Genomic DNA, 72089 nt, shown 5'->3' with positions numbered 1-72089 from the left:
TGAGACATGGCAACACTATTTGAGGCCAAAGGAATTTGTGATTCATACGGATCATGAATCATTGAAGCATCTCAAAGGACAACACAAGCTAAACAAGAGGCATACTAAGTGAGTGGCTTTTGTGAAAACTTTTCCCTACGTTATCAAATACAAGCAAGGGAAGGAAAATGTGGTAGCGGATGCTCTATCACGAAGGTATGTACTTTTATCTACTCTAGATTCTAAATTCTTAGGATTTGAGTATGTGAAAGAGTTATATACTAGTGATCTTGATTTTGGTGAGATATATGCGTCATGTTTGCATGGTCCAAAAGATAAATTCTTCATGCATGATGGGTATTTGTTTAAGGAGGATAAGTTATGTATTCCTAAGTCATCTATTCGTGAATTACTTGTTAAGGAATCACATGGGGGTGGTTTAATGGGACATTTTGGAGTGGCTAAAACTTATGAAACTTTGCATGAACATTTTTATTGGCCACATATGAAGCATGATGTTGAGAAAATTTGTGAAAGATGTGTGACTTGTAAGAAAGAAAAATCTAGACAACATCCACATGGTTTGTATACTCCACTTCCCGTTCCTAGTGAACCGTGGGTAGATATTTCTATGGATTTTGTTTTAGGACTACCGAGGTCTAAGAAGGGGAGGGATTCAATTTTTGTTGTGGTTGATAGATTTTCTAAGATGTCTCATTTTATTACTTTTCATAAATCTGATGATGCTTCTCATGTTGCTGAATTGTTCTTTAATGAAATTGTTAGATTGCATGGCATGCCTAGGAGTATTGTGTCTGATAGAGATACTCGTTTCTTGAGCTACTTTTGGAAAACATTATGGTGCAAACTTGGTACTAAACTACTGTTTTCGACTACATGTCATCCTCAAACGGATGGTCAAACTGAAGTTGTTAATAGAACGTTAGGAACTTTGTTGCGTGCTATAATTAAAAAGAATTTGAAGAGTTGGGAAGAATGTTTGTCATTTGTTGAGTTTGCATATAATCGTAGTGTGCATTCTACTACAAATTTTTCACCATTTGAAATTGTGTATGGCTTTAATCCTTTAACCCCGTTGGATTTGATGTCTTTGCCTATGAGTGAAAGGGTTAACATGGATGGTAAGAAAAAGGCGGAATTTGTGAGAAATTTGCATGAAAAAGTGAAGGCGAACATTGAGAAAAAGAATTTGCAGTATACAAAGCAAGCAAATAAGGGAAAGAAGAGAGTTGTGTTTGAACCAGGAGATTGGGTGTGGTTGCATTTGAGGAAAGAGCGGTTTCCTGAAAAACGACGCTCAAAGCTTCTACCTAGAGGCGATGGACCGTTTCAAGTGTTGGAGCGCATCAAAGACAATGCTTATAAATTGGATTTGTCAGGTGAGTATAATGTCAGTGCTACTTTTAATGTTTCTAATTTATCTCCGTTTGATGTAGGTGATGATCAAGATTTGAGGACAAATCCTTTTCAAGAAGGGAAGGATGATGCGATCATGGATGGCTCGCATGCTGATCAAGTGCCTAAGGATCCGTTGGAGATACCACGAGGACCGGTTACAAGAGGCCGAGCTCAGAAGTTTAAGGAAGCACTTCAATCTTTGTTGTTGAAGACACAAGAGGGCGTTGGAATTCTTGATATTCAATTTGGAGAAAGTTATAATCTTATTGAGGTCAAAAGAGGTCAAAAAAGTGAAGAAATGGAAGATCCTGCTCGAAGCCAAGGCACGCCCGCGCCCCATTCTCGCGCGCCCGTGCCATTTTTTTTCGGAGAATAAGCGCGGTCGCGCCTTCTGATCGCGCGCCCGCGCTTACGGAAACCAAATTGACGATGTTCTTGCAAACTATAGGCGCGCCCGCGCTGCCTTTGCGCGCGCCCGCGCCGTGTCCTGCGCAACAAAGGTGCGCCCGCCCCGAAGTTTTTACACACACCAAAGGTGTTTGTGTGTGTGTTCGGGATTTTTAATATTTTGGTATTGTTTTGTTTATTTAAGTCTTTTATTCCTATTAGGAAACTTTAGGAGATATCTTTGATATCTTTTTGATTTATTTTGCGTTATCTTTCAATATTTTGGGTTGTAATATAAATACTACAACATTCATTATTTGAGGGGAACTAATATTTTCTTATTATTGATTATTCAATTACAAAATTCTCTCTAAAATTTTATCAAAGCTTTTGCTTTACCCAAAATCAAACTTATCAAAATTCTTCAACTTTGTGGCGTTTGTCGATTGATTATCCTCGTGGGTTGTCAGGAACAGGTTTTCTGAAGGTCCCGTTGTGATCAATTATTTTCTTCGTGATTACTGTTGCTAGTTTCATTGTAAGCTAGAGGTGGTTAATCCAAAATTTTTACTTGTTTCAAGATTGGGCAAAATTCTTGATTTCTTTTGTTATTGGATTGAGGGTACGATTTTAATATAATCGTGTTTGCCTTCCATGCATTAAGAATTCATATCATTTGGTATCAAAGCAAAGGTTTGAAACAAGTAAGTTTTCACATCTTTGTGACTATCTGTTCTTCGTGTTCTTCGCGTTCTTCGTCCTTCTTCAAGTTATCTCGAAAAAAAAAAAAGCTTCAAAAAAAAAATAATAGAAGAAGCAAGATAACTTGTGGACAATTTTTGTTCTTGTTCATCCTTGGATGCAAGTCAAAATTCGAGCATCCCTAAATTTTTTCTTCTTGTTTTTGTCAATCTTCGAGAGTCGATCTTCAAGCTTCTAAAAGTTGTGAACTTGAGAGTTTGATTCACTTTTACACAAAGCAAAAGCCTACATAAATTGAGTGGAAAGAAAAAGAGTGTTGGAGTGATTCGTTTGGAGTGAGCTGTGAGAACTTGTGTGAGGAATTTTACTACTAATCTTTTTCTTGCAGGTACCATGAATCCTAATAAAGATGCTAGTGAAAGTGTGAACCAAGGAATTTCCAAGGTTCAAATGGATGCGTTGATGGGTCAATTTACTAGGGTGATGAGGTCGGAGTTGGAACCTCTTCATGAGCGGATGAGTAGATTGGAGGAGAGTAGTGGTAGTGGAAAAAAAATAAAGATAGGAAGGGAAATAATTTTGAAGGAGATGAGGAGAGTTTTGATGAGAATTGAGATGGAGGGAGAAGAGTACATGAGGTTAGACATAGGCGAGAAGCGGTACAAGGAAAATATACGGAGTACAGTAAGGAGGATGGAAATATTAGTAGTATTAAGATGAAAATTCCAGCGTTTCATGGGAAGTCTGACCCGGAGGCGTATTTGGAATGGGAGAAGCGTGTGGAGTTTGTGTTTGATTGCAATCACTATTCTGACATTAAGAAAGTGAGGTTGGCAGTGGTTGAGTTTGTAGACTATGCGTTGATCTGGTGGGATCAATTAGTGACCACTAGAAGAAGGTGTGGAGAGCCGCCTATTGAGACGTGGGAGGAGATGAAGCGTGTCATGAAGAAGCGGTTTGTGCCTAACTATTATTATCGTGACATGTATAGGATATTACAAACTCTGAAGCAAGGTCCAAGAAGCGTGGAGGATTACTACAAGGAGTTGGAAACCACGATGATCCGGGCCAACATTGAGGAGGATAATGAAGCTACAATGGCCAGATTTTTGTGCGGCTTGAATAGAGAAATCCAAGATCAAGTGGAGCTTCGCCACTGTTTTGATTTGGATGAGATGGTGCAGACAGCCATGAAGGTGGAGCAGCAGCTCAAGAGGAGAGGAGCTGGTCGACTTCCTACTGGTGGAGGATCGTCAACTCCTTGGCATCCAAGCGTTGCAAAACGGGAGGACAACAAGTCGGTGTCCAAGCCAAAATTTGACACCAAATTGGAGGCATCAAAACAAGTGGGTAAAGGTACACCTGAAACTACTAATACTCGTTCTAGGGATATTAAATGTTTTAGATGTCAAGGACTTGGTCATATTTCCAGTCAGTGTCCTAATAAAAAAATTATGATTATGGATGCTGGTGGTGAGATTGAGTTGGAGAGTGAGGATGAGAAATATGATAGTATGCCTGCGTTGGAGGATCCTGATGAAGAGGGATATGATGCGGTGGTTGGAGAATTGTTAGTGACCAGGAGAGTGTTGAGTGTACAACAAAAGGAGGAGGAAAAAACTCAAAGGGAAAATTTATTCCATACTAGATGCTTTGTGAATAACAAGGTATGTAGTGTTATTATTGACAGTGGGAGTTGTACTAATGTGGCGAGTAGTGAGCTTGTTGAAAAGTTGAGTTTGCCTACTTTAAAGCATCCTCAACCATATAAATTGCAGTGGTTTAATGATAGTTCCGAAGTGAGAGTAACTAGGCGAGTTGTGGTACCTTTCTCAATTGGTAAATATGAGGATGAGGTGTTGTGTGTTGTGGTGCCTATGCAAGCTTGTCATATTTTGTTGGGTAGACCGTGGCAATTTGATAGGAAGGTGATACATGACGGTTTTAAAAATCGTTATTCTTTTACCTTAAAAAAGGAGTCTATTGTATTGTTACCGATGTCTCCAAAGCAAGTGTTGGAGAACCATTTGAAAAAGAAAATGAAGGAAGAGGCTGAAAAAAAGAGTGAACAAAAAAGTGAGATGGCCTTAAAAAAAAGTATTGAGAGAAAAAAAGATGAAAAAAAATTGAGAGGAAAGAGGCCAATAAAAAAATATTTATGGCCCAAAAGAGTGAGTTGCGAGAGATTTTACATGAGCATACTCCACTTGTGTTGATTTTCTATAAGGAGTTTCTCCTTAACACAAGTGATATAGCCGGAAATCTTCCGAGCAATGTTGTTTCGATTTTGCAGGAATTTGAAGATTTATTTCCGGAGGATTTGCCTCAAGGATTACCACCTTTGAGGGGAATTGAACATCAAATTAATTTTGTGCCCGAAAGTGCGTTGCCAAACCGTCCAGCATATAGAAGCAACCCGGAGGAAACAAAAGAGATGCAAAGACAGGTAAGTGAACTTTTAGATAAAGGCTTTGTGCGTGAGTCCATGTCACCGTGTGCTGTGCCTGTTTTGTTAGTTCCTAAGAAAGACGGTTCATGGAGAATGTGTGTGGATTGTAGAGCCATTAATAACATTACCATCAAATATAGGCATCCTATTCCTAGACTAGATGATATGTTGGATGAGTTGCATGGTTCTAGCATCTTTAGTAAAATTGATTTAAAAAGTGGTTACCATCAAATTAGGATGAGAGAAGGTGATGAGTGGAAAACATCTTTTAAAACCAAATACGGCTTGTATGAGTGGTTGGTTATGCCCTTTGGACTAACTAATGCACCTAGCACTTTTATGAGATTGATGAACCATGTGTTGCGTGCTTATATTGGAAAATTTGTTGTGGTATATTTTGATGATATCTTGGTATATAGCAAAAATTTGGATGAGCATGTCGAACATTTGAGAATTGTGCTAATCACACTAAAAGCTGAACAATTGTATGCTAACTTGAAGAAGTGTGTGTTTTGTACAAAAGAACTTGTGTTTCTTGGTTTTGTTGTGAGTTCCCAAGGTGTCAGAGTCGCCTACTTCTATTGGTCAAGTTCGAAGTTTTCATGGTCTTGCAAGTTTCTATAGGAGATTTGTGAAAAATTTCAGTACTTTGGCGGCACCTATGACTGCAATGATCAAGAAGAACGTTCCATTTCATTGGGGCGAGGAGCAAGAGAAATCTTTTAATATTATCAAGCATAAATTAATTAATGCTCCTTTACTTGTTTTACCTGATTTTACTAACACTTTTGAAATTGAATGTGATGCATCAGGTGTAGGAATTGGAGGTGTCTTGATGCAAGGTGGCGACCAATTTCTTACTTCAGTGAGAAGCTTAGTGGGGCATCCTTGAATTATCCTACCTACGACAAGGAGTTTTATGCATTGGTAAGGGTACTTGAGACATGTCAACACTATTTGAGGCCAAAGGAAATTTGTGATTCATACGGATCATGAATCATTGAAGCATCTCAAAGGACAACACAAGCTAAACAAAAGGCATGCTAAGTGGGTGGCGTTTGTGGAAACTTTTCCCTACGTTATCAAATACAAGCAAGGGAAGAAAAATGTGGTAGTGGATGCTCTATCATGAAGGTATGTACTTTTATCTACTCTAGATTCTAAATTCTTAGGATTTGAGTATGTGAAAGAGTTATATACTAGTGATCTTGATTTTGGTGAGATATATGCGTCATGTTTGCATGGTCCAAAAGATAAATTCTTCATGCATGATGGGTATTTGTTTAAGGAGGATAAGTTATGTATTCCTAAGTCATCTATTCGTGAATTACTTGTTAAGGAATCACATGGGGGTGGTTTAATGGGACATTTTGGAGTGGCTAAAACTTATGAAACTTTGCATGAAAATTTTTATTGGCCACATATGAATCATGATGTTGAGAAAATTTGTGAAACATGTGTGACTTGTAAGAAAGCAGAGTCTAGACAACATCCACATGGTTTGTATACTCCATTTCCTGTTCCTAGTGAACCGTGGGTAGATATTTCTATGGATTTTGTTTTAGGACTACCGAGGTCTAAGAAGGGGAGGGATTCAATTTTTGTTGTGGTTGATAGATTTTCTAAGATGACTCATTTTATTGTTTGTCATAAATATGATGATGCTTCTCATGTTGCTGAATTGTTCTTTAATGAAATTGTTAGATTGCATGGCATGCCTAGGAGTATTGTATCTGATAGAGATACTCGTTTCTTGAGCTACTTTTGGAAAACATTATGGTGCAAACTTGGTACTAAACTACTGTTTTCGACTACATGTCATCCTCAAACGGATGGTCAAACTGAAGTTGTTAATAGAACGTTAGGAACTTTGTTGCGTGCTATAATTAAAAAGAATTTGAAGAGTTGGGAAGAATGTTTGCCATTTGTTGAGTTTGCATATAATCGTAGTGTGCATTCTACTACAAATTTTTTACCATTTGAAATTGTGTATGGCTTTAATCCTTTAACCCCGTTGGATTTGATATCTTTGCCTATGAGTGAAAGGGTTAACATGGATGGTAAGAAAAAGGCGGAATTTGTGAGAAATTTGCATGAAAAAGTGAAGGCGAACATTGAGAAAAAGAATTTGCAGTATACAAAGCAAGCAAATAAGGGAAAGAAGAGAGTTGTGTTTGAACCAGGAGATTGGGTGTGGTTGCATTTGAGGAAAGAGCGGTTTCCTGAAAAACGGCGCTCAAAGCTTCTACCTAGAGGTGATGGACCGTTTCAAGTGTTGGAGCGCATCAACGACAATGCTTACAAATTGGATTTGCCAGGTGAGTATAATGTCAGTGCTACTTTTAATGTTTCTAATTTATCTCCGTTTGATGTAGGTGATGATCAAGATTTGAGGACAAATCCTTTTCAAGAAGGGAAGGATGATGCGATCATGGATGACTCGCATGCTGATCAAGTGCCTAAGGATCTGTTGGAGATACCACGAGGACCGGTTACGAGAGGCCGAGCTCAAAAGTTTAAGGAAGCACTTCAATCTTTGTTGTTGAAGACACAAGAGGGCGTTGGAATTCTTGATATTCAATTTGGAGAAAGTTATAATCTTATTGATGTCAAAAGAGGTCAAGAAAGTGAAGAAATGGAAGATCCTGCTCGAAGCCAAGGCGCGCCCGCGCCCCAGTCTCGCGCGCCCGCGCCATTATTTTTCGGAGAAGAAGCGCGGCCGCGCCTCCTGATCGCGCGCCCGCGCTTACGGAAACCAAATTGACGATGTTCTTGCGAACTATAGGCGCGCCCGCGCCGTGTTCTTCGCAACAAAGGCGCGCCCGCCCCGAAGTTTTTACACACACCGAAGGTGTTTGTGTGTGTGTTCGGGATTTTTAATATTTTAGTATTGTTTTGTTTATTTTAGGTCTTTTATTCCTACTAGAAAACTTTAGGAGATATCTTTGATATCTTTTTGATTTATTTTGCGTTATCTTTCAATATTTTGGGTTGTAATATAAATACTACAACATTCAATATTTGAGGGGAACTAATATTTTCAGATTATTGATTATTCAATTACAAAATTCTCTCTAGAATTTTATCAAAGCTTTTGCTTTACCCAAAATCAAACATATCAAAGTTCTTCAACTTTGTGGCATTTGTCGATTGATTATCCTCGTGGGTTGTCAGGAACAGGTTTTCTGAAGGTCTCGTTGTGATCAATTGTTTTTTTTCGTGATTACTGTTGCTAGTTTCATTGTAAGCTAGAGGTGATTAATCCAAAATTTTTACTTGTTTCAAGATTGGGCAAAATTCTTGATTTCTTTTGTTATTGGATTGAGGGTACGATTTTAATATAATCGTGTTTGCCAATCATGCATTAAGAATTCATATCACTTCGCATAAGAACTGATTCATACAACTTCAAGGCCATCAAGATTCATAAATGATCTTGACATGGATATTCATCTATCGTAGCCATTCTGGGCTTGAAAATAAGGTTAACAGCAACATTGGCATAGAATCAATTCAATATATTATCATATCGAATCAAACTCAAAGATCCACTACCTGAGATGGATCGACAACATCAAACATAAATCAAAACATATCAAGTATGTGGTTTTTGCAGGCCAACTCAAGAATAGTCGTTCTTGAGTTTCAAAGTCCCTAACTCGCGATGTCGTCATTATAACTTCATTTATCTCGATTCTGAACACTTAAAATCTAAAAGACACAATCAAAATACATATATCAAACTTCATTCAAGCTTATTATATCAAAAACAAATCAAAACCATCAAGAGATCGTCAATCAATCTCATTTCAAACCTCAACATCTTCTTATTCGATTCAACTTGGCGTCTTGTATCCTTAGCCTTCAAACTCAACTGAAACTGAAGAATAAAAATGTTATAACATTCATAACATCTAGATAAGGACTTCAGATCAGGCATAGGCTATCAAAATAGCTTCAAAACACGATTCGACGGCGTAGCGATTGAAAATCGATAACCTACGAAATATCGAAATCATTTCTAACTCCAATATCATTCATTCGTGCATCCCAACTCAATAACCAGCTGAAATATCATTCAAATCCTCATCTCAATAGCTATAATAATTGATTTACATGCTGGAATCAAGGTTGGATACAAATAACACAAACTCATCAATCCGGTTTCGATATAGAATCGCATAAACGTCGATATACATAATCAAGAACTCAAAATCTGTTATCTGCCATCTACTGATTTCTAAATTCATCAAAAACATCATAATACTTACACGAGATCAAATCCCTCATCTTAAGGATTCCATAACACTTTTCGGAATCAAAATCGGATAATCGGATCAAAAGTTACGGCGATTTGAAAATCGGAAAATCAAAAGAAAAGAGAAGGGTATCGACTTTGTTCAAAGTTCCTCTCAACTTTCTGAATTTCTTCACTCACTTACACGTATATGCTGAATACTATAATTAGAAATCAGATAACTTCCATTTATAATTGCAATTTAGCCCCTCTATTCTTCAATATTTGCAATTTGGTCCTCATCCTTCTTTTTAATTCAATTTCAATCCAAAATAATTTAAGAATATTAGAATTTAAATCGAAACTCTAAATATTCCCAAATTAAATATACTCGGATTAAAATTAAATAAATTCGGATTAATAGCAATTAATCTCGGGCCTTACATTTCTTCCCCACTAAGACATGAGTTCGTCCTCGAATTCATAAGCAGTATAGATATGCAGTCTGTATACTCATAAGAATAAAGAATAACAGAAAACTGAATAAGACTCACATCAGTGGAATAGATAAGAAAATCTCTGTCTCATGTCATCTTCAACTTCCCACGTCGCTTCTTCAACTCCGTGCCTACTCCATTAAATATTCACCAATGGAATGGTCTTCGTTCGGAGTTGCTTTGCCTTCCTATCGAGAATCTAAATAGGTTGCTCGAAGTAGCTAAGAGTGTCATCCAACTCAGCTTCATCAGATCGAATCACATTAGATGCATCAGATATATACTTCCTTAACATCGATACATGAAAGACATCATGTATTCCAGATAAAGACATAGGAAGAGCGAGTTGATAAGCTAGATTGCCTATCTTCTCGAGAATTTCATATGGCCCAATATATCATGGAGATAACTTTCCTCGTTTGCCAAATCGGACTGTGCCCCTGAACGGTGAAATCTTCAGAAACACTCTATCTCCCTGATCAAAAGATAACGGTCGTCGTCTTACATTCGCATATCTGGCTTGTCTATGCTGCGCTGTTCTCATTCTCTGCTGTATCAGTTTCACTTTCTCAGTCATATGTTTGATCAAATCTGGCCCTAATTCAGGTACCTCAGAAACATCATCCCAATACAGTGGCGATCAGCACTTTTTTCCATACAGTGCTTCGAATGGAGCCATCTCTATACTCGTCTGATAACTGTTGTTATAAGAAAATTCCACGAGTGGTATAGAATCTTGCCATGTAGTACCAAAATCAAGTACTACAGCTCTAAGAATATCCTCAAGCGTCTGAATTGTAGTAACCCAGAACTCATTTTAAGATAATAATATGTTAAACATGGTTAAGGGTTGGTAATTAACCAATTCTAGGATTTAATCGGACTTCAGAAGCAAGAAATGAAATTTCATTGTCTGAGCCAGTTCGGACGATCCGAAGAGAACTTCGGACTGCCCGAACTTGACCACCAGGGGCTCCGAAGGTGAGCTTGTTGAATTCGGAGTTAAGGCTGGTTCGGATGATCCGAACTCAAGTTTGGACGGCCCGAACTTGTTTGTGCCAAGTAGGCAGGATTACTCAGCAATGAATTTTGACAAGTGTCGAACTTAGAGCACTTCGGACGACCCAAAGTAGAGATCGGTCAATCCGAACTTGACGTGTCTTGCATGCAGACAGTGAGTTGGATCGGACGATCCGAACTCAGGTTCGGAGGGCCCGAACTTGTCCGAAACTTTTCCTATAAATAGGGCTCATTCGATTTCATTTTGAAATATGAATTCCCGAGGTTCCTTCTTCAGTTATATAGTGTGAGATATACACTTGAGGGCCCTATCGATTATAATAGAGGTTCTGGAATAACCAAGGAGTGATTATAGTCATCCGGGACTAGCGACTTCAAAGGGCTATCTACGGACGAAGGTATGGTCCGGGAATCTATTTAAGTTTTGGTAGTACTTATTAGCTTAGTTAAGGCTTATAGAATTTATGTAGTGATACGGTGAACTTTTGAATATAGGCTTGGAACCTAGGATCCTACTATACTTGAACTAGCCTAGAGGTACGTACACATTGACTGAGATTGCCAGCGAGTATACATGTTATATGTTGCATTTATTTGGCATTATTATATGGCATGATATATGATTTACCGCTTTCTATATTCATATTTCATGCGCATATACACTTTGAGCCTATACCTTGATATACCTGATTATAGAGCCGCTCAGCTCTATACTCGATAGTCTGTCACTGAGAGTACCGCGATGGCGGGGATATTTATGTCTGACTACTCTGGTGTACTTGACGAGTGTGGTTGCACCCAGAGGTTGATCCGTGCGGTGGCAGCACTCATGTGGCGCCGGTACTGAGCATGACTTTTCAGATGACCCTTTACCAGTCATCATGTTGCATGCACTATATACATATGTTTACTCATGTTTATGTACTGGGCGTTAGCGCTCACATCCTAGTTGTTATCTTGGACACCCTATTCCATGGGGCAAGTCGCAGGATGGACGATGCTGGTAGTTCAAGGCAGGATTAGAGAGCAGGAGCCTTGAGGAGTTTATTATACAGCAGGAGCCTTAAGTTTTCGATATGGTTGTATCACTACAGATTTAAGTCTGGATTATGTGACTAAGCTGATATGTAAATTATGGTTATGTTTCCGCACGTTTTTACTCTGTTAAGTATTTTGCTGTATTAAGTTTAATGCATGCTATTAGTTGCCAGTTAGTAGGTGATTCCATGCAGGGTCACTACATGAATAGTTCATTCAGATTGACTGTCAGTTTGAGGATGGTAAGCAGTACTCAAATGTAAGCGCGTATCTAGAGCTTCCTGTAGGCTATGCCAAAAGTGCAAAGTGAATCTCGGATCTCGGTCAGAAACTATTGACTTTGGCACACCGTGTAATCTTACCACTTATCGAATATAGAGATCTGCCATTTGATCATGACGATAAGTCATTCGGTAAGGAATAAAGCACGCAGATTTTGTCAATCTGTCGATGATCGCCTAAATAGCATCGCATCCTCGAGATGATCGTGGCAACTTCGTTACAAAGTCAATGGAAATGTGATCTCATTTCCATTCAGGAATCGATAAACTCTGTAATAAACCACCTGGTTTATTTCTTTCTGCCTTCACCTGTTGGCAATCAAACATTTGGATACAAATTCAGTCACGTCAGACTTCACTTGTTTCCACCAGTACTAACTCTTCAAGTAATTGTACATCTTTCTGCCTCCAGGATGAACACTGAAGTGACTGTAATGTGCTTCTTTCAAAATATTATGTCTCAAGTCTGCAATATCAGGAACAACTATTCGGTTATTCACATACAAGATAGCATCATCACTAACCTTGTACTCAGACTCATGTCCTGATCGGACCATTTCAATTGATTTCTGTACATTCAAATCATATTTCTGTGATTCTTTGATGCGGATTAACAACTATGGCTCAGCACTGATTGCATGTACTCTCATCGGCCTTCTATCTGTCTCAAATACATACCCAGAAATGCAACAATCCTCAATCAAATTAGACACTCCTATCGTAGATAAGGATAGAGCACACACCTTTCTACTCAGGGCATCCGCGGCTGCATTAGATTTCCCCGGATAGTACTTGATTTCACAATCAAAATCCTTCAATAAATCAAGCCATCGTCGGTGTCTCATATTCAATTCGGATTATGAGAACAGATACTTCAAACTTTTGTGATCAGAAAAGATTTCAAACTTCTCTCCGTATAAGTAATGTCTCCAGATCTTCAATGCAAAGACGATTGCAGCCAATTCAAGATCATGAATCGGATACCTGACTTCATGTGGCTTCAGTTGTCGAGAAGCATAAGCGACAACATGTCCTTTCTGCATTAAAATACATCCCAAACCCTGGTGAGAAGCATCACAATAAACAATAAAATCACCAGTACCTGTAGGGATTTTCAAAATCGGCGCTGTAGTCAATCTCTTCTTTAGTTCAATAAAACTCCTTTCACACGCCTCAGACCAAATAAATGGTGCATTTTTCTGTGTAAGCTGTGTAATAGGCTTCGCTATCGATGAAAAATCTCGGATAAATCGACGGTAATATCCAGCTAAGCCCATAAAACTTCGAATTTCTGGCACAGATGTCGGTCTCTGCCAACTGATCACAGCTTCTACCTTACTCGGATCAACTGAAATGTCATCTCCTGAAATTATATGACCAAGAAAAACAACTTTCTGCAACCAAAACTCACATTTGGATAACTTGGCATACAATTTCTCTTCTCTTAATGTTCTCAGTACAATTCGGAGATGATCAGCATGTTCACACAGACTCTTAGAGTATATCAAAATATCATCGATAAAGATAATCACAAAGTCGTCTAGATATCTTTGAAATACTCTATTCATCAATCTCATAAAAACTGTTGGTGCATTCGTTAGACCAAAAGGCATGACTATGAATTCATAATGGTCATACCTGGTTCTAAATGCAGTCTTAGGAATGTCCTCGTCTCTAACCCTCAACTAATGATAACCGGATCGTAGATCAATCTTCGAATATACCGACGATCCCTGCAATTGATCAAATAAATCATCGATGCGAGGTAAAGGATAACGATTCTTTACCGTTGTTTTGTTCAATTGCCGGTAGTCAATACATAATCTCATCGATCTGTCTTTCTTTCGAACAAATAATACCGGAGCACCCCATGGGGAAACACTCGGTCTGATATATCCCTTGGCCAACAAGTCTTCGAGTTGGTCTTTCAGTTCTTTCAGTTCAATTGGTGCCATTCGGTAAGGTGCTTTCGATATCGGCTGAGTACCTGGCATCAATTCAATACCGAAGTATACCTCTCTGTACGATGGCAATCCCAGAATCTCGCCAGGGAATACATCTGCAAACTCATTCTCCACTGGTAGATCAATCAATTTCGGACTAGTCTTCAGCATATCAACTGCATAGATTAAAAATCCCTCTGCTCCCTTCTGTAACAAATCAGTCATAACAATAATGGATATCAAAGGAATTTTAGATCTAGCACCCTTACCATAGAATTTCCATTCATCATCTATTACTGGTCTGAACCTCACTGTAAGGCCCGGGATTATTTAATTTTAATCCGAGAATATTTAATTTGGAAATATTTAAAGTTTAGAATTAAATTCTAATATTCTTAAATTGAAAAGTATTGAAATTGAATTAACTCGCTTTTCCGAGGACTGAATTGCAAATAGCCAAAAGTTCAAGGACTAAACTGCAATTTGGCCATATTTATCTCAACTTACACTTAATATATATCATTGTCACGTGTATAATCAGAATCCAAAAGAAAGAAAGGCAGAACGAAAAGCTGAAACCTTCCCACGCCATTTTCGCTCCGTAAAAGCTTCGTTAACTCGCGCTCCGGTTGTCAGAAATTCCAGATAAATATATATCTGCGATCACTGCTCCGAGACCTTCTTTTTGGTACAAGTTTCATTCATCTTTATCAGACTTTATTTTTATGTTGAAGATGAAAATTTATGATTTTAAGATATAAGCATTTATGAGCTGTATCGATTACGTATTCGCAGACGGTTCTAAAAAAGACTGTTGTTCAGATTTTATATGATTTATTGAAGCTATTTCGAAAATTCCCTAGTTCTGATTATGCTTGGTTGTGTATAGACATGCTGATATGTTGGGGAATTATGATCTATATGCTTGTTGGATTGAGTTGATTATGGTTTGGATTGCCGGTGTTTAGTCGTTACGCCGCTGATTCGCATATTGTCATGACTTTGCTTTATTGACTGAACAAAGTATGATAGGAGTTGAAATCTGATCTTGTGAGATTGTATACATATCATTTCAGATCTTAGCACAAGATTGACGACTCGAGACGTAGTCTTTGAACCGTGACAAAGTTGAAGCAAGGTTTGCTAGCATTGCACTTGAGATTGAGTTGAGAAATTAAGCAACCTTTTTGATATGATTTATCATTGATGTCATTGCAGATTTAAAGTACTTTCAGACTCGAAATCGAAAGGTATAAATGACAGCGAATCCAGATGGGATAGAACACTCGAAATAGCTATCGTTTCGAGTATTCCCTTGTTAATCACATACTTGGTTGATTATGTATTTTATTTGATTAGATGCTTTGATTTCTTTACATGCTTATGTGATTAGTTGTTCAAGATGTTTTATAGCATTTAATGCATACAGAACATGTTGCATTCATCTTGAACTCCAGCCTAAAAGCACAGAGGGTTGAAAGGCCTAGAGTGCATATGACGTTTGGAGGGTTGTAGTTGAGTGGCACGGATTGTAGATTTACTTCCAGAGCCAGAAGACTCACTATAGTTGCACCAAAGTCAGAGGAAATAAAGTATTTAACTTCACCTCGATTGGTGAGTTGGTGTTCGTTAAAGATTTTATTTCCTCGGGATCCCAAAGAACTTATATTCGATTGATATCAGCTTGATAGCCTCTTTTGCCATATGCATTGCATTCACATTTATTATCTCGTGCTTTATGTTGTTTATACTGGGATTTTATTCTCACCGGAGGTATCCGGCTATTGCTTTATTTTGTATGTGTGCATGGCAATAGGTGGGGCAGGAGCTGGTCAGAAAAGACAGGGATAGCTCGAGATAGAGTCTTAGCATGTGAGGATACGGGTTGTAACAGCAAGACATGTACTTTGAGTGGATAAACATGTTATAAAAGAATACAAGAATGTTCTATAAGTTGTTAACTACATGTGTAACTTGTGTAGGAAAGCTTATCAGATGTTATTAGATTGCATGTTTATTATTTGGAAGCTTATATCAGAGTATGTGTTGATATGTTTCAAGTTGGACAGCAAAAATATTTCCTGCATTTTTCTGGAAAATGTAGCCCGCTCGATCGGTAGAAAGTCACCGATCGAGCGAGGCTCTTTTTGTGCAAGGCAGAGAAATCAATTTTGTGCCCGCTCGATCGGTAGAAATTCACCGATTGAGCGAGGCCAAATATGTCCTGGACCCGAGAGCTTCAAGTTTGAGCTCGCTCTATCGGGCAACTTTTGCCGATCGAGCGAGACTGTGTAATTTTTTAAAAAAAAAAAATTAGCTCTTGGTTCTTTATTTTCTTTGTGTACTTGATTTATTGTTAATTTTAATATATTGCCCTAAGATAAGATTAGCAACCCGGGTCCCCACACTCACTATCTTCTGAAAACAATCAATTGTTGCTCTGTACTTAGTTAGCATATCAATACCGATTATACAGTCAAAATCAGATAAACCAAGAACGATACAGTCAAGCTCAACTTCATTACCTTCGTACTATAGTACACAATTTCTAACAGACTTCACTGATACTATACCTTTACCCAACGGTGAAGATATAGACACTACAGTAGTTAATGACTCCACGGCAATGAATACAATGTAACAAATTGTTCAGAAATAAAGGTATGCTCGCACCAGTATCAAATAAGACATAGGCAGGATAACCATAAAGAGAAAAGTTACCTGCAATCACATCATCAGGCGCCGCTTGTGCTTGCTCCTCAGTCAATGCAAACACCCTAGCCTGCTGCCTTGGAGGTTGATTCACTGACTGACCTCCTCCTCCTCCTGCTCTACCCTGTGCTGTTGGTTGTGGCTGAAATGAATGCACAGAAGATCCTGATTGAACCACTGGTCTCGATGATCCAGCACCCTGTGCACCTCCAGAACCACGCTGTGGGCAGACTCGTGCAAAATGACATGACTGATTGCAAATATGACAAGTACCAAAAACTCCTCGGCATTGCTCATTGGTATGTCGACCTCCACATTTGGTGCAATAAACATCTGACCTCTGTCCAGCTTTAGACTGTCGAGAACTACCTGAACTAGAAAAGCTACTACCACCTGATCTCTTGAACTGTTTGCTCCTACCCTTGAAGAAACTTTTCTTTCCACTGCTGCTACCTCCAGCTTCAAATCGAGGTGACGGTGAAATCTGTGGCTGTTCTTGTGGTTGCTTCATAGGTTGGGGAACAAACTGAGCTCCTCTTTGTTTCAGTATTCCTGCTTCTGCACCCTTTGCATGATTCAGAGCATTAGCAAAAATATTTGGTCTTCCCGAATTGACAAGTGTAAACACGTCAGGATTCAAGCCATTAATAAACTGGTCGGCTTGTGCTTCGTCACTAACAGCGACATGCGGAGAAAACTTCATCAAACTCGTAAATTTTGCAACATAATCTTCAATATTCAACTGTCCCTGTTGCAAACTTGCAAACTCTGCTCCTTTGTCCTTCCGATAAGAAACAGGAAAGAATCGTTGATAGAAAGCAGTTTGAAATACAGACCAGGTAATAACAGTACCTTGATTTTCCAATGCTCTATTCGTCGCTATCTACCAACTCTTGGCAAGGCCATGTAGTTGATGAATCACCAGTCTCACACGACGATCATCGGTATAATCAAGGGATTCGAATAACTGCTCAATATCTTCCAGCCAATTCTCGCAATCCACAGCATTCTCAGTTCCTTGCAATTTTGGTGGCTTGAATGACTGAAATCGTTTTAGAAGTTTCTCCATAGGATTAGCATCACTAAACTCATCAGTAGAAGTACTACCCTGTCCATATTCAGTTGTTGTCACTGGGACCTGTGCAGCATTTGTCTGTTCTGGTTCATTCACTGTCAATGTCTGTCTAACTCTCGGTGCTGGTCGGGGAGGTATATCTGATAATCAAACATATTAGTGTACAGTTCAATCTCAGATAGAACAAGTCTGTTTCAGTCCACAATGCCTTCTCAAAAGATCGAATCTGATTCAGTCTTAGTCATACATGCTTCCAATCATATTAGATAACAGATAGCATGCAATTCTTAAAGCTGTAAAACAAGTCAGATAATAAACATGCTTCAAGAATAACTAAATCAGAATAAAAGACTCGATCTACCCCGCTCATCTATTCTTAGTCCGAGAAACTTAAGCTCTGATACCACCTGTTGTGGGGCCTCGGGTTGCTAATCTCAAATCTTAAGGGGCAATTAATGAATAAGCATCATTAATCTAATAGGAAATAATAAGGATCAAGAAATTTTATTTTATTTTTTTTCAAAAAGGGGTGGGCACGGGCGGTCAAAAACTACTGCCCGAGCACCCCTGTTTTTTTTCAAAACAGTAGGCTGAACTCCAAGCTGCGCTCGGGCGGTAGTTTTATGCCGCGTGGGCGCATCCTGGGCAGAAAACCTGCTCTGTTCTTTTGTCAGCAACTTGATCCTTTCAATCAATTCCAATCCATCAAATTCGACCCAAAACATGATATATAAGGTCCAAATCATGCATATAAACATAAACAAGGTCTCAAGCATCTATACATGTATTTGTTACATCGAACAAGTCGCTAAATAACGATAAACGACATAAACTATCTCAAGTTTCATACATGCATTCCAAAACCAACAAGTTCTAAGGTTTGATGCTTCTAGATCGCAAGACTTCATCTACAACCCAAGTCCTCACGTGCTAAACTCTCTCCCAGCTGTCAATGACATCATTGATCAGCTCCTGCCCTCTTTGTTGTCATGCACACATACAAAACAAGACAACATCCGGATAAACTCCGGTGAGAAATCAATCTCAATATAACCAACATATAGAAAGCGTTAAATAAATCATATCGACTCTATTTAAACTCGACTCAACAAATAGAGTAAATTAACGCTTTGCATAAGAACTGATTCATACAACTTTGAGGCCATCAAGATTCATAAATGATATTGACATGGATATCCATTTATCGTAGCCATTCTGGGCTAGAAAATAAGGTTAACAGCAACCTTGGCATAGAATCAATTCAATATACTATCATATCGACTCAAACTCAAATATCCACTACCTGAGATGGATCGATAACATCAAACATAAATCAAAACATATCAAGTATGTGGTTTTTGTGGGCCAACTCAAGAATAGTCGTTCTTGAGTTTCAAAGTCTCTAACTCGCAATGTCGTCATTATACCTTCGTTTATCTCAATTCTGAACACTTCAAATCTGAAAGATACAATCAAAATACATATATAAAACTTCATTCAAGCTTATTATATCAGAAACAAATCAAAACCATCAAGATATCGTCAATCAATCTCATTTCAAACCTCAACTTCTTCTTATTCGATTCAACTTGGCGTCTTGTATTCTTAGCCTTCAAACTCAACTGAAACTGAAGAATAAAAATTCTATAACATTCCTAACATCTAGATAAGGACTTCAGCTCAGGCATAGGCTATCAAAACAGCTTCAAAACACGATTCGACGGCGTAGCGATTGAAAATCGGTAACCGACGAAATATCGAAATCATTTCTAACTCCAATATCATTCATTCGTGCATCCCAACTCAATAACCAGCTGAAATATCATTCAAATCCTCATCTCAACAGCTATAATAATTGATTTACATGCTGGAATCAAGGTTGGATACAAATAACACAAACTCATCAATCTGGTTTCGATATAGAATCGCATAAACGTCGATATACATAATCAAGAACTCAAAATATGTTATCTTCCATCTACTGATTTCGAAATTCATCAAAAACATCATAATACTTACACGAGAACGAAGCCCTTGTCGTAAGGATTCCAGAACACTTTTCGGAATCAAAATCGGATAATCGGATCAAAAGTTACGGCGATTTGAAAATCGAAAAATCAAAAGAAAAGAGAAGGGTATCGACTTTGTTCAGAGTTCCTCTCAACTTTCTGAATTTCTTCACTCACCTACACGTATATGCTGAATACTATAATTAGAAATCAGATAACTTCCATTTATAATTGCATTTTAGCCCCTCTATTCTTCAATATTTGCAATTTGGTCCTCGGCCTTCTTTTTAATTCAATTTCAATCCAAAATAATTTAAGAATATTAGAATTTAAATCGAAACTCTAAATATTCCCAAATTAAATATACTCGGATTAAAATTAAATAAATTCGGATTAATAGTAATTAATCTCGGGCCTTACAAACCATCTCCCAGTTTGAGGGAGGAAGTAGTGGCAGAAAGGATTCTAGATTTAGGCCTAAAGGGAAGCAATTTAAGAAGGCAAGCAGTAGTTCCTCCAGTTCGAGTGGACAGAGGTCGTTTGGTATAAGGCAAAGATCTAGTGATTCAGGGGTTTATTGTGGAAAGTGTGGCAGATGACATGCTACATATCAGTGCAGAGGTGTGTCAGGTAATTGTAATATTTGTCGTCAACCAGGTCATTATACCAAAGTATGTACTCAAAGAACAACAAAACTTATATCTCGTGCTTCTTCTCGACCAGTACCTTAGACGGAAAGACAATCAGTGCATTCATTTCAGCCTCAACAACAAACCAGATCAGGAGAAAGCCAGACTGTGACTCAACCTCCTAGGCAACAAGCACAAGTGTTTGCATTGGCTGAGGAGCAGGCTCAGGCAGCACCTAACGATGTTATAGCAGGTAACTGCTTTCTTTTTTGTTATCCTGCTTACATTTTGATAGATACAGGTGCATCACATACATTCATATCTGAAAAATTTGTTCTGATGCATTCTTTATCGTCTGAGCCATTGCCTACTGTTGTTTCTATTTCTTCACCTTTGGGTGAAGGTATTGTCTCTGTTAGAATGATTCGAAATTGTACCTTACAATATTACGGGAATGTGATTGATGTGGATTGTATAGTACTTGGTTTATTCGATTTCAATTGTATTGTCGGTATAGATATGTTAACCAAGTACAGGGCGACTGTAGATTGTTTCCAGAAAGTGGTCCGATTTAGACCAGACATGGCAGATGAATGGAAATTCAATGGTAAGGGTTCTCGAGCCAAGATCGCTTTGATATCTGTGTTATCTATGACCCGTTTATTGCATAGAGGTGCAGAAGGATTTCTGATTTATGCAGTCGATGTATTGAAATCCAGTCCAATAGTGATAGATATTCCAGTGGTGCATGAATTTTCTGATGTATTTTCTGATGAAATTCATGGTTTACCTCCAGTTCGGGAAATAAATTTCAGCATTGAGTTAATGTCAGGTACGCAATCAATATCCAAAGCTCCTTACAAAATGTCACCTATTAAATTGAAGGAGTTGAAAGATCAGTTGGAAGATTTGTTGGCCAAAGGGTACATTAGACCGAGTGTTTCAACTTGGGGCGCTCCGGTACTTTTTGTACGAAAGAAAGATGGGTCTATACGATTGTGTATATATTATCGTCAACTGAACAAGGTAATGATAAAGAATAAATATCCACTGCCTAGAATAGATGATTTGTTTGACCAATTACAGGGTTCAGCGATCTATTCTAAGATTGATTTGCGATCCGGATATCATCATGTAGTATTCCGTAACCAAATGAGGTAATTAAGGGATTAATCAAACATTTTGGACTGATGAAGATCAGAAGCTTCGAAGGCGATCGGAAGCTCTGATGAACGATCGGAAGCTCCGATCGAATTACGTCAGCCATGACGTGTGGTTGACCAAAATCTCCGAACAGGATCGGACGTTCCGATCACCCCTATCCAAAGTCAACCAGTGAGATTTTGACACATGGCAGATGAGGATGTTCGGAAGCTCCGATGGCAGGATCGGACGTTCCGATCGAGGATCGAAAGTTTCGATCGAGGATCGGAGGTTCCGATCGATGTCTATAAATATTAGGCCGAGGGTTCATTCCCAATTGCCAATTCCGGAAATTCCATCTCCTTCTAGTTTTATTTGAGTTGTTCTAGCTTCCTAGGCTTGACCCGGAGGTCGGAGAGGCGTTCAGGAGTTGCAGCGGAGCTGTGCCCAAGTTTTGGAGGCATCGACATCAAAGGACTAACGACGGACGAAGGTATAGCTTTTGCTTCCTAAAAATCTTTAGGAGTATGCAATAGCTTAGTTAAGAATTTTTGTAAGGCCCGAAACTATTAATTTCTTAATGACGGGATTTAAGAGTTAAATTTTGAATAAGAGTGAAAATATGAATTTAAGAATTTATGAAAATTAGAGATTTTAATTTCGGGTCAAAAATATTTAATTTGAGGATTTTTCGGATTTTAAGATTTTAATATTCGGAATTCTTAAATTAAAAGATTAAAAATATTTGAATTGATATTTATGGAATTTAATATGTAAATTACAAGATTATAAATATCAATGATTTAATTTGAGGATGAAATCCGAGCAAGGGCCAATTTGCAAATATTGAGTAGTTCAAGGACTAAAATGCGATAAGGTCCGAAATGATTTCATTTTAATCCAAGATTATTTAATTTGAAAATATTTAGAATTTATAATTAAATTCTAATATTCATAAATTATTTAGGATTGAAATTGAATTAAAAGATTGGTCGAGGACGAAATTGCAATTACTGAAGAAGTCAGGGACCAAACTGCAAATAGGCCAATATATATCCAAAATTCACATATTTCCACTCCATTCACGTGCACTCAGAAGAAAGAAGGAAGAGAATTCTGAAAACTATCCTTCACGCCATTTCAGTTATTTCAAGCTCCGTTAAAAATTGATCCGCCCGGTAGAATTTCCGATTGATCATATATTTGCGATCACAGCTCCGAGTGCTACGTTTTGACGTAAGTTTTATGAATTTCTACTATGTTTGAATTTTATGATGTTGTTAGAATTAATATTTGATTGTATAAACATGTTCTAACATATACGACGATAGCATATCTAAGACGGATCGAGAAAAGATCGTCGTTTGAACATGTTTCCGATTTTTTAAAGATTTTTCAGAAATCTGATTTTTATGGGCTGCATATTTCGAAATTCAGCTGAAGAATTGAGGATGATATCATGTTGAGATCATATTATTGATGATGTTCATGTGTTTATAATTTCTGTTTTTGATCCGTTACGCCGTCGGTTTAAGATTTTGAATTGATATGCATTCTAAATGTCTAGAGCTGATCTTCAAGTTTATTGTGGATGAATTGAATATGATATTGCATTGAGAATGTAGATATAATGATATTTTAATCGAAAGATTTATCGAACTCGAATAGTTGCGACTTCGGTTTGAATGTCGCTTGTATTAGCAAGATTTGAACTGAATAAGTTTTAAAGAAACATCGATTCACATTGGAAATTGATGTTTAGTTATATTATACTCTATTTCAGATTTGAATTGAAGATTATCGAAATCGAATCGACGAGTTCGAATTTGAATGATTTGATGTGTTTAAGATTGAATCAAGAACACCTTCAATTAGCAACGATTGAAATGAGCAGAATTTAATGACAGATTTGGCTAGTTTGAAGTGGATCAGTGTAGTAGCCCGGTTCCATTTTACAAGATTAAATGATTTTAAACATGTTAGAAAATGACATATAATTTTAAAAGTATCAAAATATGTATAAGGAGTCCTTATTTGGTGAAAATAAGTGAAAAATCATATCCGAAACGTCCAAAAATGGTAGGAAAGATCCCGGGGGTCTCAGACAGTTCAGAAACAGCCAAATGAGAACGTTGCATCCGAAGCAGAACGTTGCGTCCGATGCCAAACGGACGCAACGAACCACCAACGGACGCAACGTTCCCTGTCAAGGACAAATTTTCGATTTGCATGAAAGTGGATCGACGTGTGGCAGGACAGGTGGAGAACGGACGCAACGTTCTCCGTCTATAAATACGGGTTCCGAGAGCCACATTTTCACACCAAAATCATCTCTTCTCTCTCGGTTTCTGCTTAGTTTTAGGAGTTTTGGGGTGTTTTTAGCCTTCCTAGGCTTGGTCCGGAGGTTGGCCAGGTGCTCTGGGGTTGCGGTGGAGCGGTGCCCAAGTTCTGGGGCAGTCGTCATCAGCGGGCTGACGACGGACGCAGGTATAGCTCTGGCTCCTTATTGTAAATAGGGAGTATGCTATAGCGTAGTTAAGGCTTTTAGAATAAGATTATAATGTTGAGTACTTTGTGTTATAGTTGTTACGCCTTAAATGCATACAAATCTCGTGTGATGAGATTAATGTTTTTAATGCATTAACAAGTCTCATAATATTATGTTTTGATGATTACAAAACTCGGTTAATTGTTACTAACCATTTAAAGTGAGATTTTGCAGATTAGATTTATTGACAAATAAATTATTGAAAGTTATTTTGAAGCTATCAATGTATTTATGAAGTCTCAATTTGCTCATATAATGGACACAATGTTATGTGGAGGTCATGGAACATTGTTAAGAGATATTTAGAAAAAGACAAGAAGAAGCCAAAGTATGGAGCAGCAACTTCCGAAAATTACTGGAAATTTTTTATGACTCCAAATCGGATCTCCATCGGTCACAATCTAGATAAAGAAGTGTTACATGTACTGTCCAAATTTGAGAGCAATCCAACAGTTAGAATGAGAGATATGAATTTTTTCATATATGCTTCACAGTACCCACTTCTGCAAGGAACGAAACCATGAAGATTCGACTTCAAAAAATAACTGGGAATGTTTGAGAAATCCAAATCCAATCTCCACCGATCAGATACAATTCTGTCCAAATTTCAGGTCAATCCAACGGATGGATTGGGAGATATGAATTTTTCAAATTTGTTGCACAGAACAAGTTCGAAAACATGATGAAGCGAATTCCGAAAAATACTGGGCATGCTTTATTCGTTCAAATCAAATCTCCACCGTTCAGAATGAAGATCCAGATGTTTTAAAGCTTTGGTTTAAATTTCAGATCACTCCAACGGGTAGATTGTGAGATATGAATTTTCCACAAAATCCGCTCAGTGCTGGGAAAAAGTAGGCAGCGGCGCCGAACATTTTTTGTCACTCCTTGACTTCTCAACACACGCCTCATGCACTCAAATCAGATTCAAATATTTGCCAACTATAAATAGAGGCCATCCAAGGTCATTTGGAGAAATTCCAACTCATCTCTTCTCTCCTTTGCAAGCAATTTCTCACTATCAAAGTGTTTGTGTGATATATTTGAGAGTGTTTGTAAAAATAGTTTGTGAGTTGGTTGTGCTATTGTTGTAAACACTTGAGTATGAAGCCAAGTGTGTTGTGCTATCGTTGTAAGCACTTGAGTGTGAAGCCAAGTGTTTGTATTGAGGCTATCCTTGGAGCCCTTAAGGCCAAGAGTTCGAGTTGTATCGGCGCGGTGATCGTGTTGAGTTGTACGGCTATCCTTAGAGCCATCAAGGCCAAGAGTTGAAGTGCTAGTGGATCCTTGGTTAATCGATCTTAACCAAGAAGGGGAGACGTAGACGATTTATCGTCGAACTTCCATAAATATCTCTTATCCCTTTTACTGCTTTATTTACATTACACATTTATTTACTGCACTTATATTTGATTGATTTAAGTCTTCCGCTTGCGTACTTGCATAATTGCTTTAAATTGCTAAAGTTGCCAATAGAACCTAAATCCCCCCCCCCCCCCATTAGGTTCTAACAAGTGGTATCAGAGCCACCTTTTTACAAAAATATTTTCAAAAAGGCTCTATGGCAAATCTAGCTAGCGATTATGCTCAAGGGCAATCTATCAATTGTCCTCCTATTTTCAACGGCATAAACTACGAATATTGAAAAAATTGAATGTTCCTATATATTCAATCCGTAGATTATGATCTTTGGAAAGTTACGGTAAAAGGTCCCTACAAACCTATGAAAGAGGTTGAAGGGATTAAAATTTTTAAGGGAATGGATGACTTTACCAAGGAGGACATGCGATTAATTTCTCAAAATGCTAAAGCTATGAATATTTTGCATTGTTCTTTAGATATGAACGAGTACAACCAAATATCAATGTGCTCCTCCGCTAAAGAAATATGGGATAAATTAAAGATATGCCACGAGGAAACCAACCAGGTCAAGGAAACAAAGATTGACCTCCTAGAGCTCAAACATGAGACATTTGAGATAGAAGCCTATGAAGATAGCGATGAGGAGGAAGCCAACATTTGTCTCATGGCCAAGGATGATGACAACGCCTCCGACGACGATGATAAGGTACCATCTTACGATGAATTATTACAAGCTTATAAGCTTATGTTTGACATGGCGAAATCACTTAGAAAAGAAAATAGAAACTTCAAAAATGAATTAGAATCTAAGGAGCATGAAAACCTAAGATTAAAGGATGACATAGCTCACTTAGAAAAATCTTTTGATAAGTTCAATGTTAGTCGTAATAAATTGAATAATCTACTTAGGATGCAGAAATGTAGTTTTGATAAGGGTGGAATAGGGTATGAAAAGAAATCAATAAACTTTACTAGTCTCATTGTTAAAGCTAAAATGAGATCACCCCCTACATGCTCTTATTGTTGTAAAATTGGTCATGCTAGATATAAATGTAGATCTTTAAGATTTCAATATGATAAAAAGAGCTATATGAAATGGAGGCCTAAGAGTACTTAACAACTCATCAGTCGGCATTATGAGATCATGATCTAAGAGAGTTCATCATAGACCGGTTTAAACTGCCTTGACTTGCGACTAGTCTTCCTGATGAACGCTACTCTGTCCAAGGAAATAGGTTTTTAAAGAGGCCATAGCCCTACCTACTACTGGAAGCACTCTTAGAAAGTGGCGATGATGTTGCTATGAGAGACTGAACTCTTAGAAATCTATTTTGTATTTCTCTTTTCTAACACTGTGGACCCAAAAGAACTAAAGGGTACCAAAATCAATTCTTGCAGGAAAATAGGAAAACTGTTCTCCCTAGCATATGGTATCTAGACAGTGGATGCTCTAGACATATGACCGGGAACAAGGAGCTACTCCAATCGGTCAAACCAAATGAGAAAGGAACTGTCACCTTTGTAGACAACAGCAAAGGAGTTATCGAAGGAATCGGCTCAATAGGTATATCTGAATCCTGCTTGATTGATGATGTACTCCTAGTGAAAGGGCTTAAGCATAACTTACTAAGCATAAGTCAATTGTGCGATAGAGGTTATGAAGTCAAATTCACTCCCCAACACTGCACTATATCACTCATGACTGACAAATCCATAAATTTCAAAGGATATAGAAGTGAAAATGTATACAAGGTTTCTTTAAACAATTTATCTTTATCAAATATTAAAGACCTTGTATCCTTGAATGTTGATGACAACATTCTTTGGCATAGACGACTAGGTCATGTTGGTCATAGTACCATAGAAAAACTTTTTAAACTTGATTTAGTTGTTGGTATGCCAAAAATCAATTTAAAATTAGATTCTGTTTGTGATGCGTGTCAACTTGGCAAACATACAAGAGAATCTTTTAAAAGCAAAAATTTTGTATCTACTTCTATTCCCCTTGAACTTCTTCACCTAGATCTATGTGGTCCCTCGAGGAACGCTAGCCTAGGAGGGAAACTTTATGCATTTGTCATTGTGGATGATTTCTCACGTTACACGTGGACATTGTTTTTAGCCCACAAAAATGATGTCTTTGATTATTTTAAAACTTTTATCAAACGTATTGAGAATGAGAAAAATCTTTCAATAAAACAAATCCGTAGTGACCACGGAACTGAATTTCAAAATGAGAGTTTTACAAATTTTTGTGAAGAGAAAGACATCGGTCTTTTTTTTGTCCTAGGATTCCTCAACAAAACGGGGTCGTTGAGAGAAAAAATAGGACACTTGTGGAGATTGCAAGGACCATGATATGTGAGCATTCTCTACCAAAATATTTTTGGGATGAAGCAATGAACACTGCTTGTTACATCATTAATCGTGTATCAATAAGGCCAATTCTCAAGAAAACTCCATATGAATTATGGAGAGGGAGAAAGCCTAACATTTCATACTTTCGGGCTTTCAGTTCCAAATGCTATATACATAATAACGGTAAGGACAACCTTGGCAAATTTGATGTCAAATCCGACAAAGGTATTTTTCTTGGGTATTCCACAACAAGTAAGGCTTTTAGGGTTTTTAATAAACGTACTTTACTTGTTGAAGAATCTATGCATGTTGTATTTGATGAATCTATGTCAATAGTCTCTCGCACTAACAATGACGATGTAGAATTACTCAAAGAAGAGATGGCTTCATCAAGTCTAAATGATTTAGATGTTTCTGTTGAGGAAACACCACTTCCAAAGGATTGGACGCTTCACAAAGATCATCCTATAGATCTTATCATTGGAAGTCCTTCAAAGGGAGTAACCACTCGTTTTTCTTTTAATAATATTTGCAATCATCTTGCTTTTGTTTCGCATGTTGAACCTAAGTATATTGATGATACTTTATTAGATGATTCCTGGATTATTGCTATACAAGATGAATTGAATGAGTTTAAGTGCAATGAAGTTTGGAATCTTGTTCCTAGGCCGCATGATAGATCTATTATTGGTACTAAATGGGTCTTTAGGAATAAACTTGACGAGCATGGTACTATCACTAGAAATAAAGCTAGGCTTGTAGCTAAAGGATATAGTCAAGAAGAAGGCATTGATTATGATGAGACTTATGCGCCTGTTGCTAGACTAGAATCTATTCGCATGCTACTTGCTTTTGATTGCTCTAGAAATTTTAAGTTATTTCAAATGGATGTTAAGAGTGCTTTCCTGAATGGTGAATTGAAAGAAGAAGTTTATATTGAACAACCTGATGGCTTTGTTGATGCTTTACTACCTGATCATGTGTATAGATTAAACAAAGCTTTGTATGGATTAAAACAAGCTCCTAGAGCTTGGTATGATAAACTGTCTACTTTCTTGCTTTCAAATGGTTTTTCAAGAGGAAAGATCGACATTACTTTATTCACCAAGAATTTCAAAAATGATCTTTTGATTGTGCAAATTTATGTTGATGATATAATATTTGGTTCTATTGACGAATCTCTTTGTCAAGATTTCTCCAAGCTTATGTAGGAACACTTTGAGATGAGCATGATGGGGGAACTTAACTATTTTCTCGGATTACAAATCAAACACTGCAAGGATGGGTTCTTTGTGAACCAAAGCAAATACACCAAGGAGATTTTAAAGAAGTTTGGGATGGAGAACACAAAATCATCATCCACACTGATGAGCACAGCAATCAGACTCGACAAGGATGAAAATGGTAAATCTGTAGATCAATCTTCCTTTCGCAGTATGATTGGATCCTTACTTTATGCTACTGCTAGTAGACCGGACATTATGTTTAGTGTTTGCTTGTGTGCACGATTTCAATCATGTCCAAAGGAATCACATTTGTTTGCCTAAAAACGCATTTTCAAATATCTTTCAAATACTCCAAATCTCGGCTTCTGGTATTCGAAAAATTCTTTCTTTGATTTAAAAGCATATTGTGATGCTGACTTTGGTGGATATAAGGTGGACAGAAAAAGCACTAGTGAAACTTGTTTCTTTTTAGGAAACTGTTTAGTTTCTTGGTTTTTGAAAAAGCAAAATTGTGTTGCGTTATCAACAACCGAAGCCGAATATATGGCTGCTGGTAGTTGTTGTGCACAAATTCTTTGGATGAAGCATCAATTGCTCGACTATGGCGTCTCTTTTTCAAAAATCCCTATTTTTTGTGATAACACTAGCGTCATATGTCTTACAAAGAATTCGATTCAACATTCGTGCACCAAACATATTGACATTCTGAAAGAGTGGGTGCCCAGTGAGCCAACTTGTGGCTATGGGCTTTGATGACTCTTTGTACAAACGATCTTTTGTTTAATGTAATTTACACTTTTATTAATGGCAATGACTTTATCTTTCTTCATATTGTTATATTGTGATATACTATTGTTGTTTTGATAAAGACCTTGAATATACTATAGTGTATGTAAGATGTGGTAGAACATGGGGATGTCTATCATGAAATACATCTTATAGTCACTGTATATTCTAAACTGTTCCTAGTCGATTGAGCCGTCCGATAATAAGGATAAGGATCGCTCGAGTTTGAGACTAGCATTTGCGATGCGGAGTACCACGTTTCATTGGTAGGGAACATGGAGATGTTCGAAGCATGCAAATGGATATTCATAGGATGAATAATCGAACTACCCTATCCGGACTTTCCAAGTGGTTATCACTTATCGAGTGGATTAAGTCCGCGGTTTTGGTTGTACACCATTAGTCCTTACTACTTGAAACATCATGGAGACTCTATATGCTAGTACTGTGCTTTGACTCGTTTACCGACTCTATGGGGGTCATCAGGTGTCGAGATTGGGTACAGTTACAACACATATAGGAGTCGATGCATTGTTGTCAAGGATTCACCACATACTTGCGAGTGTGGATATCCTATGCGATCTGAGGAGATATTAGTGTGACGAATCTCTGGCCAGAGTACTTGATGTGATTTAAGAAATGGTTTCTTAGTAGCACATGTGATGTCACTAATTTGATCTTCAAGATGTATTGCATAGTTATCGAATCTTGAGCGACTCTCGATATACCAATGGTTGTTGATTCGATCGGGATATATGGATGAAGGGACCGTACTGTACGCTAACCAAAATCTACTGGTTCTTGTAGGCACTATCAGTGATACCTAGGGAATCATGGGGCGATGTTGCTAGGCGCTTTACCATGATTCGTTGGGCAAGTCGGAAATCGTTGTTCCGAGTCACAAGGAGTTGTGAGCCCACGGCTAGCTGTATCCCTGAACCATTGAGGGTCACACAGTGTAATGGAGTTTTAATCCCCGTTGAGATAGTTAAATTTAAAGAGTTAAATTTAATGAATAAAGAAGTTGGACTTCTTAAATAAGAGTAAGGGAGTAGGATTTCCTAAAATGACATAGGGATGTACATTTTTGGAAACCACTGAATTCGGATTCAGGAAAATTTATCTTGACTTTAAAATGTGCAGAAATGGTTTCTGTGCACATTGGTAAAATTGGTTTATCAATCGGAGTCACGATGAATTTTATATTAATTTCTGAACATGCGGGCTTTGCTTGTCGGGCCTCAACTTATGACTAATAGGCCCTAAGCTGTTACTGGCCTGCATTATAAATAAGTTATTGCAGTACAGAAATTACACACAACAGGTCATAATTTGAGACAGGTTTTTCGAAAACCCTAGCTTCCTCTCTCTCAAATTCGGCCGCCCCCTCCCTTCTCTGCGTGAGAAATTCCGGTCTGTGATTTTGAATTGCAGTCTGGAATAGCGAATCAAATTCGTTTATTCTCTTCATAGAAAACTTCTGATAGATTTTCTAGTGCAATCTATCAGAGGGATTAAACCTCTATTCGTGGACCTGATTGAAGGACAGAATATTCATCAATTCCAGGGAGATACAAGAAGCGCAGAGAAATCTGTGTGGTGTCCAATAATCTCGCTTCGAGATTGAAGGTAAAATTTAATAATAGTTATTTAATTTTACACACACAAATAATTTAATCGTTAAACGGTTGATACCCACACTATGGAATTGTTCCATAATAAAATTTTTAAACTTCCGCTGCACCGGGTATCAATCGTGATTGATCTGAACGCCAGTTTACCAACAGTGGTATCAGAGCCAGGTTGCTCAGATCAAACGATTAAATTAATCGATTGTACAAAAATTTTTGAGTCTTGGTTTTTTAAAACAAAATAAATATTTTAAATAAAAAAAAAAAAATTTCGGGCAAAACCCGGGCAGCGATTGGATCGCTGCCCGGTGGGGCAGCGACGGTCGCTGCCCCGGGCGGCGCACGGCGCCGCCCAAAGGGGGCGCACAGCGCCGCCCACGGCAGCGCACGTCGCCGCCCAGGGGCGGCGCACGGCGCCGCCCAGGGGCGACGCTCGGCGCCGCCAGGGCAGCGATTGTCGCTGCCCTAAAGGGGCAGCCGGGCTGCCCCGGCCCGCGCCCACGAGTGCGGGCCGGCCCGGGAGTGTCCCGGGCGGCCCGCGGGAAAAATTATTTTTTTATTTAAATTAATTTTAATGTGTTAAAATTTTATTTTTGGTCCGGTCAAAAATTGTTTTTGATTGGTTCACGAGGCATCGGATCGAATTGTTCGAGTCCGAAGATTTTAAAATTGATTTTTGGATAAATTTGAATTTTTGGAAAATTTTAATATTTTATCCTTAAATTGAATTTTGAAATCAATTATTTTTGGTACAATTGATGATAAGATTTGATCTTATGTATATATTAAGTAAAATATGATTTTATCTATAAAATTAGATTCTGTAGATAAAATATGATTTTATTTAATAAAAGGTAAAATATGATTTTATATGTAAAATATGATTTTATATATAAAATATGATTTTATCCTGTTTAAATTTAAATTGCCATATGCATGATATCCAATGAATTAATTTTGAATTAAATGTTATTGGATAAGGATGATCGATTGCCATGACCAATTTTGTAGGTGTATGTTAGGAATTTACATTTGTTTTATTGTTGTTGGTTTTATTAATGGGCCTGGTTTATGGCCCAATATGAATGTCATATGTAATAAAAGTGGGCTTGGTTTATGGCCCGTTCCCACCCCTAAAATGTATCCCCTACTTGTCATTGTTATTTATTGTAAATACATTAGATTTAGTGGGAGATCAAGATTTGAAGATGGTGGGCCCAGTAGACAATAAAGACAGAAGAAATGTAAATTGGAAGCACATGTAATAGGATTGCATTGCATACTGCATATTACCTAGGATTGGACTAAGACTCGTGATTGGCAACCACGGGTCAATTAGAAATGGAATCGATCATCCTAAATAATATATGATATTATGATTGTATGCATGTTTTAGACATAATTGTATGAATCCGGCAAGCATACAATAAATTGAAAAATGATGAGACAAATTTTCATAATTAAAAATCCCTCATTTTAAATATGATTTAAAATTGATATCAAGATAAATAAAGGAAATTTAAAATTGTTTAAATGTTCCTACCTTCCATCAACGGTCAATGTATGTGATGCTACCCGCGGATACGGTCCGGCTCATATTATTGGGGGGGCCCGTCCGTCAGAAAGCTGTACATTGGATCGACACATGTTGTAAGTTGGGTGGAACTCCCATGGGATCGGCTCATATTATTGGGGGATCCACATGGCGACCGTCCATCACAACTTAATATTGATGGGTCATCTTGACATGTCACTTTAAACGGCGTCATATTATTGGGTCCTTATTGGACATGAGGTAAATACATGGGGGTTGCTTTGGAAGCAATTGGGCTCTACCTTTTGAGAATTATGGTTGGCTGATATTATTCGGGATCATAAGTTTGTCAATTGGACTCCATGTTCTCACTAAGGAAAAAGTTTCTCGTTTTCACTAGAGGGTAGTGAAATCGTTAAAATAGTGGGAGTGAGATTCATAAAATTAAATTCGCCTATTTTATGTCTTAGTAAATTGCTTAAACAATCATTGATATATGTCTGTTTTTCTTTTCAGTATTTCATACAATGAATTCGCGTAATCCATTATTCTCGATCCTCGAACAAAACAAGTTGACTGGCGCAAACTATACGGAATGGTTCCGGAAGTTGAAGATTGTCTTGACTTCGGAGAAGATGCTCTACGTGTTAGAGAAATCACCTCCGAAGGAAGCACCAGCTGACGTAAGTCCGGAGGAATTGGCCAAACTTGATGCATGGTGGGACCATGACATCAAGACCAAATGCTATATGCAAGCCTCGATGTCTGATGAACTCCAGAGGCGATTTGAGGACACCGTGAATGCTGCTGACATTCACGCTCAACTCAAGGAACTTTTTGGGGCTCAATCGAGGGCTGAAAGGTTCGCTACTGTTAAGGAGCTGATGACGTGTCGCATGCGTGAAGGGACTTCGGTCCGTGATCATGGGGTACGAGTGATTTGGCTCATACAAAAGTTAGCGACCCTTGATTTGGTGTTGGAGCATGAACTCAACGTGGATTTACTGCTTCTGTCTCTTCCTTCTTCGTTTGACGGATTTGTGGTAAATTTTAATATGAACAAGATAGAGGCCACCCTTGAAGAGATGGTCAATATGCTTGTGACATATGAATCCACACTTAAGAAGGATAAGCCAGCTTTCTTGGTGGGCTCCTCATCTTATGCTAAGAAGGGGCCAAGTATGAAGGGCAAGAAACGTTCTGCCCCACCCAAGAAAGTCGAGCCCGAGAAGAAGCACAAGACAAAGGCTTCAAACAATGGAAAATCCAAGGATGTTTGCCATTACTGCAAGAAGCCCGGTCATTGGAAGCGCAACTACAAGGAATATCTAGAGCAGTTGGGAACTGCAAAGGGTATGTTCTATATTGAAATAAACATTTCACTTAATACTACTTCTTGGGTATTGGATACCGGATGTGGATCTCACATTTGCAATGATTTGCAGGTGATGACAAGAAGTCGCAGGCTTAGAATGGGTGAGACCCAGCTGAGGCTCGGGAATGGTTCCAGAGTTGAAGCTACAGCCATTGGAGATGTTTGTTTAATTTTGCAGAACGGTTTTAAGTTATTTTTAAGAGATGTTTTATTTGTTCCGGATTTAATTAAAAACATTATTTCTGTTTCTATGCTAGATAGAGATGGTTATTCTTGCAATTTTGTGAATGAGATTTGCAATATTTACAAGAATGAATGTTTGATTGGAAATGGACAACTTGAAAACGATCTATACAACTTAAAACTAAAAGACGTTCCAATAAATTATGTTAATAAACCGGCGACAACAAACAAAAGGAAAATCGATAGTCAAAACCCAGCAAACCTTTGGCACGCTAGACTAGGTCATATTTCCTCAAGGAGGATGAACAAGCTAGTGGGAGAGGGCATGTTTGATATGTCTGATATTAACTCTCTACCTACTTGTGAATCCTGCCTAAAAGGGAAAATGACTAAATCTCCTTTTAAGGGGAAACCTGAGCGTAGTCAAAATCTGTTGGATTTGATCCATACAGATGTTTGTGGTCCATTTAGAGTTGGGACTCAATATGGCCACACCTACTTCATTACCTTTACTGATGATTATTCAAGGTATGGGTATTTATATTTAATGAAATATAAGTCTGAAGCATTTGAAAAGTTCAAAGAATTCAAGGCTGAAGTTGAAAACAAGCTAGGTAAAAGTATTAAAGCACTTAGATCGGATCGAGGTGGAGAATACTTGAGTACCGAGTTTTTGGACTATCTAAAAGAGAATGGGATTCTCTCTCAGTGGACTCCTCCTATGACACCACAGCTTAATGGTGTATCGGAGCGTCGTAATCGAACTTTGTTGGACATGGTTCGATCCATGATGAGCTTCACTGAGCTTCCACCTTCGTTTTGGGGCTATGCGCTTGAAACGGCGGTATTGTTGTTGAACAACGTCCACACTAAAGCAGTGGACAAAACACCATACGAGTTATGGAATGGCAAAGCTCCTAAGTATTCGTACTTGAGGATTTGGGGATGTCCTGCTTACGTGAAGCGGACAGTGGGAGATAAGTTGGATAGTCGATCCAGCTTATGTTATTTTGTAGGGTATCCGAAGAATTCAATCGGATATTATTTCTATTATCCTGCTGAAACAAAGGTGTTTGTTTCTAGGAATGCCACCTTCTTGGAGAAGGAGTTCTTATTGGATAAGAAAGGCGAGATGATGGAACTCGAAGAAGTTCGAGAAGAACCCGAAATACAAAATAACGATCCTACGCCTCAGGAACCATTACTGGACACGTCTGAACCTAGAAGATCCGAGAGGACTTCTAGACCTCCTGTTCGATATGGTCTTCTTCTTGAAGGGGATCAAGATGAACCCGACATTGGATGTGATCCAAGAAACTTCAAGGAAGCAATTTCTGATGCGGATTCAAATTTATGGCTTGAAGCTATGCAGTCTGAATTGGATTCGATGCATACAAACCAAGTTTGGTCTTTAGTAGATCCTCCTGATGGAATTGTTCCAATAGGGTGTAAATGGATCTACAAGAGAAAGCTTGGGCCTGATGGTAAGGTATTGACCTACAAGGCACGATTGGTGGCAAAAGGTTATACTCAAAGGCAAGGAGTTGACTATGATGAAACCTTTTCACCAGTTGCAATGTTCAAGTCCATAAGAATCCTTATTGCCATAGCTGCATGGTATGACTATGAGATATGGCAAATGGATGTGAAGACTGCTTTTCTTAATGGAGACATTAAGGAAGAAATCTATATGAAGCAGCCTGAGGGGTTCACATCCATGGGAAGCGAGCATAAGGTATGCAAGCTTCAGAGATCAATTTATGGTCTAAAACAAGCATCGAGAAGTTGGAACCTGAAATTTGATGAAACAATAAAAGATTTTGGTTTCATCAAGAACCCGGAGGAACCGTGCGTGTACAAGAAAGTAGTTAAGGATGCTGTGACATTCTTAGTACTTTATGTTGATGACATCCTACTCATTGGGAATGATGTAGGGATGTTGCAGTCAACAAAGATATGGTTATCAGGTAGATTCTCGATGAAGGATTTGGGTGAGGCATCCTACATTCTTGGGATACAGATCTATAGAGATAGATCTAAGAGAATGATAGGACTCACTCAATCAACCTACATCGACACCATATTGAAACGGTATTCAATGGATGGGTCCAAGAGAGGACATCTACCCATGTGTCATGGAGTTTCTTTATCCAAGTCTATGTGTCCCAAGACTGATGCAGAGATAGAGAATATGACACATGTACCATATGCGTCAGCTATAGGTAGTATCATGTATGGGATGATATCTACTAGACCGGATATAGCATTTGCTCTGAGTGTCACGAGCAGATATCAGGCTAATCCTGGTCAAATGCATTGGAAAGCCGTGAAGGACATTCTTAAGTACTTACGAAGGACTAAGAATATGTTCATGGTATATGGAGGACAAGATCTGAAATTGGAAGGCTATACCGACTCTAGCTTCCAAAGTGACGTGGATGACTCGAAGTCAACCTCTGGATTTGTGTTCATGCTCAATGGCGGTGCTGTCTCTTGGAAGAGTTCCAAGCAGGACACCACAGCGGATTCCACCACTGAGGCTGAATACATTGCAGCATCAGCTGCTGCTAAAGAGGCCGTTTGGATGAGGAAGTTCGTCCAAGAGTTGGGCGTCATTCCTGAATTTGTTGGTCCAGTCCCGGTGTACTGTGACAACACGGGTGCCGTTGCTCAAGCAAAGGAACCAAGGTCTCATCAAAGATCCAAACACGTACTGAGGAAATACCACATCATCCGGGAGATTGTGGAAAGAGGAGACATCACTGTCGAACGAGTGGCCTCTGCAGACAATATCGCTGATCCGCTTACTAAGCCCTTGCCAGGACCATTGTTTGACAAACATCGCGAAGCAATGGGTCTACGTAGTATGACTAGTTGGCTATAGGGCAAGTGGGAGATTGAAAGAGTGGGTGCCCAGTGAGCCAACTTGTGGCTATGGGCTTTGATGACTCTTTGTACAAACGATCTTTTGTTTAATGTAATTTACACTTTTATTAATGGCAATGACTTTATCTTTCTTCATATTGTTATATTGTGATATACTATTGTTGTTTTGATAAAGACCTTGAATATACTATAGTGTATGTAAGATGTGGTAGAACATGGGGATGTCTATCATGAAATACATCTTATAGTCACTGTATATTCTAAACTGTCCCTAGTCGATTGAGCCGTCCGATAATAAGGATAAGGATCGCTCGAGTTTGAGACTAGCATTTGCGATGCGGAGTACCACGTTTCATTGGTAGGGAACATGGAGATGTTCGAAGCATGCAAATGGATATTCATAGGATGAATAATCGAACTACCCTATCCGGACTTTCCAAGTGGTTATCACTTATCGAGTGGATTAAGTCCGCGGTTTTGGTTGTACACCATTAGTCCTTACTACTTGAAACATCATGGAGACTCTATATGCTAGTACTGTGCTTTGACTCGTTTACCGACTCTATGGGGGTCATCAGGTGTCGAGATTGGGTACAGTTACAACACATATAGGAGTCGATGCATTGTTGTCAAGGATTCACCACATACTTGCGAGTGTGGATATCCTATGCGATCTGAGGAGATATTAGTGTGACGAATCTCTGGCCAGAGTACTTGATGTGATTTAAGAAATGGTTTCTTAGTAGCACATGCGATGTCACTAATTTGATCTTCAAGATGTATTGCATAGTTATCGAATCTTGAGCGACTCTCGATATACCAATGGTTGTTGATTCGATCGGGATATATGGATGAAGGGACCGTACTGTACGCTAACCAAAATCTACTGGTTCTTGTAGGCACTATCAGTGATACCTAGGGAATCATGGGGCGATGTTGCTAGGCGCTTTACCATGATTCGTTGGGCAAGTCGGAAATCGTTGTTCCGAGTCACAAGGAGTTGTGAGCCCACGGCTAGCTGTATCCCTGAACCATTGAGGGTCACACAGTGTAATGGAGTTTTAATCCCCGTTGAGATAGTTAAATTTAAAGAGTTAAATTTAATGAATAAAGAAGTTGGACTTCTTAAATAAGAGTAAGGGAGTAGGATTTCCTAAAATGACATAGGGATGTACATTTTTGGAAACCACTGAATTCGGATTCAGGAAAATTTATCTTGACTTTAAAATGTGCAGAAATGGTTTCTGTGCACATTGGTAAAATCGGTTTATCAATCGGAGTCACGATGAATTTTATATTAATTTCTGAACATGCGGGCTTTGCTTGTCGGGCCTCAACTTATGACTAATGGGCCCTAAGCTGTTAGTGGCCTGCATTATAAATAAGTTATTGCAGTACAGAAATTACACACAACAGGTCATAATTTGAGACAGGTTTTTCGAAAACCCTAGCCTCCTCTCTCTCAAATTCGGCCGCCCCCTCCCTTCTCTGCGTGAGAAATTCCGGTCTGTGATTTTGATTTGCAGTCTGGAATAGCGAATCAAATTCGTTTATTCTCTTCGTAGAAAACTTCTGATAGATTTTCTAGTGCAATCTATCAGAGGGATTAAACCTCTATTCGTGGACCTGATTGAAGGACAGAATATTCATCAGTTCCAGGGAGATACAAGAAGCGCAGAGAAATCTGTGTGGTGTCCAATAATCTCGCTTCGAGATTGAAGGTAAAATTTAATAATAGTTATTTAATTTTACACACACAAATAATTTAATCGTTAAACGGTTGATACCCACACTATGGAATTGTTTCATAATAAAATTTTTAAACTTCCGCTGCACCGGGTATCAATCGTGATTGATCTGAACGCCAGTTTACCAACACATTCGTCATCATTTTATTTGTGACCACATCGATCGAAATGAAGTTGAACTTCAATATGTTGACACGTCAAATCAAATTGCTGATATTTTTACAAAACCACTAGATGAAAATACTTTTATTCGTTTGTGTGGTGAACTTGGCATAATTGAGTTGTAATCGCTTGTAGACATAATTTTAAATTTAATGTCATATTAAGGGGGAGCTTAATATTAAATTCGAGCAATTTAATGTTGGATAATACAAATTAATTGTATTTATTCAAAGTTATAAAGCTCACATTTTATGTGAAATTTATGTGTTGCTTTTTAGAAATTATATTTCAATTCTCTTGTTTTGCATTTACTTTTCCAGTCTTTTTGATTATCACAAAAAGGGGGAGAATTAGTTTGGTTAAATACTTTAACTAAGGGGGAGAGTTAGTTCGGTTAAATGCATGGTGAATAAAATTAGTTATTTGATAAACATTCTCTTCTTAGCTAATTGTTTAATTTAGGGGGAGTTTTATTCATGCAATTATATTGTGCAAATTTAAATTATTTATTTAATTTTGTACATTTATTTCTCCTATTTAACCAAGTTTTATGATCATCAAAAAAGGGGAGATTGTTACGCCTTAAACGCATACAAATCTCGTGTGATGAGATTAATGTTTTTAATGCATTAACAAGTCTCATAATATTATATTTTGATGATTACAAAACTCGGTTAATTGTTACTAACCATTTAAAGTGAGATTTTGCAGATTAGATTTATTGACAAATAAATTATTGAAAGTTATTTTGATGCTATCAATGTATTTATGAAGTCTCAATTTGCTCATATAATGGACACAATGTTATGTGGAGGTCATGGAACATTGTTAAGAGATATTTAGAAAAAGACAAGAAGAAGCCAAAGTATGGAGCAGCAACTTCCGAAAATTACTGGAAATTTTTTATGACTCCAAATCGGATCTCCATCGGTCACAATCTAGATAAAGAAGTGTTACATGTACTGTCCAAATTTGAGAGCAATCCAACAGTTAGAATGAGAGATATGAATTTTTTCATATATGCTTCACAGTACCCACTTCTGCAAGGAACGAAACCATGAAGATTCGACTTCAAAAAATAACTGGGAATGTTTGAGAAATCCAAATCCAATCTCCACCGATCAGATACAATTCTGTCCAAATTTCAGGTCAATCCAACGGATGGATTGGGAGATATGAATTTTTCAAATTTGTTGCACAGAACAAGTTCGAAAACATGATGAAGCAAATTCCGAAAAATACTGGGCATGCTTTATTCGTTCAAATCAAATCTGTACTGTTCAGAATGAAGATCCAGATGTTTTAAAGCTTTGGTTTAAATTTCAGATCAATCCAACGGTTAGATTGTGAGATATGAATTTTCCACAAAATCCGCTCAGTGCTGGGAAAAAATAGGCAGCGGCGCCGAACACTTTTTGTCACTCCTTGACTTCTCAACACACGCCTCATGCGCTCAAATCAGATTCAAATATTTGCCAACTATAAATAGAGGCCATCCAAGGTCATTTGGAGAAATCCCAACTCATCTCTTCTCTCCTTTGCAAGCAATTTCTCACTATCAAAGTGTTTGTGTGATATATTTGAGAGTGTTTGTAAAAATAGTTTGTGAGTTGGTTGTGCTATTGTTGTAAACACTTGAGGGTGAAGCCAAATGTGTTGTGCTATCGTTGTAAGCACTTGAGTATGAATCCAAGTGTTTTGTGTTGAGGCTATCCTTGGAGCCCTTAAGGCCAAGAGTTCGAGTTGTATCGGCGCGGTGATCGTGTTGAGTTGTACGGCTATCCTTAGAGCTATCAAGGCCAATAGTTGAAGTGCTAGTAGATCCTTGGTTAATCGATCTTAACTAAGAAGGGGAGACGTAGACGATTTATCGTCGAACTTCCATAAACATATCTTATCTCTTTTACTGTTTTATTTACATTACGCATTTATTTACTGCACTTATATTTGATTGCTTTAAGTCTTCCTCTTGCGTACTTGCATAATTGCTCAGTAGTGTTGCATGATAGGCTTGGATCTAGAGGGAAAGCTTCTAGGATCTGCCTTAGTAAGGTACGGAAGTATTATTCGAGATATCCAGATTGAGTATGCATGTATTATGTGTTTGCATGGATTATGTGACTGCATGATTTATATGACATGATTATATATATGCTGCATACATTTGCATATTGAGTTATCTCTTTTGAGATGTCTGTTAGAAGAGTTTTACCCTATCCTGTTAGTGAATGAACTTCCATCGATTTGGGTCCGGAGTATCCACTAGTATTTTGGTATGGGAGCCACCTCCTGAAGCGACGGCACAGCGTGCTACATACCAGGGACCGGTATGTCTCTGTTATATATATTAATTTTCAGTTGTCTAACCATTTCTGCCCAACTCGTCCCCGACCACTAAAATCCGCTATCGGGTTTTAGTTGTTTTTAAAAAAAAAAAAATTGTATCACTAAAACTCACTACCGGATTTTAGTTGTTGGGGTGAGTCGAGCATCATTGGTTGAACAAATGAAAATATATATATATATATATATATATATATATATATATATATATATATATATATATATAATTATATAATTAAAACATTATTATAACTTGGCAGAGGGTTTGCACGTGGTGAGTGTGTAAAGAACGTGGGATAGATGCCTTCCAACTCTCCTCATATGGAACTCCACGAGACAATTCATCCTACCAAAAGGATATAGATTAAAATATGGATGTAAACGAGTCGAGCCGAGCCGAGCCGAGCCGAGCCGAGCTAGCTGAGCCGAGCCTAATTTTTGAATGTTCAAGGAGTGATGTTATAGGTACAACGAAATTTGTACACCAAATTTTACAACACATAAAATTCAATACAAAAATTTAATTTATCAAGATTTCACGATATATTAAAAACAAAATCTCGTGATAAAATAGCAAAATCTCACGATATTATTTTTGTAAATATCGTTGTATACGATATTTGTTTTACCTCTAGCATTTTTCATGTTCAAGCTCGGTTTATTAATAAACGAGTCAAGCCCGAGCTTACTTAATGAATATATTCATGGCTCAAGCTTATTCAAACTTTTATCGAACCTAAACGAGCATAATATATTTAAATTAAATATAAAAATATTTATTAAATTAATTAAAAACTAAATTATATATTTGAAATCCAGACAAGTAGTCAATAGACATTGTTAGAGGTCAAACTGATTAAAAACAAGTTGGACCGACCCTTAACAGGTTAAACACTAGTCCAGCGGTTCACTTTTTTGTAATTATATTTTTCTTTGAATTTTATTATTTTTTATATCTCGTTCTAAAAAAATTATGTCTTATATTTACAGAGAGCCAACTGAAATCTAGATAAGGTTTTCCATACCTAACGGAATGTGTACGAATTCCAAGCGCATTTACCTTTGTACAGATGCTGGATAATTATGATGACTACTATATTTGGAATGAATTTTTTTAAGAGTAGATAATTATGATGACTACTATATTTGGAATGAATTTTTTTAAGAGTAGGCATATTGTAATACGGTTTCGCGGATATTTATCTGTGAAAGGGTCAACTTATCCATATTTATAATAAAAAGTAATATTTTGACATAAAAAATAATATTTTTCCATGGATAACCCAAATAGATTACTCGTCTCACGAAAATTGATACGTGAGACCGTCTCATATAAGTTTTTGTCTATTTTATCCTAAATGTGACCGTTGCAAATCAAAGTCTATAAATAGAGGTCAAGATTGGTTTGGAGTCAATGTTCTGCTTACTCGGGCACTACTTATTCTAAACTTTCAAGCTTTCAAGCCTATCAAGCTAAACTTATTAAGAACTGGAAGAACATTTGATAAAGATTTATATCTGATCATTTAGGATCACATTATGCAAGAAATTCACTTTGTAGATCATTGTATTCGAAAACCGTTTGTATATTGTTGTTCATTCAGTTGAGTACTAGGAGTTTTAAGTTCGGCAGTGTTTAAGTTCAAACTGAACTGAGATTTACTTGTAAAGTTCAAAGCCTTTATTGAAAATCATTTAACCACGCTATGTTCTTTACACTGAAATTTACCTTTCGCAAGTCGTTTTTAAATTGTTCTAATCTATTAGTTAGGCTTTTTTTCACATTATTTTTTAGTCAAACTGATATCTAGACTCGAAATTGCAAGTTCAATTTCTAACCTGATTACATTTAATTTGAAGTCAAAATTTTTTGTTAGTGTTTCATTCAACTCTCTTATAAACAACTTACCTGATCCTATCTAGGGGTGAGAAAAAATATCAAATTTTCGGTATACCCGAGGTTACCGTACCGAAAAATACTCCGATTTTTTCGCTACAGTAAGGTACGGTTACAGTTTGAGATTTGAAATTTTGGGATATACCGGTATACCGATATACCGAAATATTATAAAAAATTTTTAAAACTTATAATTTTTTTAAACAGTAAAATTATAAATTGTAAAAAATATAAAGATTTTTTTCGGTATAAAACGTTATATATCGATACCGTACTTAAATCTCAGTATACCGTAAAAGTTCGGTATAATCGGTATGCTAGTTATATGTACCGAAATTTTCGATATACCGAAATGTTCATTATGGTATCGGTATAAAAAAATTTATACCGTAATTTTTTATACGATACGGTACGATATCCCACCCCTAATCTTATTAAATGGTCCGATTAAAATAAGTTAATAATTTTTTTTCTAATATTGTCTAAAAAATTGTGCAAAGGTTTATTCAGTGTTAATTATTTATAAATAATGCAGTTTAATATATTGTAAAAAAGATATAATAAATCGTATAATACCATACATCATGGTGACAATGATTATTAAATAATAATAAATTTTTTTAACAAAATATAAACCGTTTATGTTTATAATCAAAAAATCTTTCTAAATATTTATACATACTATAATCTTGGAAAATTTAAAAGATTCTGTTGCAAATAATGTATATAACATTGGACCCAAATAATATCCAAAATTTGCCTCCCTATGAGTTATTTTAAGAAAAAATAAAATCCTACGGCTGCACAATTTTAATCACGAAATTTGGTTAATTAAGAAATTAATCCCAAAATTGACACCAACATAGCAAGTTTATTGGCTATGTAAGGGCGGCCACGATTCCTCTGCTCCATCTCCATGCATCACTCTATACTCCATGTGCTAAATGGTTGACACATGTACTAAAATTAATTTCATACAATTTTATTTTAGGTATATTTTTACTTCCTATTTTCTAGCAAACAAAATCTTAATAAATTCTCCACCCATTTATTATCTCTCATATTTACCAAATCAATCAAAACAAATTATCTTTTGCCATCTTTAAAATATTTCTGTGCGGCAACTGAACAAATTTAAAACATACACATTGATTTATGAATTATGCCTATAAATCTTTCGAAAAGATAGTACAATTTTTTTAGAAATTTAAATATTAATTTTTTTTATTCTATCAAAGAATTTAAATCTTTATCGAATGCACAAAAAATATGAGCAAATATCAAATGAAAAAAATATTTGATAGAATAAAATCATATAAAAATAGCGATATAAAGTAAATAAAAATAATAAATCCAACATCAAATGTTTAATTTCTTGAATCAAAGTAAAACAATAATATAAAGTATCAAAAACATTATATGCTCCAGTATTTTAACACATGAGTTGTCCATCATTTTTTAGGTGAGTATTGGGCTTCGTCTTGGTATATAGCATCTTGGTGGCTTTCAATTGCTACAACATTCAAATCAAATAATGCAGAACTCCGTCGCTGCAATTATGAATATCATAAAAATAAGTATGTGATATTATTAATTTTTAATTTAAAAAACTAGTACACATAAATAAATGAATTACCTGAAAGGGCTGTGTCAAGCATCCGCCAGATGTACTCCAAACACAAGAGGAAATTTGAGGATACTGATGTTTTGGAAAAAAAGAAAATGTATTGATAAAGATAAAAGCTAGCCGCATGAATTGAACAAAAATAATTAAATTAATATATTTGTTATTTAAAAATATTACCTGATCAATATTTCTAACACAGTCATTCACAAAAGGTGAAGTATTTGAAGCTAACTCTTTGCTAGGATTTGACTTTCTCTGTCTTTTGGTCTTTTCCAAAGCACATTTTGGTCGTTTTCCAGATTTCACCCTTGAATTTTGTTTAACTTTAAAGCCTTTCACTGTAATTTCACCGAAATCATCCTTTAAAGTTTGTTTTTCAGTTCCTACGTTGTGACATAAAGTTTGCTTTGATGTCCCTCTGTTTGCCAGACTTATATCAACTTCCTCAATTCCCTTATGCATAAGACCTCTTACAATCTCATATGTCTCTTCTGTCAATGCAGCACGGGTCACCAATTAATTATGCACCCGACATAGCTCCTTATAGCGCACCCCAATCTTTACCTTTTCATCTTCTTCCTTTATATCATCCAAAGATTCCTCTATCATTTCATAAGTTTCAGCAACCCATTTTTTTGCATGTTTAGTCCACCTTTTTTTAACATATGACTCAGGAATTCTCATAACATTTTTAAAAGTGAGCACTTTGAGAGCATGTGAACATAGAATTCCTGCAAACTCAAATTTTTTGCAACTACAAGAAACCTTATCATCAGAAGAATCATATATAACAGTATGCTTGTACTGCTTATTAAAAGGTGTGATCTTATATTGAGATACAGTTTCTGATTCAGAAACAACTTCTGACTTTGAATCATGTGCCTTGCTCAACTCATTCTGAAATAATTGAAAAATTTCATGCATATAAACACTTACTGCATGCTTAAGAATTTCAACAGGAAAAGATAGCACCGGAGTACTATGTTTTGACCTCAAATCAGCTTTCAGTTCTTCATAACGACGATCATTAATTAATCTTCTAAAACGTTTGAAAAACTCTAACAAATCATGCTTATGATTAACATATTTTTTTAAAACACTATTCATGCTCTCACTTCGTTGAGTAGTAGTCATATCCGCACAAAATATCTGTCTTCCATACACAAGCGACCATTTTTCCTTAATTTTAAACATCATATCCATCCATTGATTACCCTGAAGATCATACTTGTTCAATAGTTCTTGCCAAGCTGTTAAAAAGTCATCTTCCTCTTCTAAATCATATATGCAAGAACTAAAATCTTTTGCAAAATCTTTGGAACTTGAGAATACATGACTAAGATGTATGGCCGCATTTTGATATATGTGCCAAATGCACAAACGATGATATGTACTAGGCCATTTTTCTCCTAAAGCTTTTGCCATTGCTGCATCTTGATCAGTCAGGATAGTTACTGGCATCTTTCCATGCATAGTTTTAGCAAATGTATCAAAAAGCCACATGAACGTTTGAGCAGTTTCATCATATAATAAGGCAGCACCAAAGATAACAGTTTGCTTGTGATGATTGACACCGACAAAAAGTGCAAATGGTCTGCCTTCTTTATTTTTCCTATATGTCGTGTCAAAACATAACACATCTCCAAAATACTCGTAATCAGCTACCATTTGTCCATATGTCCAGAATATATTAGTTATTAAATCACCACTGTCAACTTGAATTGCATAAAAAAAGTTTGGATCATCCGATTGCATCTGCTGCAAATATTCAAGTGCCCCTCCAGTATCTCCTTTTTTAATATTCATTGTTCTTTGGGAACGCAAATAATTCTTATAATCTTCAAGAATAAATCCAACATTTTCACGTCCACCAACTTGACTAACCATATAGTTCATACCCGCTTTTGGTGGTATCCCCGATTTATCAATATTGGATATTTGCATCGCTTGTCCAGTACTGATTTTTCTTTGAGATCTTAATCTGTGAGATTTATTTGGACTAACCAAGTTATGTCCATTATGAGCAGCAGTAAAACTAACAACTTTAAATTTTTCTCCCTCACGAGCATTAACTTTCATTTCTGCGCAACATCCAGTTCTTATTTCAGGGCGATGAGATTTGATACATGGATCTCATTTATCTTTTTCTCTCACACCTTGACACGAATAGCAAAATGTTCTATCTAGAATATTCCCATCATTATCCTTATGACAATTGCGTCTTCTAATGCTAAAACCAACAATCCTTGCGTAGTCATTGTAAAAGTTATATGCTGCTTCTTCACTTTCAAATTCCATACCAATTTGCGGAATTTTTGTATTTGAAATATTGGTATGATAATCATTTTCTAAATTTTCACCAACCACTTGTTGGATACTTATATCTTCATTGTCTTCACAAATATCATTTGACATATTATTTTCTTGTTCAAAGTTCAACCTACGAGATATAAGATTGTCTTCTAAGATAATATTGTTGTCCATCGTGATGATATTCTTCAAAGTTCAACCTACGAGATAATATTCAACATTCAACCTACAAATAAAAAAATCTTAAACAAAGTAAAATTTAATATTTTAACATGATGAAAAATTTGTTGATGTTTTTTATTTGATATGTATTTGACCAGAAAAAAAATATGAATTGAACAACATGAGAAATAATAGGAGATTCAATTTAAAAAAATTATAATACGTACTTATACAATTTTTTTTTATGTATTTCATTTAGAAGATGAATATAACAACATATCCAATCAATCACGAAAAAGAGGAGAATCAATTAAAAAAAATTAAATATATAATATTTGATATGTATTTCTTTTCAAAAAAATAAATAGAACAAAATACCTCAAAGTTGCAACAAATAATAATAGTAAAATCAGTAAAAGCGAAAATTAAATGCATAAATATTTGATATATAGTTTTATAAAAGATTAGTAAAATAACATACCTCGATCACGGCAAAAAATACGACTTTTCTTGGTTTTTTAGGAGGAGAAGAATAAAAATATGGAGGTAGGGTTTTGTATTAGTAATTCGTCTAATAAGTTTTATTATATAATATACATATATATATTCTTTATTTGATGAGATTGAATAGTTTTATTATTATTATTATTATTATTATTATTATTATATATATATATATATATATTCTTTATTTGATGAGATTGACTATATTTTATTCGGGTAAATTCAATTTTTTGGTATTTTGTGCTAATTGCTAATTATCATGTATTTTTTAATATTGTGGTGGTTGTACGGAAATATTTCAAAGAGAAGGATGAACATTTTTTTTAAAAAATAATTTGGTAAATAGAGGGAAGTATCTTTGATAGAATAAAAAAAATTAATATTTAAATTTCTAAAAAATTGTACTATCTTTTCGAAAGATTTATAGGCATAATTTATAAATCAATGTGTATGTTTTAACTTTTAAATTTGTTCAGTTGTCGCACATAAATATTTTAAAGATGGCAAAAGATGAATTTGTTTTGATTGATTTGGTAAATATGGGAGATAATAAATGGGTGGAGAATTTATTAAGATTTTGTTTGCTAGAAAATAGGAAGTAAAAATATACCTAAAATAAAATTGTATGAAATTAATTTTAGTACATGTGTCAACCATTTAGCACATGGAGTATAGAGTGATGCATGGAGACGGAGCAGAGGAATCGTGGCCATGTATGGGCTCCCCTGTTTTTTTAAGTCCCGGAATTATTTTTCTAATCTTTTCACAAATTCCGCTTTCTATTCGAGAACCCGCCTATCTAATAAACCATGGCAATACCCATGTTTTACCATCGTTTTTAAACAAATTCAATATCATCACGCAAGATCGATTAATGACCGCATCTGATATAGTGATGTCGGATCGGTTTTAAAAACCGATTCAATTGCGTATTTATTAGAGCAGTTTGTAACCGCAGCAAAAACCAACATCTTAGAGCGGTTGTGACAACATATACCACCGCTTTTAGTTTCCGCTTTAATTGGCCCTAGCAACGTTGGCAACAAGTGCGCTTGTCTATCCGTTGCAATATTTGAAAGAGCGGTGGAAAACCGCTCCTGAAAGTCATATTAACCGTACCAATAGCGTCTTTTTTTTGTAGTGTCAATACTATTATTTTTTTCGTCTAAGAGATGACATACGACCTTGTTAATGAGCCTGTTAACGAGCATATTCATGAGCTAACGAGCCGAATATTGTAAAGCTCGAGCTTGGTTCGTTTGCCTTAACGAGCCTTATTAACGAGCCCGAACAAACTTTTAACAAGCCGAGACCCGAACATTCGTGAACTGTTCATCTCATTTATATTACTAAATTAAAATCGCTTGTGTGCGCGCTTGCGCGTGAGTGTATGTCCAACCAAAAGAATATAAGCGTACCCTCATGATCTATTGGTGCTTGTGTATTTAATTATAAGGTATAATGTGGAGATCAATATAGATCTTTTGATGCAGATATAGTGAATATATCAATCTTCATTTGGAGACTCTTTATATTAATCATTAATCTTAGAAAGCACTGTTTTATTGTAAATATTTTGTAGGAATCCCACATCATGTTATAACTGTTCCTAATATTGGTTCAATTTAATTAGTGGAGCATACTTGGAAAGTGCGTCGACACATTGGGACTGGAGATTCCTGCTGTCATAAAGAAAAGTATACTAGCTAGCTTGCTAATTATATTCAAGCTAATTTTAATTTATGTCTTTAATTAATTTAATTAAAACTTGATTTTTCATCGAAATAAATTATAGCATTTTATTTCTTGTTAATCCACTTTTTTTTTATTTTATGTCAAAACGACTAGATCAAACATAGCAATTACAAGTGAAAGAAAAAGACTGAAAAATAAAATCCGGGGATGAACCAAAGAATGAGACTTAGCATAACAATGATTGAACTGTTACACATCGTGAATATTCTTGAAAGTTGAAACGAAAACCATCAAATTTATTTATTTAAAAATTAATAATAACTTGATTTTGTCTCCTTTTTTATCAAAAGTTTTGACTGTATATGGGACAACTTATGTGCTTTTTAACATATCTGAATTTTCTAAATTTTCGAATAAAAATTAAGTACATATTAGTCAGTTTTAATTGACGGTCAAATTTCACCATCCATACGTAATATATATGGGTGGAGACCTTCTCAAAAAAATATATATATGGGTGGAGAGCCATGCATGCAGCCTAGCTTACTTTAGTTTAATTGTTAATTGTTCAAGCCAGTAATTATGTTCCTTTGGCTGGATAATAATGCTCATTTTAATTTAACTTCGGTTTATAATACATACACTATTTGATATGAAAGATAACATATTATTAGTTAATTAGACATATTTGTTTTATCTAATATTTTGCTCAAGTTCTACAAAAAATTAAAGTTATAAATTATCATTATGATATACATGTATATATTGATTTATCACTCATATATAGCATTCTTCATCGCGTCTAAGAACCAAATCGCGCCTCTATATATATAGATAATTATATATAATGAAAGACGTGCTCTCATGCATATAACCTTGTGTATTTGAATATACTCATATATATATATATATATATATATATATATATATATATAATATATATATTAACAGATACGTGTGTTGCACGTGGATATCAAATTTGAATGCAATATGGTAATGTTTGTAAAGTCTAAAAATAGTGATTATGGAGATTATCTTAACATATTTATTAAAAAAATCTATATAATCATTTATTTTTAGAGATAACACTACCTATGAGAGCATCTCCAACGGACACTTCATTTTAGAGTTTTGCGCTATTTTAACGTAAAATCTTCCTCCAATCCAGCGCCGTATCCTGCGCTAATTTAGTGCGCAGCTACAGTGCTGCGCCAATTCCTCCTTTTTTTATTTGTTTATTGTTTATTATTATCTTTGTCAATGAAATTTTATTACGCCATGTATCTTTGTATTTTTATTTAAATATTTAATATGAAGACATCATGTAAATTAATTAATTTAATATGAAGTAATCGTTTAAATTTAATTAATTTAATGACATTAACGAAAACAAAAAAAATTAAAAAAATTTGCAAAATGGTAGAATAAATTATTTAAATATTAATTTATTTTATTTTATAATATTTATTTAAATTAATTAAAATAATAGTAAAATAATAAAACATTAACGTATTGTTTTGGATTTGTATTTTGTGAAATTAAATATTGTAGATAAATTAAAAAATAGAAAATATTATAGGAATATTCTTTTTAGAGTAAAGTTTGAAGTAGATGGATTGGAGATGAGTTTTGAGTTTGGTGCAAAAATTATATTATTTTGGTGCAAAACTTGCGCTAAAATAGTGCAATGGGTTGGAGATGGCCTGAATGGTCACAAAATTTTGCAAATGAACATTATACACAATTTTTTTTCATTTCTTATTCAACTATTTTAAACAATCATGATTTTTTCAACCATTTCTTGTTCAATTTTCTAATCATTTAATTTTTTTATATTTTATTTTATTTTTCTACTTTATTTTCGATTAAATTCACCAATCCTATCATCATCTCTTATTTTCATGTTTTTTTGTCATTATCGAATTTGATGTTATTTAGTCTTTTGACACTTACCTATTTTTTATTGTGATATTATTGCTTTATTTATTTGAGTTATTGTAATATACTTTTTTTATTATTGTTGTTCACTTTTTGGGTTTTCGGCCACTGGATACGAGATTTATTATTTTAGTATTACTAATACTAATACTTATTATATATTATTATTATTATACATTAATTAATGTATATATGAAGTTTATTTTTTTTTATGAGAACAACCATTTTATTATATATTAATTTTTATTTTTACGTGCAATCGGATTTTCTTATTTATTATTATTATTACTATCAATAACTATTATATTTATTTATTTATCATTATAATTATTATCATCATCAGTTGGTTAATATTGTATGGTTCTTCGTGCAATGACATTTCTTAATTTATATATTTATTATTATTAGTATTACTAAAAATTATTACACTTTATAATAGTAATATATATTTATATTATTAAATGAAAAATATACAATAAAACTAATTTACACTTTGTTTTTTTTATGAGATATATCTACACACAATCAAATTTATTTATTTATTTTTAGTATTAGTATAAGTAATAATTATTATATATATTTATTATTATTATTAACATCAGCATCATCAATTAATTAATGTTGTATAGGTTTTCATGCCATAAAATTTCCTAATTATTATTATTATTGATGTTGTAGTTGTTATTATTATTATTATTATTTAATGTTGTATATATGGAGTTATTAGTATTATTAATAATTATTATATATACATAAAAATTAATTAATTTTGTATGGATTTTTAATTTATAATAACTTTTATATAAAAAAACATTTCATGTACCAAATTGAGGGATAATAATGTAAACTATTATTATTATTATTATTATTATTATTATTATTATTATTATTATTATTATTATTATTATTATTATTATTATTATTTAATGTTGTATATATGAAGTTATTAGTATTACTAATAATTATTATATGTACATTAATTAATTAATTTTGTGTGGATTTTTAATTTATAATAACTTTTTATATAAATTTGGATACAAACTTTTCATGTACCAAATTGAGGGATAATAATGAAAAATCACAATTCAAACTCATATTTTTATAATAGTATTAGATTAGATTAGATTAGATATTAGATATTAGATTTGATAAATTTAATTTATTTTTTTATTATTTAATTAAATTATTTATAATGTTATTATTATTATCGGTAAATTATTATACGTAACTAATTATTTTAATAAAAAATTATATAGTTACCGAAATATTATTAAATAAAAATTCAATATATTATATCGTAAATATTAAATTTTAATAATGTATTTTTGTATATGTTGTCATGTTAAGATCGGTTGAAAGTCTAGAAGGGGGTGAATATACTTTCAAGCAGTTTTAATAAGAAAGATGGAACTCGATCGATTTAAGAATGAGTTCAAGGCTTATCTTAGTGTCGAATGTAGTTTGTCAAACAGAATGTGTGCGGAAGGATGTCAAGCTACAGATTTAAAACACTTAGTGTAAATCAGTTTGGGAGTAGATATGAAGTATGAACAAGGATAGTAAACTGAAATGACACAAGAAATTGTTTATGGATGTTCGGAGATTTCAAACACTCCTACGTCACCCCTTCTTCCACCTCGGAAGGATTTCACTAGAAGACTTTGATTTATACAAGCAATTTGCAACTCAATCCTATTTAGGACTTAAACACTGTCTAAATAAGAACTTCTAGTATATATCACCTTGATTTCAGTCCTAGACTGATTTTACAAAAGAATAAATACAACTCGAAATCTTTTAACACAAGGATCGACCCTTCAATGGTCAGAATGATGCTTTTGAGTGTTTGTGTTTTCGAGTTTCTTGAACAAGTTTTGAGCGTAAGATGTTTCTTGAAATTTTTGCAATAGCAGAAGTGTCAACCATTTTGAACTTTGATCAAGATCCCTATTTATAAGCTTTGGTTTGCAACGGTCATAATTTCAAGTCATTCTCCAGATCGGTTTCAAATTATTCCCATTGGATTTGTCACTATCATCAACGATCTCTGACGCCGACATTCCCTTAGTATCGCGGTACTACATTCTGCAGAGATGTCAGAGTACGGACGATCTTATCCGAAATTACTGTGAATTCATTTGTGCAATCAGTTGGGCAATGGTACACTGATAGATTCAGTTTAGCAGGGTAAACTGCTTTGTATCTCTGAGATAATCAGTTGAGTAATGATGGACTGATGAATTCAGTTTAGCAAGGTAAACTGCTTTGTATCTCTGAGATAATCAGTTGAGTAATGATGGACTGATGAATTCAGTTTAGCAAGGTAAACTGCTTTGTATCTCTGAGATAATCAGTTGAGTAATGATGGACTGATGAATTCAGTTTAGCAAGGTAAACTGCTTTGTGTTCCTTTAGCGTGACTGATAGATTCAGTTAATTCGAGGTAGACTGAATTTCTTATGGTTCAGTTTAGCGCCTGTAGGTCATCATGATGTCATCATCTCTGTATATCAGTTTGATTTTGTTTTGTCAATACCAAAACTAAATTTCCCAACAATTTCTCCCTTTTTGGTGTTTATCAAAACATTTCAGTTTGTTATATCATAAACTGATATTGTAGTGACCTTACCTGGATCATCTACTGAACAAAACTTAGGCATGCAATTAACTTAATTAAACAGATATCAAAATTAAAATGCGGAAATGAAATCAATAATACAATCCCAAGGAAAGAAATCTGTAAAATACCCAAAATATATACAACCAAATTGAATTTTGTATCAACCCAATACAACTGAAATAAAAGCCTGGACGAAGCTCCAGCTGGCCAACCACCGCCTAGCCCCTCTTGGATCCACCCGCCTCGTCTAATCGCAAACCTGCCCCATGAAATAGGGTGTCCAGAAAATACAGAGTACGAGACATGAGCATAAAAGGCTCAGTACGGGAGTATGAGTATACATGCATGCAAAGTGAACTCCCTAAAACTCGAGGTCAAGGATCAGATAACAAGACAGACCGGGCCCTGGTATGTAGCACGCTGTGCCGTTGCTTCAGGAGGTGGCTCCCATACCGTAATACCAGTGGATATGCCGGACCCAAATCGATGGAATTACATCCACTAACAGGATAGGGTAAAACCCTACTAACAGATATCTCGAAGGAGATAGCTCAATATGCAAATGGATGCAGCATAAATCAATGACATATAAATCATGCAGTCACATAATACATGCATACTCAGTCAGGATATCTCGAACAGTACTTCCGTACCTCAAATCAGTGCAAGCTCTACCAACTCTAGGTCCACACGCCTATAGTCTGCTCTACACTGCCAAATGATACTTACTATCATTAAAGTGCTCTAAAAGCCTTAACTAAGCTATTGCATACTTCTAATTATTTTTAGGAAGCAAAAGCTGTACCTGCGTCCGTCGTCAGCCCTTTGATGTCGATACCTCCAGAACTTGGGCACAACTCCGCTGTGACTTCCGAACGCCTCGACGACCCTCGGGTCAATTCTAGAAAGGCTAGAACAACACCAATATGACTAGAACAGAAAGGGAAACTCGGAATTGGCAATTGGAAATGAATCCTCGGCCTTCTATTTATAGACAACGGTCGAAACCTTCGATCCTCGATCGGAACTTCCGATCCTAGATCGGAACGTCCGATCCTGCCATCGGAGCTTCCGATAATCCTCATCTGCCACATGTCAAAATCTCACTGGTTGCATTCAGATAGGGGTGATCGGAGCGTCCGATCCAGTTTGGAGCTTCCGATCCAACCACACGTCATGCCTGACGTAATACCATCGGTGCTTCCGATCGCTCATCGGAGCTTCCGATCCTGTTTGGAGCTTTCGATCCGTCCGATACTCAATTTATTTAATTAGTATTAATCCCTTAATTACTCAATTAGGATACGGGCTACTACATTCTCCCCCACTTAAGATATTTCGTCCTTGAAATCAGATCTTAAGTACTGAATGTAAAACAATAAACAGAAACCTCCTTTATTCAATTCAAATTTCTACAGAATTTACAACTGAATACAACTCATGGTAAATCAGAACAACTCAAGATGTTCTGAACGCATCCTGCTCTCAAGCTCCAAAGTAGCTTCCTTGGTACCTCGACGCTGCCACTGAACCAAAACCAGAGGAATGACTTTATTACGCAAGACTTTATCCTTATAGTCCAGGATATGAATAGGTCTCTCTACGTAAGTCAAGTCGGTATCTACCTGAACCTCTGACGGTTGTAGAATGTGATATTGATCCGCCACATAACGTCGCAAAAGAGATACGTGGAACACGTCGTGGATGCTAGACAGATACGGTGGCAAGGCTAGACGATATGCCAAATCGTCAATGCTCTCCAAAATCTCAAACGGACCGATAAATTTGGGAGATAATTTGCCCTTAAGGCCAAATCTGAGAATCCTGCGGAAAGGTAAAACTCTCAGAAACACTTTCTCCCCGACATCGAACTGCAAAGGCCTACGCTTGGTATTAGCATAGCTGGCCTGACGATCCTGTGCAGTCTTAATCCGTTTCTTAATTTGATCAACAACATCTGCTGCCTGCTGGACTAACTCCGGTCCCTCAGCCTGTCTCTCCCCCACTTCTTCCCAGAAGAGTGGAGTACGACAACGTCGCCCGTACAACGCTTCAAAAGGTGTCATCCCAATGCTAGTATGATAGCTGTTGTTGTACGCGAACTCAATCAATGACAAATGATCCTGCCAGGCTGAACCAAAGACCATAGTGCACGCTCGAATCATATCCTTCAAAGTACGGATAGTGCGCTCTAACTGACCGTCGGTCTCCGGATGATAGGTAGTACTCAAACTGAGAGTAGTGCCCATCGCACGCTGAACACTCCCCCCAGAACCTAGAAGTAAACCTGGGGTCTCGATCGCTGACAATGCTCACCGGCACTCCATGAAGTCGAACGATCTCCTGAATGTACATACATGTCATGCGATCCACATTGTACTCTCGGCTATAGGCAATGAAATGCGCTGACTTGGTGAGTCGGTCTACCACCACCCAGATAGCATCACAGTTCCTCGAGGTCATCGGCAAATGGGTCACAAAATCCATCGTGATAAACTCTCATTTCCACTTAGAAATAGGCAGACTGTGAAGCAACCCTCCAGGTCGTCGGTGCTCTTCCTTGACCCGCTGACAAACCAAGCATCTAGAAACAAACTGATAAACGCTGCGTTTCATTCCCTTCCACCAGAACCGAGTACGTAGATCCTTGTACATCTTGTTGCTCCCTGGATGAATGCTCAACTTAGTGCGGTGCGCCTGAGACAAAATCTCATCCCGCAACTCTTCATCCTCCGGAATCACAAGCCTACCAGAAAAACACAGAAAACCATATGACTGATAGTGAAATCCAAACGTGCTACCCTCGTTAGCTAGGCGAGCTAAACGCTGGGTCTTCGAATCAGTCATCTGAGCCTCTCGAATCCGCGAGTACAAAGCTGGCTCAGATAGAATTGCAAACATCTGGATACTCTGCATACCTTTCTTGTGCTTCAAGGTATACCCTGAGGAACAGCAATCCTCGATCGCACTAGATATCGAACAAGTCTGAAGTGCGGATAGTCGCACCTTACGACTCAAAGAATCAGCGGTGAGATTAGCAGCTCCCGGATGGTACTTAATCTCGCAATCATAGTCCTTAAGTAAGTCCATCCAACATCTCTGTCTCATGTTCAACTCCACCTGAGTGAACAAATACTTGAGACTCTTGTGATCAGTGAAGATCTCAAATTTCTCGCCATACATATAATGATGCCAGATCTTCAAATCAAACACAATGGCTGCCAACTCTAAATCATGGACTGGATAATTGTCCTCGTGCAGCTTCAACTGTCTAGAAGCGTATGAAATCACATGCTCATTCTGAGTCAGAACACAACCTAACCCCTGAAGAGAAGCATCCGTGTAAACCGCATACCCTCCAGATCCTGACGGCAATGCCAACACCGGCGCAGAAGTCAACCATCGTCGAAGCTCACAAAAACTCTCCTCACACTCTGAGGTCCACTCGAAATCCACATCCTTGCGGGTAAGCTGCGTCAGAGGTCGAGCTAACTGAGAGAAGTTCAGAATGAAACGACGATAATACCCTGCCAGACCAAAAAAACTACGGATCTCAGCAACCGTCGTGGGATGCGACCAATTAAGCACAGCCTCAATCTTTCTCGGATCGACAAAAATCCCATCTCTAGATATGATATGGCCAAGAAAGACCACTCGATCCATCCAAAACTCACACTTACTCAACTTGGCGTACAACTGCTCATTCCGAAGAGTCTGTAGTACCACCCGTAAGTGAGAAACATGCTCTTTCGCGTTACGTGAATACACAAGAATGTCGTCAATGAAGACCACGACAAACTTGTCCAAATACTCCCTGAAGACACGGTTCATCAGATCCATAAAGATAGCCGGCGCATTAGTCAATCCAAATGTCATCACTAGAAACTCGTAATGTCCATAGCGAGTACGGAATGTTGTCTTGGCTATGTCCTGATCGCGGACTCTCAACTGATGGTACCCTGATCTCAAGTCAATCTTGGAGTAAACTGAGGTGCCCTGCAGCTGATCAAACAAGTCATCAATACGCGGTAAAGGATACTTGTTCTTTACTGTAACTCGGTTCAGCTGCCGATAGTCAATGCACAACCGCATAGACTCATCCTTCTTCTTCACGAAAAGAACAGGAGCTCCCCAAGAAGATATACTAGGACGAATATACCCCTTGTCCAACAGATCCTGCAACTGATTCTTCAACTCACGCATCTCTGACGGAGCCAGATGATACGGTGCTCGAGAAATAGGCAAAGTACCCGGCATCAGATCAATGACAAACTCGACTTCCCTAGCAGGAGGAAAACCCAGAATCTCATCAGGGAAAACATCTGGAAATTCATTCACGACAGGAATACTCTCTATCCCAATGCTCTCAGCGGACAAATCAACTGCATAGATAAGGTAGCCTTCCCCGCCAGACTCTAGAGCTCGACAGGCTCTCAAAGCTGATACCAAAGGCATCGGGGGTCGCGCTCCCTTACCATAGAAAAACCAGCTATCACTCCCCTCCGGATGAAAGCGTACTAATCTCTGATAGCAGTCCACTGAAGCTTGGTAGGTAGTCAACATATCGATTCCCAGAATGCAATCGAAATCATCCATCTCCAGAACCATGAGATTCGCAATCAAAATGTTACCCTCGAATTCTAAAGGGCAACCCATTACTAGACGCTTGGCCAAAGTAGACTGACCCGTCGGAGTAGAAACAGAAACTACTACGTCTAGTGAAATGTATGGTAACTTGTGCCTCTTAACAAAACGTGCAGATATGAAAAAATGAGATGCACCAGTATCGATGAGTACAAGAGCAGGTAAGCCATAAAACAAAAAATGTACCTACGATAACCTTCTCATTATCCTCCACCGCCTGGTCATGTCTCAGAGCAAGCACCTGACCAGAAGCACGCGGCCTCAAGTGAGAACTCCCAGCAGGCTGTCCCTGCGACCTCTGCTTCACAGTAGTCTGAGAACCTAATCCAGACCCAGAACCAGAACCGCCTCCCCCAGCAACTGGACAGTCTCGACGGACATGACCCATCTCACCACAACAAAAACAAGCTCCAGAAGCTCTGCGGCACTTTTCTGATGGATGGTTCTTCCCTCAGTGATCACACTTGTCCTTCCTCCCAAAACGGACAACACCACCAGAACCAGAGGAAGAAGAAGTAGATCCGGGCTTCTTGAAAGACTGAGATCGGGGCCCCAAGGAACTAGAAGGCCTGGACTGAGGAAAAGACCTGTTCCGTCGAATGCTGTCCTCAACCTGGTGACAACGGCTCACCAAACCCTCGTAGGTCATGTCATCTCCAACCGCCACACGGTCATGGATCTCAGGGTTGAGACCCTGAAGGAACAGATTATACTTCATCTCCAAGCTATCAGCAATCTCGGGGAAATAGGCTAACAGATCGATAAACTTCTGCTGATACTCCTCGATGTTCATAGCTCCTTGACACAGACTCAGAAGCTTACCTGCCTTTGACTCACGAGGTGCAGGAGGAAAATATAGCTTCTGAAAAGCTGTGCGGAACTCTGCCCAGGTGGCCACTCCACGAGCCGCAACGATAGGTGTAGAAGTAAACCTCCACCACCTACGGGCACGCCCATCCAGAAGATAGCCCTGGGTCTCCATTTTCTGCTCCTCGGTGCAACGAAATGTCCGAAAAGTCATCTCCACACGGTCTAACCAGTTCTCCGCTTTCTCCGAAGACTTACCTCCAACCAAGGGTTTCGGACCCATCTGAAGAAATCGCCGCACAGTAAAACGATCCTCATCGCGATAACGATGATGGCGCTCATGAAGATGCTCACGATCATCGTCTCCCCAGCGTCCACCTCCACTCCCATGACTACTCTGGTCATCATAGTTTGCCATCTACAAAAGTATCCCACGGTTATCTTATGCAAGATCTAAATCCCAAGAATACTATGCATGCTCTGGTACCATAAATGTAGTGACCCTTACCTGGATCATCTACTGAACAGAACTTAGGCATGCAATTAACTTAATTAAACAGATATCAGAATTAAACTGTGGAAACAAAATCAATAATACAATCCCAAGGAAAGAAATCTGTAAAATACCCAAAATATATACAACCAAATCGAATTCTGTATCAACCCAATACAACTGAAATAAAAGCCTAGACAAAGCTCCAGCTGGCCAACCACTGCCTAGCCCCTCTTGGATCCACCCGCCTCGTCTAATCGCACACCTGCCCCATGGAATAGGGTGTCCAGAAAATACAGAGTACGAGACGTGAGCATAAAATGCTCAGTACGAGAGTATGATTATACATGCATGCAAAGTGAACTCCCTAAAACTCGAGGTCAAGGATCAGATAATAAGACAGACCGGGCCCTGGTATGTAGCACGTTGTGCCGTCGCTTCAGGAGGTGGCTCCAATACCGTAATACCAGTGGATATGCCAAACCCAAATCGATGGAAGTCCATCCACTAACAGAATAGGGTACAACCCTACTAATAGACAACTCGAAGGAGATAGCTCAATATGCAAATGGATGCAGCATAAATCAATGACATATAAATCATGCAGTCACATAATACATGCATACTCAGTCAGGATATCTCGAACAGTACTTTCGTACCTCAAATCAATGAAAGCTCTACCAACTCTAGGTTCACACGCCTATAGTCTGCTCTACACTGCCAAATGATACTTACTATCATTAAAGTGCTCTAAAAGCCTTAACTAAGTTATTGCATACTCCTAAATATTTTTAGGAAGCAAAAGCTGTACCTGCGTCCGTCGTCAGCCCTTTGATATCGATACCTCCAGAACTTGGGCACAACTCCGCTGTGATTTTTGAACGCCTCGACGACCCCAGGGTCAATGCTAGAAAGGCTAGAACAACACCAATATGACTAGAACAGAAAGGGAAACTCGAAATTGGCAATTGGAAATGAATCCTCGGCCTTCTATTTATAGACGACGATCGGAACCTCCGATCCTCGATCGGAACTTCCGATCCTAGATCGGAACGTCCGATCCTGCCATCGGAGCTTCCGATAATCCTCATCTACCACATGTCAAAATCTTACTGGTTGCATTCGGATAGGGGTGATCGGAGTGTCCGATCCAGTTCGGAGCTTCCGATCCAACTACACGTCATGCCTGACGTAATACCATCGGTGCTTCTGATCGCTCATCGGAGCTTCCGATCTTGCCTTCGGAGCTTCCGATCCGTTCGATACTCAATTTATTTAATTAGCATTAATACCTTAATTACTCAATTAGGATACGGGCTACTACAGATATTCATTGTCATTGTCATAAACTGATATTCATTGTCATGCAAAGTTAATCAAGGTCATAAGAACTCTAACTCTTTTGTAAGAGCTCTAACTCTTTTGTAAGAACTCTAACTATTTCCCCCTTTTTTATAAACTGAGAAATACAAGGGTAGATAATATAATGTTCTCGATAAGAGAAAAAAAGAACTATCGCCGATCTGAAGATGGTCTGTGAAATGCTGAACTGCGAGTTGGTTGATGAGCTGCTGAATTTGAGCGTTGTAGAGCCTGAGATTCATGTTGAGCTCCCAAGATATTCTGAGATAAGTTAGTCAACGAGTTCAGTTGCCGAGAGATCCCTTGAAAAATTGACTAAAGTGAATTGTGAAATACTTGAACAAAGCCATTCAAGTCGTCAACTTTTGTCTCCAAAGACTGATGAGAATTTTGCAGATGAGACAATGAGTTAGTTGACTGATTTGAATCTGCTAGAAGCTTATTCAGTAGTGCAAACTTTTCCTGAAGTTTTCCAAACTCATCATTCATCGATGTTCTCAAAAAGGAGATGTTGCTGTCTGTAGTTTGTTGATTTTCTTTAAGACTGGTAATAGTTTTGAACATGGCATAAACAGAGTTCTCAATTTGAGAAAGATTTTGATACCAATCATCTTCAGTGGAGAGAGTTGGAGATAGAAGTCCTTTGTCAGAGAATAAGAGATGTTCTTTGGAAAAATCTTGCCTCTGTCCTTTAGGAGGAGATGAAGGAGTAATTGTGAGCATTTCTACCTTTCCTTTACCTTTTTCTAGACGAGTTGATGATTCAGGAGCTATTTGAACAATCATTGCTAGAGTTTGAGGCAAAGTCTCTGTCTCAACAGCTTTGGCAGGAGAGGATGAATCACTGATAATTTGTTCATTTGGGGAAGATTCATTCATCAGTTCTTGCAACTCCTTGTCCTCAAGATGAACTGGTGGAACCAAAGAATCATCATTTGAAGTAAGTTTAGAGGGTTCTTCCTCCGTAACAAACTCTGTTTGAACAGGTGTGTCATTAAGTTGAGATGGACTGGCCAAAGTCTGACTGAATTTCTTAGGTTCTATCAAAAATGATTCAACAGGGTTTGATAACTCTTCTACTTGAGATAGGTGTGGTTCTGAGATTTTCATCTGATTTAAAGTGAATGACTCGTCGGTTTGATCATGAATTGGAGAAGATTGTGTGTCCATGATGATTTGTTGAGGTTCTTCATGTTCTTTCTGAAGGAACACGGGAGACACAATTTCTTCTTTAGTTGGTGCTGATAACAGGGGAGTTGAGTGATCCTCTGCTTCAATGTGAGAAATAACTTCATCAATATTCATGAGTTGAAGTTCAGGAAGAGCTTTGTCAGTATCGGAAGGGTGTAGTTGCTGCTCAATTGTTGTATTTGGAGCAACTGAAGTTTCTTTTTGAATTTCTGCAACAAACTGATCAATAGACTGATTAGAGGAGTCAGTTGAAGTATGACTTTTCTTTTTCTTCTTTTGTTTGGATTTGGATGAGGAATGAGTTTTGTGTTTCTTCCATTCAAATGCTTCTGGAATCTCCAATCTTTGATCAGTTTCCCAGAATTTGACTTCTGTTTGGATTTGGATGAGATCAGTCTGCAGTTGAGGGAATATGGCTCTGTCTTCATAAGAAGTTCTAGCACATGGATCATAATTGCTTTGAAATTCATCAATAATTTCTCCTAGCTTCTTTATCCGTAAGAGATCAAAAAAGTACTTTCTTCTCATCAAAGCATCTTGAATATTGGCAGTCTTGACTACTCTTAACACAATCTCTTCAGTTTTGACAAACTTAGATAGCTCAGCTTTCTCGGTGAAGTGTCTGGCTAATGTAGAAGTCATGTATTGATGCCAAGTGTCAAAGATTTCAGCAGTGCGTTTCTCAGCATATTCAAGTACTTCATCCATGGTCAAGTCAATTTGTAGTTGAATAGCATTGGATGGTCTATCAGGGTCTGAGAAAGAAGCTATTTGTGAATCTCCTGTAACCAAGTTCAATCCTGAATGAGTGTATTCAACAATTTGTTTTGAGGACAGACCACCGATTGGTGTTGCTGGAGGCAGAGCTATAATTGGTGAAATAAACTGTAGGGTAGCTTTCTGAGTTTTGGCAATAGTGCTCAAATCGTCTGGTGTAGGGATTTCTAGAGATGGTTGATGACTCTGAAGTGGTTCAATCATCATAGGTTGTTTTCCCTTTGGATCAATTTTGGATTTAGCCTCCTTGGCTGTGATATCAACACGGTGAGTAACTTCAGTTGAGATCAAACTAGTTGGTTTAGGAATCCTGGAAATGATCAATTTAGATGGGGAAGTTACAGATTTTGTTTGTAACGTTCTTGTTCGCTTGGTTTGAGGCTGTTTAACCACTTCTTCACTGTCAATTTCATCACTGTCATGAATGACAAGATTTCTTTTCTTTTTGATAGATTTCTTTGTTGGTGTTTTCTATACTTTTGCAGTCACTGAGTCAACTGAGTCTCTTGATTGAAAGCTTGTGAGATATTCATGATTCAGAATTCTAAATTTGTGCAGTTGAGTAGAGGCTTGAATAGTAACTCCGAGATTTTCAAGAAGATGACTGGCTTGAAGAATATAACCAGAGGATTGCTTCGTAGGTGTCATTATTTGGACAAAGACATTGAAGAGAATATTACTCCAATTAATCTTGACACCCTTCATGATAGCCGTCATAACTTTAAACTTTCCAACAGTTAGCCTAGCGAAAGACCCTCCTTTGGCCAGAATACTTTTGGCAACAATGTCAGCTAACATTTGATATTCAGGTTTAAGATCTCTTTTGAGTCCAGATAAAGAAATTGGTTGACTTGATCCCGAAAATAGACTTTGCATCTCAGTAATATCAGTAGTTGAGATAATGTTGAAATCAGTGTTACCTGTCGTAGGTAAACTGAAAGTGCTTGCAAAGAATCCCTCACTGATCTGAACTGTATGTCCTCCGAGAGATATCAATAAAATTCCATCATCGTCGAGCTTACATTTATGATATAGAGATAGGAGATCATTTTGATAGATATTCAAGTTTTTTATATCCAGGAATTTGCGAAGTCCAGATTGTTCCAAAGCAGTGCAGACCTTGGATATTTCTGGTTTGTTCATTCCGTTTAGTGAGTCAAAATCAATTGCAAGAGCATTGAGAATGTGAACTGCAGATGAAGTAGCCATTGAAAGTTTTTCCTGCGAATCAATAGAATAATTCGGAAGAGAAATTAGTCGAAATTTTTAGGGTTCTTTGAAGAACTAAGTTATTGTAAAATAAAACGGAAGACTTGGTCAATACGATACAAGAATGACGTGGCTTTCAGAGGAATTTAAAATTCAAATTTAATAGTACAGTAAGGCGGGAGATGGTACACGTATTTCCCTCTACTCACGCTATAGATAAACCTATAAAAGGTGAAGCTGTCAAATGAAAGTTAAAAAAAATGAGTGACAATATTCCTTTGTTTGGGTTTGGTCAGAATCCGTATGTGGCATGTGAAGCATGTCGTGATAACTATTTTGAAGCTGAAAAGAAGAATATTGAAGAACGTGTTTTTGAAAAAGTAATGAAGGTCTGGCTAAAAATTAAAGAACTCCATATGTATCATCATGCTCAATTTCCTCCGAGAAAATTTGAGGATGCTAAGGAGATAGCTCAAAGAGCAATGTACTACATGATAGCACGGGATACTTTTGCACCCAGAGATATTTTCAAGGATAAAAATATACTCTACATGATGCTTAGTAAGGAGTACATCACATTGGTTCGCATTGCAACTGATGAGCTAAGTGATCCTACTGTTGCGCCTCTACGAGAATGGGTGACAAGTTGGAGTTATGAGGTTTTCCTAACGATGAGAGAAATAAAAAGTGTGTGATTGTAACCTTTGGTTCCTAAGTATTAATAAGAGAGTTAATTTGACTAGACTAAATTTGTTCATCAAATGAGTTTTCCTAAACTGATATTGTGCATAAACTGATTTTTCCTAAACTGATATTTGTGCATAAACTGATTGTTCCTAAACTGATATTTGTGCATAAACTGATTTCTCCTAAACTGATATTGTGCAAAGTAGTTAACTAAATGAAGGTAAGCTAAACTACTAAAGGGCACGAGAAACTATGTTATCAGGTAATGATTACATGTAATCAGTATTTCAGAGATTTATCTAATCATAAACAGTGCCTTATTTCGTGAAAGTTTATCTGTAAGAGACTTTTTATATTCTGAATATAATAAATACGAGTGACTCTTCGATATCCGGACTATCAGTCTATATAAAGAAATGAACGTTAGAGTAAAATTATAAAGAAATGGATAATTGGAGAGCTGCCCATGATGATTTCATTAACGGGAAGGTCGCTCGTTTGCGAGCCAAGCTGGTTCAGATGCAGTTCAGAGGTCCAGATGCACTTGATCCGAATGAAGTGCGACGTCTGGCGAAGTATAAGCAAAAGCTTGGGATAGATAATACTGCGTATGTCCTTGGTCGGGAAGGCATACAACTCCTTCTCTTGAAGAAGGAGTTAAGGGTGGTAACCCTTCTTCATGGCCTAGAGAAGGTGGAAGATGGCCCTTTGGAGGAGCATCTTCGCCTTCTGAAAATGGCTGTGGAGATAAAAATAGATATTGTAAACAAGGTTTATTAATAAAATTAGCTTTTATTTTGAATGTGTTGTTTATAATTTATTTTGTTTGATGTGAGTCTATATTATAACCTGCAAAAGAAATTCCACCTTAAAATATGCGTAAATAATAAAAAAAATATTATCAATAATCAAAATAACGACAGAAAGTTAGTTTGAAGGTCCTGCGGATAATTCAGTTTAGATCATTCTAAACTGTGTAGACAAGTTGCAATGAATAAACAAATTTTAATCTAAATTAATAAGTCCTAAAATATTTTGAAAGAAAGAAAACTTAGACTCTGGGAGAGGTTTTGTAAAGATGTCTGTTGTCTGTTGCTCTGTGGAAATGTACTCCAGTCGAATGTTTTTCTTGATAGTATGATCTTGGATAAAATGATGCCTAACTTCGATATGCTTCGTTCTTGAGTGAAGAATGGGGTTGTAAGTAATTGCAATTGTGCTGGTGTTATCACAGAAGATTGGGGAGTCATGTTCTTCAATTCCATAATCCCTCAACTGTTGTTGAATCCAGAGCAGTTGAGCACAGCAACTTTCTGCGGCTAAGTATTCAGCTTCTGTTGTAGATGTAGCAATGGATGTCTGTTTCTTGCTAAACCATGAAATCAGTCTATCCCCAAGGAATTGACATGATCCACTAGTACTTTTTCTATCCAGTTTACATCCAGCATAATCAGCATCTGAATATCCAACTAAATTGAAGGAGTTGTGTTTAGCATACCATAGACCAACATTTTGAGTTCTCTTTAGATACCTCAGTATCCTTTTCCCAGCTATGAAGTAGGATTGCTTAGGATTTGATTGGAATCTTGCACATAAACATACTGCAAAGACAATGTCAGGTCTACTGGCTGTTAAATAAAGTAATGACCCTATTAGACCTCGATACATTGTGGCATCAACTGATATTTCCCCTTCGTCTTTGTCAAGTTTGATTGATGCACCCATGGGAGTTGTTGCAACCGTGTGGTTTTCCATACCAAACTTTTTGATTAATTCTTTGGTGTACTTGGTATGGCTTATGAAAGTTCCATTCTCCATTTGATGAACTTGCAATCCAAGAAAGAAATTCAGTTCACCCATCATGCTCATCTCGAATTTTTCCTGCATTAGCTTTGAGAATCTTGTGCATAGTTTGGGGTTAGTTGACCCAAAGATAATATCATCAACATATATTTGAACTAATAAAGTGTGATCGTCTTTTGTAAATTTGAACAATGTTTTGTCCACTGTGCCTATAGTAAATTCGTGTTCAAGAAGAAATTTGGTTAGAGTGTCATACCAAGCTTTAGGAGCCTGTTTCAGTCAATAAAGAGCTTTATTCAAATGATACACATGATATGGGAATTGATGATTTGTGAATCCTGGTGGTTGTTCAACAAATACTTCTTCTTGAAGTTTTCCATTCAAGAAAGCACTCTTAACGTCCATTTGATAAACTTTGAAATTCTTGAATGAAGCATACGCAAGAAATATTCTTATAGCTTCTAGTCTGGCTACTGGTGCAAAAGTTTCGTCATAATCAATTCCTTCTTCTTGTCTGTATCCTTGAACTACTAATCTTGTCTTATTTCTAACCACAGTTCCTTCTTTATTGAGCTTGTTTCTAAAGACCCATCGAGTGCCAATGACTGATTGATGTGTTGGTCTTGGAACAAGATCCCAGACTGCATTTCTAGTAAACTGATTTAGCTCTTCTTGCATTGCATCTGAAAGAGTGGGTACCGGTGAGCCAACTTGTGGCTAAGGGCTTTGATGACTCTTTGTATAAACAATCTTTTGTTTAATATTATTTACACTTTTATTAATGGCAATGACTTTATCTTTCTTCATATTGTTATATTGTGATATACTATTGTTGTTTTGATAAAGACCTTGAATATACTATAGTGTATGTAAGATGTGGTAGAACATGGAGATGTCTATCATGAAACACATCTTATAGTCACTGTATATTCTAAACTGTTCCTAGTCGATTGAGCCGTCAGATAATAAGGATAAGGATTGCTCGAGTTTGAGACTAGCATTTGCGATGCGGAGTACCAGGTTTCATTGGTAAGGAACATAGAGATGTTCGAAGCATGCAAATGGATATTCATATGATGAATGATCGAACTACCCTATTCGGACTTTCCAAGTGGTTATCACTTATCGAGTGGATATAGTCCGCGGTTTTTGTTGTACACCATTAGTCCTTACTACTTGAAACATCATTGAGACTCTATATGCTAGTACTGTGCTTTGACTCGTTTACCGACTCTATTGGGGTCATCAGGTGTCGGGATTGGGTACAGTTACAACACATATAGGAGTCGATGCTTTGTTGTCAAGGATTCACCACATACTTGCGAGTGTGGATATCCTATGCGATCTGAGGAGATATTAGTGTGACGAATCTCTGGCCAGAGTACATGATGTGGTTTAAGAAATGGTTTCTTAGTAGCACATGCGATGTCACTATTTGATCTTCAAGATGTATTGCATAGTTATCGAATCTCGAACGACTCTCGATATACCAATGGTTGTTGATTCGATCGGGATATATGGATGAAGGGACCGTACTGTACGCTAACCAAAATCTATTGGTTCTTGTAGGCACTATCAGTGATACCTAGGGAATCATGGGGCGATGTTGCTAGACGCTCTTACCATGATTCGATGGGCAAGTCGGAAATTGTTGTTCCGAGTCACAAGGAGTTGTGAGCCCACGGCTAGCTGTATCCCTGAACCATTGAGGGTCACACAGAGTAATGAATTTTTAATCCCCGTTGAGATAGTTAAATTTAAAGAGTTAAATTTAATGAACGAAGAAGTTGGACTTCTTATTTAAGAGTAGAGGAGTAAGATTTCCTAAAATGACATAGGGATGGCCATTTTTGGAAATCACTGAATTCGGATTCAGAAAAATTTATCTTGACTTTAAAAGGTGCAGAAATGGTTTCTGTGCACATTGGTGAAATCGGTTTATCAATCGGAGTCACGATGAATTTTATATTAATTTATGAACATGCGGGCTTTGCTTGTTGGGCTTGAACTTATGACTAATGGGCCCTAAGCTGTTAGTGGCCTACATTATAAATAAGTTATTGCAGTACAGAAATTACATACAACAGGTCACAAAATATTTTTAAAACCCTAGCTGCATTTTTAATAAGTGGCCGCCCCCTCCCTCCCTCTGCTCGAAAAATCCAGCCTGTGAATTTTGAATTGCAGTCTGGTTTAACGGATCAAATTCGTTAATCTCTTAGTAGAAACTTCTGATAGATTTTCTAGTGCAATCTATCAGAGGGATTAAATATCCGTTCGTGGACCTGATTGAAGAACAGTTCGTCCATCAGTTCCAGGGATATACAACAAGAGCAGAGCAATCTGTTGGTGTCCAAAATCTCGATTCGAGATTAAAGGTAAAAATTTTATAATCGTTATTTAATTTTTACACGCACAATTTAATCGTAAGGTTGATACCCATTATGGAATCGTTCTATATAAAAATTTTAAATTTCCGCTGCACCGGGTATCAATCCTAATTGATCTGATCGCCGCGTTCTCCAACAGTGGTATCAGAGCCAGGTTGCTCAGATCCAGCGATTAAATTAATCGATTGTACAAAATTTTTAATCCTCGGTTTTTGAAACAAAATAAATATTTAAAAATAAAACTTTTTTTTTCGGGCAAAAACCCGGGCAGCGATTGGATCACTGCCCGGGGCAGGGGCAGCGATCGTCGCTGCCCCGGGCAGCGCACGGCGCTGCCCTGCGCAGCGCTGGGCGCTGCACGGCCCGAGCCCTATGGGGCGCGGGCAGCCCGGGAATGTCCCGGGCGGCCCGCGGAAAAATTAATTTTTTAATTTTTAAATTAAATTTTAATATGTTAAAATTCTATTTTTGGTTCGATCGAAAATTGTTTTTGATTGGTCCACGAGGCGTCGGATCGAATTGTTCGAGTTCGAAAATTTTAAAATTGATTTTTGGATAAATTTGAATTTTTGGAAAATTTAAATATTTTATCCGTTAAATTGAATTTTGAAATTAATTATTTTTGGTACAATTTATGATAAGATATGATCTTATGGATATATTGAGTAAAATATGATTTTATGTATAAAATTGGATTTTATAGATAAAATATGATTTTATTTGATAAAAAGATAAAATATGATTTTGTATGTAAAATAAGATTTTATATATGAAATATGATTTTGTCCTTTTAAATTTAAATTGCCATTGCATGTTATCCAATAAATTAATTTTGAATTAAATGTTATTGGATAAGGATGATCGATTGCCATGACCAATTTTGTAGGTTTATGTTAGGAATTTACATTTGTTTTTATTGTTGTTGGTTTTATTAATGGGCCTGGTTTATGGCCCAATATGAATTGTCATATGTAATAAAAGTGGGCTTGGTTTATGGCCCGTTCCCACCCCTTAAAAATGTATCCCCTACTTGTCATTGTTATTTATTGTAAATACATTAGATTTAGTGGGAGATCAAGATTTGAAGATGGAGGTGGGCCCAGCAGACAATAAAGACAGAAGAAATGTAAATTGGAAGCAAATGTAATAGGATTGCATTGCATACTGCATATTACCTAGGATTGGACTAAGACTCGTGATTGGCAACCACGGGTCGATTAGAAATGGAATCGATCATCCTATATAATATGTGATATTATAGTTGTATGCATGTTTTAGACAAAATTGTGTGAATCTGACAAGCATACAAAACTTTAAAAACGATGAGACAAATTTTCAAAAAAATAAAATCCCTCATTTTAAATATGATTTAAAATTGATATCAAGATAAATAAAGGAAATTTAAATTTGTTTAAATGTTCCTACCTTCCATCAACGATCAATGTATGAGATGCTACCCGCGGATACGGTCCGGCTCATATTATTGGGGGGGCCCTTTCGTCGGAAAGCTGTACATTGGATCGACACATGTTGTAAGTTGGGTGGAACTCCCATGGGATCGGCTCATATTATTGGGGGATCCACATGGCGACCGTCCATCACAACTTAATATTGATGGGTCATCTTGACATGTCACAATAAACGGCGTCATATTATTGGGCCCTTATTGGACATGAGGTAAAAACATGGAGGTTGCTTTGGAAGCAATTGGGCTCTACCTTTTGAAATTATGGTTGGCTGATATTATTCGGGACCATAGATTGTCAATTGGACTCCATGTTCTCACTAAGGAAAACAGTTTCCCGTTTTCACTAGAGGGTAGTGAAATCGTTAAAATAGTGGGAGTGAGATTCATAAAATAAATATCGCCTATTTTATGTCTTAGTAAATTTCTTAAACAATCACTGATATTTGTCTGTTTCTTTTCAGTATTTCATAAGATGAATTCGCGTAATCCACTTTTCTCGATCCTCGAACAAAATAAGTTGACTGGCGCAAACTATACGGAATGGTTCCGTAAGTTGAAGATTGTCTTGACTTCGGAGAAGATGCTCTACGTGTTAGAAAAATCTCCTCCGAAGGAAGCACCAGCTGACGTAAGTCCGGAAGAGTTAGCCAAACTTGATACATGGTGGGACCATGATATCAAGACCAAATGCTATATGCAAGCCTCGATGTCTGATGAACTCCAGAGGCGATTTGAGGACACCGTGAATGCTGCTGACATTCACGTTCAACTCAAGGAACTTTTTGGGGCTCAATCGAGGGCTGAAAGGTTCGCTACTGTAAAGGAGCTAATGACGTGTCGCAT

At 37.0% G+C, this 72089-nt stretch overlaps 2 protein-coding genes across 2 annotated transcripts; both read right to left on the bottom strand.

Moving 5' to 3' along the window:
- Window positions 1-45010: 45010 nt before the first annotated feature.
- On the bottom strand, window positions 45011-47265 carry LOC140867871 (protein FAR1-RELATED SEQUENCE 5-like). Its single transcript, XM_073272897.1, has 4 exons — window positions 45751-47265; window positions 45364-45639; window positions 45196-45258; window positions 45011-45109 (listed from the first exon to the last, which is right to left on the bottom strand). Exons 1-4 carry the CDS (start codon window positions 47263-47265, stop codon window positions 45011-45013), a joined length of 1953 nt encoding a protein of 650 aa, XP_073128998.1.
- Window positions 47266-66547: 19282 nt separating this feature from the next.
- On the bottom strand, window positions 66548-67403 carry LOC140867855 (secreted RxLR effector protein 161-like). Its single transcript, XM_073272896.1, has 2 exons — window positions 66697-67403; window positions 66548-66557 (listed from the first exon to the last, which is right to left on the bottom strand). The coding sequence occupies exons 1-2, from the start codon at window positions 67401-67403 to the stop codon at window positions 66548-66550; spliced, it is 717 nt and encodes a 238-aa protein (XP_073128997.1).
- Window positions 67404-72089: the final 4686 nt, after the last annotated feature.

The sequence above is a fragment of the Henckelia pumila genome, chromosome 1, assembly GCF_033568475.1.
Source record: "Henckelia pumila isolate YLH828 chromosome 1, ASM3356847v2, whole genome shotgun sequence".
Classification (NCBI taxonomy): domain Eukaryota; kingdom Viridiplantae; phylum Streptophyta; class Magnoliopsida; order Lamiales; family Gesneriaceae; genus Henckelia; species Henckelia pumila.
This window is presented reverse-complemented; position numbering and strand designations above follow the sequence as displayed.

Coding starts and splice junctions, on each gene's coding strand:
- LOC140867871 (XM_073272897.1), bottom strand. CDS start 47,265: ATGAAAGTTAATGCTCGTGAGGGAGAAAAATTTAAAGTTGTTAGTTTT. Junction 45,640..45,750: donor TAAAGGAAGAAGATGAAAAG/GTAAAGATTGGG, acceptor CTTATGCATAAG/GGAATTGAGGAAGTTGATAT. Junction 45,110..45,195: donor GCTTGACACAGCCCTTTCAG/GTAATTCATTTA, acceptor TCATAATTGCAG/CGACGGAGTTCTGCATTATT.
- LOC140867855 (XM_073272896.1), bottom strand. CDS start 67,403: ATGGAGAATGGAACTTTCATAAGCCATACCAAGTACACCAAAGAATTA.